This window comes from Benincasa hispida, chromosome 5 (assembly GCF_027475165.1).
Source record: "Benincasa hispida cultivar pf3 chromosome 5, pf3_genome.v1.1, whole genome shotgun sequence".
Lineage (NCBI taxonomy): Eukaryota > Viridiplantae > Streptophyta > Magnoliopsida > Cucurbitales > Cucurbitaceae > Benincasa > Benincasa hispida.
The window spans coordinates 14,384,410-14,456,498 of NC_143482.1; the positions used below are offsets into that span (position 1 = coordinate 14,384,410).

The following is a 72,089-nucleotide window of genomic DNA, read 5'->3' on the forward strand; positions in this document are numbered from 1 at the left end:
TGGCACTTAATGTAAATCATATTTACATTAATCCTCCACTACATCACACCAATTATATCATATATAATTGAAATTCCTCTTGTTAATTTGAACACTTCAAACTAACCCCAAGAACTGATTCTCAACTTGAATCCATTGAGCTACCAAGGGGACCTTAACGAGACATGAATAACTGACTAAACTCTTTAGTCACGAGATCCACCATCTGTTAACTATCGACAGTTGTACTCTTCTCACTACAGATATATTTCTGTATCCACATCAACCAATCAACAGTGCAATAACCCTTCACAGATCGCTCGTAAGTACAGCTGAGCCAATTTACTATTTTGCCCCTATAGTTACATCTAACTCCTTAAGTACCACAAATTCCTCTAATGAACAATAAGTCATAGTCCTACTATGACTGGGTCCTCTCTTCCAAAGAGAGGATGTGGCCACTATGTTCAAGACTCGGAATCAGCTCTTAAGGGAGCAATCTATCTACTTACCCCTGCTTCGGGGAAGGAGTGAATTCCGTCTTGTGTAACTGAGTTCCCAACTCCCCAATCAGACAAATCCCCAAAAAGGTAGGCTTGTTGAGTTGGCAATCTGGCCACTCTCACCCATACTAATCAAAGGACCGCCCTTATAGACAGGAGTTCCCAAAACACTCATGATTAAGGTCATGTCACCTATGGTTGTTTTAGTGAGATGTAAGTCTCAATTATCAATGGCATTATATAAAGTGATGAATCATCACGTGGTCTAGTCTTATACAAACTCTTTGTATAGGACACCCCCGCTCGCATGTCTCTACGTGAATGTTCAGAATCAGAACATCTATAATAGTACACAACACTTGTAAACCTCTATAAAGCAGGTCGTATCCATAGTGTCACCAGGATAAGGTATCCCTCCTTTATCCTTATACTACAGACCTTTTAGGTTATTACTTAAGGCATGATTCATTTGTATATCTCATATACATGCTTAAGTCTACATAAAATAACCACGGATTTTTGTTTATTGGATATGAGTAAATGCAAATAAAATAACTCTTATTTTATTATAACAATGTGTACAAAGTTTAAAAACTACAAGACTCCGGGAGAATTATGACATCAATCCTAACAAATTGGTGTTGAACCGCGCTTCTTCTCCGTCTCGGAGCGTCACAATGATGTCGTGCCCTAGCGTCACGACACTAGGCACAGCGTTGCGACGCTACTGTACATTCGCCTACTATACAGATTTGAACTTCTTCGATATTCTACTCTAATTTGTGCTCCGTTTTCATCAAAATGTTGTCAAAAACACCATGAACACTCAAGACTAAAGAATCACATAGTCTATAGCAATTAATGCCCAAAATAATGAGTCTCTACAAATCGAATTTGTAAACATAAAGCTGAAAAACTAAAACCTAATCTCGAAACTTCCAAGATTGCAAACCATTAAAAAAATCATTCATCAACATGAAAAATTTTACAGATGCAACCCACCAAAACTGTAATTAACTTCTAGAAATTAAAAAAAAAAAAAGGGATCAAAACCTCTACTCAAATATCAATTGAAGGAATCTGAGAAGGCTCCGTAGCAGAAGCGGGGATCGTTCCCAATTTCAAATTTTTTTTTACAGAATTCTCAATTTACGGAATATACGATTATGCATTTAACAATAAATTTACAGCATGCTTTGAAGGAAGGAAATAGGGAAAAGAAAATTACCCTTGAAGAAATCACAGTCTTCACGTAATTCCTCAATCTAGATCTTGTCTCCAAAATACGAAATTCCAAATGGCCATCACCACAATGAACCTCATGTATTCTCCTTAGGGACTGAGAATTAGCAGGAGGTGTGGGCTCTACTATATTATTTGGGAAGAGGGAGAGAATTTTGAAAGGATGGAGAAGAAGAAAAAAAATTCTTCTCTATGTGTTTTTAGGAGAAAAGCCAGAGAAAATTCAGAGAGAATTCCTCGACCATGAAGAAGACAAAGACCAAAAAACACAACCACTTTCATCCACATCTGTCACATAACTGAAGGAGAGGAAAAATAGGGAGGGAGTTATTTTCGTAACTCCCTCAAATTAATTTAATTCATAATTAAATAAAATTAAATATATAAATATATATACATATTATAACTAACTTATTATATGTATATATAACTATATGTGATATCAAATATAACACATAACATATAGTTTTTATATTGTATCAAATACAATATAACCTATAGTTTTATTTCTCTCAATATGCATGGCATTTAATATAAATCACATTTATAATAAACTTAATTATATGAATCTCATCCATATAATTAATATTTGAATCATATTCAAATATTTAATTCCTCTCAAAATAATTTTTATATTATAATGTATCAAATATATTATATCAATTATATCGCATATAATTAAATTAATTAATTATATCATACATATAATTAATTTCCTCAAATAATTTGAAAAATTCAAATTAATCCAAAATTAATTCTCAATAATCCTTATTGAGCTACAGATAAGACCTTATGGACCTGTAGATTGAAGCTCTAATTGTATTTGGATAATTAGTTAAACTCTTTAATTAAGTTACCCAACATCCATTAACTGACGGTCACACCACTAAAGACCGACAACTGCACTCTTCGTACTACAGATATATTTCTGTATCCATTGGATATAATCAATCAATAGTGCGATGACCCTTCACAAATTGCTCGTAAGTACAGGTAGACCAAAATTACCGTTTTTTCCCTATAGTTACATCTAACTTCTTAAGTACCATTGATTCCTCTAATGAACAATAATTCATAGTCCAACTATGACTAAGTCCCTCTCGGGTCAAGAGAGGGTGTGACCACATTGTTCAAACCCTAGAATTAGCCCTTAAGAGAGTAATTTATCTACTTATCCCGACATCAGGAAATGAGTGAATTTCGTCTTGTGTAGTTGTGTTCCCAACTCCCCAATCAAACGAATCTCCAAAATGATGAGCATATTGAGTTGGTATTCTGGCCACTCTCACTCATACAAATTAAAGGGCAGGCGTTCACAACTCACTCAAGATTCAAGTCATATCATCTATGGTCATCCAGGTGAGATGTAAGTCTATATTATTAACGGTGTTATATAATGAGACTAGTCATTTCGTGGTCATATACAAACTCTTTATATAGGATACCTCCGCTCCCATGTCTCCACATGAATGATCAAGATCAAATCATTTGTAGTACTTTACAATACTTGTAACATCTACAACGTGGGTCATATCCATAGTGTCACTCGATCTCAATCCTGAGTGAGTTATGGACTCATATCTATGAAGACAGTCTTTTGATTTGTATGGGTGGGAGTGACCCGTGTCGCTAACTCAATAAGCCTACCATTTTGGAGATTTGTCGAAGTAAGGAGCTAGAAACATAGCTACACAAGAAGAAGTTCACTTCTTCCTGTCTTTAGGGAATATAGATGAATTGGTCCCTTAAATGGTGACTCCTGATCTTAAACAAAGAGCCCCTTGCTCTCATTGGTTCTAGAGAGATTTGTTTATGGTAGGACCATAAATAGGTTGTTCATTAGGGGATCAGTGAGACTTAAGAAGTAAGAGATAATTATGGGGCAAAACAGTAATATAACCGAGCTATAATTACAAGAAATTTGTGAAAGATTGAATTACTGATAATTGGTTATATCCATGGACACAAAAATATATCTACAGTGCAAAGAGTGCAATTGTAGGTCTTTAATAAAGTGACCTACAATTAATTAATTTTGATTAATTTAATTAAAGAGTTTAATTAATTTAATCTTGAATCATTTGAGCTTCTAATATGTAGGTCCATTAGGTTCTCCTACTAGCTCACTAAGGATAAAACAAGGAATAAGTAGTTTTGGGATAATTTGAATTGTTCAAATTATTCAAGGAAAATAAATAAATATATATATATATATATATATATATATAACATATATGATGTGATTATATAAAGTATAATGTATATTGATACATTATAGTATAGTTAATTATAAATATGATTTATAATTAAAACTATTAACATGAGAGAATAATATTTGGATAAGATTCAAATATTAAATAATATGAATTGGATTCATATTAAAACTATAAAGTAAAATTAATATGAGTGGAATTCATATTAGAAAATTACTATGAGAGAGAAGTATATTTGAATATAATTCAAATATTTAATTAATTAAATATATGGTATTTAGTTAAAATAAATAAATATTATTTGATTATTTATTTACTTATTTTATTTGAATTAAATTATATTTAATTTAAATTTAAATTAAATAAATATAATAAAAGAAGAAGAAAATTGCAGGGGAGTGGTTAGTGGGGTGAGGGTGTTAACTCCCCTTAAGTATTAATTGTTTGATTCTGTATTAGATACATAAAAAACTGAGCACAAAAATACAAAAAGCCTTACTTCATTCTCAAGCTCTAAAAAAACTCTCTCAAACAAATCATAGAGGAAATTCTCCTTCTCTTCCCCTTAATTCTTTAAAAAATGTGGGATCCCACAATCCAATTCCTTGCCGGATTCATAGAAAGAAATCCCTATTTGATGGTGTCCTTTGCTCGTGATCTTGGAGAAAGAGAAAGCTTTGAAAATTTGAAGAACTGATCTTTAAAATATTTTGTTTTCTCAAACTTTTTTTTTATGCTTAACCTGTTTTTATTTAATTCTATGAAATTCTTTATCTCAATTCAAAGATAAAAGGCAATAAAATGCTTCCATATTGGGATTCAGTCTGTTCATGTCCTATGTCTAGTTATCTCATTCTCTCTACAATATAGGTTAAATTTCTCACTACAGAATTCCAGCCCATTATCTATCCTTAGGTGTTTAATCTCATTAGATGTTTACTTTTGTATCATGAGTTTCCATTCATAAATTTTTCAAACATCAATCTTTAGTTTTAAGGAAGTAAACCCAAATTTTTCTTGAGAAATCATCAGTAAAAGGATAGGAGATACCTTAAGCCACTTAGGCTTGGAGTTGGGCTAACCTCAAAAGGTCAGATGTATGTAGTCTAGGATTGTCTTTGTTGTATGTTGCGCTTTAGTGAAGTTGTGCTTTGTTGTTTGCCCATCATACAATGCTCATAGAGAGTAAGATGGTCACTGATGCTTTTAGGTAAAATGCCCTGTTCAGATAAAGTTTTCAATTCCTTTGCATTGACATGAGATAGCCTATGTGTCAAACATCAACCTCTATTAGTTCATTTGAAGTTACTATGTAGGCCCCTGTCAGCATTTCAACTCCCCTAACCATAAATAGGTCATTTACCTTCTCTCCAACTAGGACAACCTTAAAATCTTTAATGACTTCAAGAGTTCCTCCATTTCTTTTGTATTCACACCCAATTGCATCTAGCATTCCCAAAGAGATCAGGTTTCCCTTGAGAAGTGGTACATGTCTGATATTTCTTAGGAGTTTCACATTCCCATCTTTTAGCTTCAATAACACTGATCCAATCCCAATTATTTTACAAGCTTGGTTGTTTCCCATGTAGACAATTTCTCTATCAATCTCCTTGTAGATGTTAAACTAAGGTCTAATAGGAGTCATATGGTAGATGCATCGGGAGTTCAAGGCCCAATCATGTTTTTCAAGGGGATTAATATGATTGACCTTGTCTTGTATTGAGGCAAGTGCATTTGAATAGACATAGGATCCTTCAACAATTGAAGCTTCAAGTTGTTTTCCCTTAGCTTCCTTTTCTTTCTCTTGATTCTTCCTCTTTAGAATGAAGAAATCCTTAATTAGGTGGTCTTTCTTCTTACAATATTTGCATTTCAGCTTCTATGTAGGTTTATTTTCATCATTAGGTTGTTGTTTTCCACCTTTTCCATGATTAGGTTTTGAATTTTCCTTCACAAACATCCCTTCACCACTAGGTTGTTCTTTCTTCACATATTGTAGCTCAATTTCCTTTGCTCTCAGGGCTGATATATGATGGCATCTGTGATGATGGATTCTCTTCCCCACTTTAGTGGATTCTTTACTTCTTTGCAGAATTTCAATAGGAAGTTTAGAAGCACATAGACTTTATTATCACCTATGTTTCCCCTAAGTTCTTGAGCTCAAAGACTATCTTCTTAAATTCATCAAGATTGTATGTGAGTGATTTAGATGAATCAATCTTGAATGTGAAGAACTTCTCCATTAGATACATCTTGTTTGGAAGGTCTTTTGTGACAAATAATTCTTTCAATTTAGTTCAAATCTTATAAGTTATCTCTTGATCTAGAACTTGTCTTAAGTCACTCATATTTAAAACTAATGTACTATTGGTTGTCAGCTTCCAATCTTTCCTTTCTTGTGTTGTCACCTTAATGCATCAAGGTCCGACCTCGATCTTGGTCAAGATTGAAAATGGGCTAATTTAGCTTTGGGCCAAGTCAAACCTTTTCTCCAACCCAATATTCCATCCCCAGAGAATCATCATGGCCCAACTTTTGTTATTTCTTTTTTTTCATCTCACTGAAAAATTACCTTGGAAATGGCAAATGACGACCATGATTTTTTTTAATCAAAGAAGTGAAAGCATTCCAAAACTAGTGAAAATTAAAAGTTTTTATTCAATTAAAGAGCGAAAAAATTGAAAAATTGGATTTATGAAAATTTAGAGTCTATTGGATAGCGTTTCCATTCATGGTTTCTTGTTTCTCATTTTCTAAGTGACTAACTTATATGATAACCATTTATATTTCTTGTTTCTAAAATTTGAGGAACGATTTTTTTAAAGTAGTTCAATTTTCTTTTGTTTCATTTCTATTATGAAAAAAAAAAAGGAAGAACTTGGCTAGTTGGTAGAAAGGTGCAAGTGCAAGTGACACCAATTTTCTATGTACTTAGGTTCGATTTCTAGGTATGATGGCATTATTTTTTTTTCCCCATTCTTTTCTAATATATTTTTGTTATATTTTTTATATTCATTTATTTCTTTTATTTTTATTCATTATTTTTTTATATTCATATGTTACTTTAATTTTGAATTTAAAATTTTCAAAATTTAGGTTTATTTATTATTTAATTTTCAATTTTCAAATTTTCAATATATATTTAAATATTTTTTGAATTTTGAAATTTCAATTCTGGAATATGCATTTCTATATATTATTTTAATTTTAGATTTATATATTATTTCAAATTTCAAATTTCAAATTTTAAACTAGTATATTTGAATATGATTTGAATTTTAAATTTTGAAACATACATATTTATATATTATTTTAATTTTACATTTTGAATTTTGAATTTTTTTTAGTACATTTGAAATCAATTAAGATCTCACAATATATAAATTATGTCCACTAAAAGATTCACTTAGCTTGACTTTTAGTATTTTACAACTAAAATATTTATATAATAATATAATTGAGTTGGATTTGACTCAAGATCATCCAAGATGAATGAATTGACAGAGAAATAACGTTGCAAATCAAATTTGAGCAACATTTGAAAGTTAGAAACAAATGTATTATTGTTGTTAATTTTGCATAATTTATCTATATTTGATAATGTAAATTTTTGCAATAGTTTTTTAATATTTTAATGCATGTTATATATATATATTGAAGGAATGATATATCATGTAACGGAAGAATACAGAATCAATAAGCCATTAAACTACATTTAATTTGAGTTTTAAGCATGTTGTTCATATGATATTTATAAGAGGGTTCGAAACACATATTACTTTTAAAGATTTCACCACTAATTCAGCTGAAAATACCAAGATAGAGATCGAATCACCAAGAGGACTACCATCGAGATCTTCTCTACTATACTCAGGCTGAAATGTGTGGTGGTAGCACTTGAACAAGTTGAATTGATGAAGAACGAGAGCAGGGTTTTCAGGGTTATTAATTCAGAAATTATCTTTCAATCTCTCGCTGATCTTCATGCATGGAGCATCAATATATAGGTAAAAACCATGCAAATGTATCAGCTTGCACGTTGGGCAGCTCTAGCTTGAAGATTAGCAATGAAATTTGGTGATTCTCTAATAAATCTGGTTAGTAGATTTTTCCCAAAAAATGGAAAAATCCACTAACTAAGAATGTTTTCAAAAAAAACACTTTTATTTAAATTTATTATTTTAAATGAGTTTTATAAAATTAATTCAAAATAATTAATTAGATAAGACTAATTTTTAAATTATAATTTAATATCTAAATATTAAATTAATACAATATCATCAATAAATCGATTTTATATTTAAATCAAAATTTAAATATTAATTGATTTTCCAATTTCGTTTAATTTCAATTGAATTAAACGTTATAATTATATCATATGCAATAAATTGAAAACCCTAAAATTCATACATCAATACTCAATTTTGTATTCCAATTTAATGAGCTAGTAGAGGGATCTAATGGACCAACAGATCATGAGCTCCAACGATCTGTAATTAATTCGTTAAAACTCTTTAATCGAATTGATTACTATTCGTTAACTATCAAGACACACCACTATAGCTTGATAGTTGCACGTTCTCACTATAGATACATTTTTGTCCATATAAACCATAATCAGTAAGTTGATCCTTCACAGGTTGTTTATATTTACAACTGGGTCAAAATTACTGTTTTACCCCTGCAAATACATCTTGTTCCTTAAGTTCCCACTAACCCTCGAATGAACAATTTGATTCATAATGCTACTTATGAATCATGTCCTTTATCATGAGAAGGCGGGACCCCATATGTTCAAGACTTAGAATCAAAGAGAACAACTTATCTACTAACCCTCAAAATGGTAGGAGTGAATTCCATCTTGCAGGGCTATGTCCCCACCTATTCATCCGGTCTTATCCCCAAAATGGAAGGTTTATTGAGCAGTGTTGTCGAACTACTCTCACCCATGTAGATCAAAGGATAATCCTGATTAAAAAGGAGTTCATAGCTAGCTTAGGATTAAGATCGAGTTATCCTAGGTTAACTTAAGCATGAAATAGTCAATTTTAACAGTAGACGGTTGTTATAAAGAAAAGTGACTATTTCGTGGTCCAATCTATATGCAAACTCATCGCATAGGACGCCCTCACTTGCATGTCTCTACAAGAATGATCTATGGATTACATCATTTGTATTACCTAAACAAAATGGGTTGTATCCAATAATGTTATCAGGATGAGATACCAATTTCATCCATATACTTATAGACCATTTAGGTTATATACTATTAACTTGATCTTGTTTATATTACTACATAAAGTTAAAAGTATCCACACTATAACCATAGATATGTTTATAGGATTTTCATAATAGAGTGCAAAATCAACAACTTTATTAATAAAATACTCAATAATATTTTATTGATAAATAGAATGTTAACACGAATTGCAAGTTCTAGGACATTCCCTATATATATATATATATATCATTTAAAATAATTATTTAAAATCATATATTATTAAAAAAAAATAAAAAGTTTCAATAGGTCTATTTTAACTATTATAACTAGAACATGATAATTTAGTATTTATTTATCAAATATTAATGCTTATTTTTTCAGGTTTCAAACTTAAATTTGTCAAATACTAATTTACGTCATTTTACCGTTGATTTTAGAGTAATCCAAAACCAAACCATCTCATTTAGATTAAAACATTCAAAATGAAAATCAAATGTTTTTTAAATAAAAGAAAATAAAGAGAAAAACTTAAGTATTGTCTTGGATGTATCTAGTATAGTCCAATAAAATATTGTCACGGGTAGTTTCAATTTTTAAAAAATCAATTTATTTTAATTTCTTTTTCTTTCTTTCTTTCTTTTTTTTTTTTTTTTTTTTTTCCTTTGTATGGTAAAGAAGTCGGGGTACATAAGATAGGAGGGTGCAGAGCTAATCCTATTTTTTCTTTCCCAAAGAAAATGGAGATGCTGCTTGCTGAGGACTGACAGATGGCCCTTGAAGAAGCATGCACGTGCCCGGCACGTTGCAACGTGCATGGCTCCTAACCCATAAACAGACCGACACTATCTTCTTAACACCTCAATGCCGATATTATATATAAATAAAAAATCAATTGAGAGACGAGAAAAATAAAATTTTAAAAAAAAAAAAGAAAGAAAAAAAGCGAAGAAATAATTTAATAATGTCGGCGGCTCAGGTAGATCCTCACGACAAGATGAGATCCAGAGACATAAGCAAAGTGACACGTGGCGAGCAAGCCCCAAGGCCAGCTCACGAATACGGCACCGTTTCGAAGCCTCCGCCACCTTCTTCCTCCTCCGTTACCTCCGCTCAGACAAACCTCGACGGTAACGACGACGATCGCCGCCGTGGAGGCGAAGACACAGACAATAAGGTCTCTTCTTAAAAGATGTAGAATGTTTAATTTGCATGCGTTGGAGTAAATTTAATGTTTATTAGTATGGTGAGAAAATATATTAAAAAAAAAAATTCTATAGAGATAGAAAAAGAAGCATAGATTTAAGATGCATCTACGTATTGCTTAAAAATAAATATTTTTTCTTAAAATTTTGAGTATGATTGGATTTCAAAATGTTAAATTGATTTTAATTTAATCTCTACGTTTCATTACTTTTTATATTTAAATTTAATTTTAATTTGATATTTAAATTTTAAGATTTATTTTTTGAACTTCATATTTTTATTAAATATTCATCGGTCTATTCATTAATATGGAAGAGTGATAATAGATTAAATGTCATTATTTTTTCATGGGATTAGTTCTAAGATTTCATTTCACAATATTTTAAATTAATTAATAGATCTTACATTGAAGAATGCAATGTGAGTATTTAGTAAAAAAACTGAAAAAACTAAGTGCAAATCTTGAAGCTTGAAATAAAACTCAAATATCAATAATATTAATAATATTTAGATTTTTATTGAAGTATAAGATTAAATTAAAATCAAATGCAAAACTTAACTATTAAAATAGTTCAACATTTTAAAACCAGCTAGGGACCAATGAAAACAGAACCTAATATTTTTCCCTCGTTAAATTACTAATGAACAACAGTGGCTATTAACATATTAATGGGAGGAGAAAATAATATTATGTTTGTTCGATATCTAAATTTTGTGTTCTAAGATTATATTTTAATGGTTAAATTAATTCAACCCTAAAGAAAACTTAGAATTCAATACTTATTAATGTTTAAAAAGCAACCCTAAACTCTGAATTTGACCCATCAGACTCTATTATCCAATTTAAATCATGATCAAACCAATAGGTTAGGATAAATTTAATATTTTGGAGTTTGGCTTTTTTATTTCAAGAGTAATTTTTAATATTATAATATTGGTAGGACGAGGGACTAGAGACAGCACCAAATGACCTTCGTTTTCCTTTCACTAATCAAACTCGTCATTGCTATGCACGCTATTTGGGATACCATAGGTAAAATATTATATACACGTGTGTCTTTTTAATAGTGTTTTTAATACATAAATCTTTGTCAACCTGAGTATAACTCAAGGAACTTAAACTTTTATAATCAACTTCAATGCTCTACGTTTTTGACAATTTGTTTCATTTCGAACCTTCCTATCAACAAATGATGATATATAAAGAGAATCATTTTAGCGAGTTTTTAAATTAATTTTATTTGTCTAATTTTTTGAATTTGTACTTGGTATGTCATTTTGGCTCGTGTTAGGTGTGTGCAGAAGGAGGGGGAACATGCGCCTGAATGCAAAAAGTTTGCCAAGTATTATCGATCTCTATGTCCGGGTGAATGGGTAAGGGGAAAATTTTCAGTACTACGACAGTATATACTACTTTCACATTTTCACCTTATTATTTGATATATTATTGGATATATAACATGTTCATCTATTATTTTATGCGTCTTACATAATTATTAAGATTTTGTTTGACAACCATTTGATTTTTGTATTGTTTTTTTTAAAAAAAAAAAGTTGTGCTTGTTTTCTTAGAACTTCTTTGTCGTGGTTTTCATTTTTCCAACTAAACACTTTATTTATCTTAACCAAGTTCCGCACAAAAATAAAAGTGGGTTTCAAAATTACTTTTTATATATATATATAATGAAGGGAGAAAGTATCAAAAACTTCTTTTTATTCATTTTTCATTTTTCTTCTAATCTCATCAAGATTCTTTTTTCTAAAAAAGTATTGATGTTAAAATTTGGACGAGGTAAATATGTACCTAATACTCTCGTAACAACAATTTTGAATTTGTAATTCAGGAAAAATCGCTACCTACAAGATAGGAAAGAACCGCACATCGGTGTGGTGCTTGCCATACAAGTTTCAATGTTTAAGTTAATAGGGAAATTAGAACTCTGCAACAAAGTATATGTGTCTAGTGTGTGAGTCGACTTACTTCTCTCTGAAGCTATCATAACATATATTTACAACTAGAGTTAACTTAGGACTTTCTCGGAGTTAACCTAGGACTCTCTCCCTAGGATTTCGGAGTTTCATTAGTCTTATTCTTTGACTTTTTGGGCTAGGTGTAAAGTTGTCGAGCGGGATAGATGACTTTTTCGTCTACGTTTCTGTTTCCTATTTTATTCTTCGTTCCCACAAAATTTTCTATGGAGAATGGGGTAGATATTTTCCATGGAGAATTCACACGAATTGGTTCCCTGAAGAATTTTTTTTTAAAAAAAAATCAACTTAAATCACTGTTACAAAAATTTTTAATTTAAATAGTTAAATTTCTTGCTAGTTTTCTTATAGGATTAATAAAAAATTAGAATTATAGAGTAATTACTCAAATTTGGAAATAATTGATTATCTATGATATAAATTTTAAATTGTATTATTTTGATCCTTAAATAATAGAACTTGAAAGTTAATTATAATATTTATATATTAATAATAAATAATATTAACATTAAATTATTATAATAAATATAAGAAAAAAAGGCTAATAGGATTGGGAAGGGAATGGGTCCTTGTTTAGCATTCCAGAAATATTTTCCCTCACTCTTCTTCCATTCTCCGTCTAAGGTCCCACATGGAAAGTGGACATCTCTAGGGTATGTAAGGGGCATGTCTCATTTGATATTTTGCTATGGGTAGAATGAGGCCGATTACCTTCTTTTAGCTATTTCTTGGGTCTAGGATGACTCATTCGGCCGAGGCATGTGTGAGGCATGTCTCATTAGAGATTGTGCGAGATCGGTGGGCTTGGCCAAGCGAGTCTCCTTTCTATAGGTCCATTTTAATCTTTAAGTTGCCACTTTTTGACTGGAAATGTATTATCTATTTGTGTTGTTTGCTAAATATCGACTATGTTGTCCTTTGTTCTAAAATCACCAAGGTCGGAAATGTATTATCTATTTGTGTTGTTTGCTAAATATCGACTATGTTGTCCTTTGTTCTAAAATCAACTGACCTTGGTGTTGAATTTCTATCTTAATACATTAATTTCTAAAAACTTTTAAATTTTGACCATCCAAGTTTTATTCAATGTGGATATATGTTTGGGGAGTCGTCTTATTGATAATGATCGAGTTATAAGTGATTTATTGAAAGTGGTTGAATTGTTGTGTTGATTTTAATCTTTTAAAATTGGTTTAGTTCCATGCTCGGTTTAATAGTTTGTAGTGTGTGAACAAAATTCATAACAATAATAGACAGTAGGGTAAATAGCGGTCTATCGGAGTCAATTTTCGTTGAACTGATCATGTCAGTTTAGTTAATTAGCAAACTGATCTCGATTGTCAACCAGTCGATCGGTTTGTTTTTTCTGCTTCTTTTTCTTCTTCAAATTAAATTAGTAACTTTATTTTTTATTATTAATTATGTAATATTTTTCTTTATTTATTTTATTTAGAAATTTGGGTTTGATTACAAAAGTATTATGCAAACAAAAAAATTAGCCCCACCAAATTGCTATGTTCTTACCAGGTTAATCACTCAAACTCGGATCAAGCAGCAAGCTTTCAATTTTGACTTCATTGCCTAAAGTGAAACTAGAGATACATACATATATATATATACACATATATATACATACATATTCATACACACACATATATATATTAAAAAAATAATGAAAGAGTATAGTGGTGACCATAAAAAAATAATGAAAGAATATAGTGGTCAGTTGGTCGGTCGAGACTCGACCAGACCAAACCTTCCGATCGACCAATGCTCAATTTGGTAGTTTTTTCCGTCAGAGATTGAGCTCGATTCGAGAGATGGAGACATAAAGGTGCAATAAAGCCAACTTCGATCGGTCCTCTCTTCTTCTCCGGTCGACTTGATTTGGTTGCTTGATTTTTCGGCTTATAATACTCACATCAAGTCACATGAGAGACGATAGAGTATTGAGCTGTTTGTTAATTTTTTTTCATAACTTTTGAATTAGTAAGATATGAGATAAGTGATTTTGAAATGGTTAATCACTTATTTTATCTTTATAATCACTCTTAAAACATACAAATTAGTTTAATTTATGAAGGAGTACAACGAATTAGTTTAATTTATGAAGGAGTACAACGAGGAGTACAACGAATTAGTTTAATTTATGAAGGAGTACAACGAACTGACGATGAAGTTACCCAAGAATATTATTAGAGATATAAATTCCTGTTTGTTCATGTATATGGAGACACAGGACAGGTTGAAATTTATGAATTTTTCATGGTGGTTTAGAGTCGATAGTTCAATTGGTTGGTTGGCTTAGGATTCTAATGATCTAAATTTTTGAAATGTTTATTTTCTTAGAATATGAATTCTAAAAGAATCACTTTAATTTTATTTGTTTTGTTTTTGACCATTTAAATACAACAATAATGTTTGGAGAAGTTGTGGAGTAGAGTTCTACTTTTTTCCTTGGCTCAAGGAGTTTGAGGCTCGGCTCGGGACTAAAAAGTATTGGTGTTATGTCTTATTAATTTCTTATATCGTGATCTTAATTTTTTAGAGTTGTGCAGAGTTCACAACTTCTTATTCTAATTGTAGTTCACAACTTCTTATTCTATACGTCTCTTAAAAGTAGCCAACACTAATCGATATTCTGAAAGCTTGAGATTTAGGGAATATTATACTAAAATGTAAAATTTTTAAATATTTATTTAAAGACAGTCTTGTTGATCTTTTAAAGATGAGAAATTTTTAAGATATATATGGGGAGTTTTATATGTATAAAACATGTAAGAAGGGAATCGAACTTCGATAAAATATAAAATATCATATCAGTTAAGCTACGTTTATTTCAATATAGAGAATTCATGATAATAATAATCCAAGGTCATATTTTACTTTGTGCAGATTGAGAAATGGAACGAGCAAAGGGAGCTTGGCGTCTTTCCTGGTCCGATATAAGGTCGTTTGAATAAATATTGAAAAGTGCCTCATATAATCTACTTTTGTACTTTAAATTTTAGTAATAGGAGTAAAAGCAGTTTGAATTTGAATGGTCAAATATATAGTAGTCAGATCAAGCTTTAATGTACGTTAATTATTGCTAAGTTTACTTTGGCCATTTTCCTTTAGAGATTATAGTACAATTATTATGTTAGTTTAGCATTTTGATAAATATATACATAAGAGTTTAATTGTAGAAAAACTTCAAACCGAAGGAAAAATCACGGAAAATGTACACTGGAAATTTATCACAATCACACAAATTTTCTTCCGTCCTAATTATTAAATAACTCTGAGTTGAAAAATCACGGAAAATGTACACTGGAAATTTATCTTCTTCCGTCCTAATTATTAAATAACTCTCTCAAATATTTTGAGTGCAAACGGAAATTTTATTAGAGTTAGCAATTTGAAAATTAAAGGTATAGGTTAATTTTATAGTACCGGGAATTCATGACTTTTTTTAATATTTTCGATGTGGGATACCTGTACTTTTAATATTTTCTTGTACTTTTAATATTTTGTCAAAATTTGATAAATTCTATCTTGCCAGGATGTTTAGAGAATCCACGACATCTATAACATCTATTGTTTTCATCGAAAATCATAGCTTTCAATTCAGAGAACTATAACCTACTCCACCATAAACAAATCATTTGGAATATCACCTTCTAAGAATTATTTTTTTCATCACATGTCGATGACCTTTGCTAAAATTTATGGTGTAATTTCTATCAACTTAGTTCACGGTAAAGTTCTTCAACTATTGATACCACTTCCACCATATGTCTTGCATAAACGTTAAGTTAATGTCCGTGTGCAAACTTGTGGAACTACTAATCTCACATCTTCTATCATGATAAATTGAACATATCATGAGGATGAATTTTGTTTTTCTTCAGAGGAACGGATTGCAACTTCTGTGGTGGTAGAGACAAATTTAGAATCTGATGTAGAGTCCTTTGATGAACTTGCTCTGTTAGGACATCCCTTTTCATGTGTTCAGACTATCCACATTCCAAGCAACCCATTTTTTGTATGAACTCTTTCCTCTTCCACTTGCTGGCTACGGGTACTAAATCGTCTTATGAAGTACACCCTTCACTATTCAATTTTCTTTCCTCTAATAAAAGTTTACTGGTAGCCTCAGTAAAGTAAAATTTTATTCTCGTACATCAAGATTGACTTCATGTGTTCATAAGAAGGAGGAAGTGACAAGATGGGTTTCACTGGTTTATCTTCATCACCTATCTTTACTCTGATCACTTCCAACTCATAATTGATATCGACGAGACCCAGATCATCTGAGATTTTCGTACTTTCCACCATCTGCAGAGTGTGAAACTACTCTTTTAGATACAACCGATTTGAGATGCTCTTTGCTTGATACATTGTTTCATTTCTCCCAAAATTCTTTGGCTGTCAAAATTTCGTGCACATTTGCAAGAACGTTCTTAACCAAATTTAGTCTGATTGCATTTGCAGCTTTTAGATTCATTTCCTCCCAATCTTCATCTGTCATGTTGGACTTCTTAGAACCTTTATTGGAATTGGTGCTAGACTGTCCTAGACCACCAGAATCGATTAGTTCTTTAGAAGTACCACTGTTTGATCTTCCCTTTAAGGCCCAATGTAATCCAAATTGTATGTACACATCAGTTGTTAGATTTTTTGCCCTTAATCTCAAATTAATTAATGTTTTGATGATTTAAAAAAAAAAATACTTTTATCAACTAACAATTTTAGTGTTTTGAAGTGTTCATTGTGTATAGCTTGGAACAACGATTCCAACGCACTTTAAATAACTTAAATTAGAGTTCAAATGAAGAAGATATATCCAAATAAGTGTAACAAGAAAATTCCGAGTGGATAGTACGACGAATGTTTTCATCAAAGTGGACAAATTGAAAGGTGTCAAAGTCATGGAGGGGTAACACATTGTAGACTTTTGGTTTTTGTTGGGTTTTTAAAGATTTTTCAAAATATATATTATTATATTATTGTTTTTAAAGATTTTTCAAAATATATATTATTATATTATTTTATGTTTATATCTTATGCCTAATTAGACACATGGTAGGTTTTTTATTTTGTTGGGTTTTAAAAGAAAATTATTTAAAATATATATACACTATTATATTATTTTTTGTTTGTATCTAATAACTAGATAAAAAAAAAAAAAAAAAAAAAAAAAAAAAAAAAAGCAAAATCTCCACCATTGATTTTTCTTTTTCAAGATCTAATGATTTGAATAAAATGTGGTTTTCACCTACTTTCCTCTATTTTTAAATTCTTCATCTTCTTCAAAATTATAACAACAATTTTCATTATTATTTTCAATCCTCCATAATTCATTAAGTCTTCATTGATACACTATTCAAGCTTCAATTTTTTCTTTTTTTTTTTTCATCTTCTTCTAGAGAGAGATATTTTATGTTGTGGGGATTGATTTGTTGAGTGCTACAATTTGTAAATCTACTCTATTGAGAAAGTTGTAAGTGTGCTCTTTAATTTTTTTTCAAACTTACATTTGTAAGGGTTACTCTTATTCCAAAAAAAGAGTTGTTGTAATAGTTCGATCTTCAACCATGGAAATGATAGGATTTGTTCTTGCGCTCAAAAAATAACGTTCTAGTGGTTCGACTCTAAGTCGTGGAAAGAGTCAAAGACTTTAGTGAAGTACTCAAGAGGAGCTTGAAAAATGGATGTAAGTCGATTTTGCCGAACCACTATAAAATCACGGTGTTAATTTCTCTCTCTCTCCTAATTTGTTTAGCAATTAATTTTTGTTATTAGATTTCATTGCATGAAATGAATTGCAATTTTTAATTCTTAAAATCAATTGCTCATATTTGTTTATTTTGATTGATAGTTCTTAAAATTCTATTTTTTTTACCAATCTTATTATTAGATTTGAATATGGTTCTTAAAAGTGTTAGTTTTAATTGCTTGATTACTTTAGATTGAATTTATTTATATGAAAATCTTGTTTAAATTAAATGCTAGCAAAAAGTTTATTAATTTGTTTAATTTGGCTCACTTTAGAAAAAAGTTTTAATTAGTTTTAATAAGCCCTTCACCCCTTTAGAGTAACCATATTGATCCTATATTATTGGCTTGCAATTGCCACAAGTCGAAGTTTATCTTTCCATAAAATTTCTCCACATCAAACTTTACTGGACTTATAAAGACATATCTGCTTCACTCCTAGAAAATCTATCAATATTGAACAATCATACTATTCACAATATCGCAACCTGTATCAAAAACTCTTTTCTAATTTGAAACCATAGAGCATACTAAAAAATTTAAGAAATTATGAACCTATAGCTCTGATACCACTTTTTGGGAGAAACAACCTCCCACTACTACGACAGGAATAAGTAGAAAAACAACAGAGAGATCAAAGAAAAGCAATAAAATTGGAAACACAATAATTAACATGGAAAAACTCTAAACTGAAGGAAAGACCGTGAAACTATGTCAATCGCACAAAAATTTTCTCGACCTCAAAGCTTTTGACTATTCACACCCTATTTCTCACTCTCAAACTAGAGAATGCAAAAGGAAATTTTACTAAAATTAGCACATCTAAGTTTAAAGTGTTTTTAACAGGGACAATTTAAAACCAAAGACATAGGCTCTTTTTATAGTGTTTGGTGCTCATGGCTTTCTTGAACATTTCTGATATAGAACAACTATACTTCTAATATATTGCCAAAATCCAACACTTAAAAAGTTTCAAAATAGCCACATCTTTTGTCTAAAAATGATGAAGATGTCCCAGATCTATTCAAACAACAAGGTTTGGGGTTAAAAAAAAAAAAAAAAAAGATATATTCAATTTTCTTCATTCTTGAGCTACATTCTCTTTTCTATTTCTTTTCATTAATCTTTTAATTTAGCTTTACATAACATTTAGCGTTTGTTTGGTAGGTAATCTAGAATTTGTTTTCTGTTTTCAAATTCACTAAGTTAAGCAAATATATATTTGGTAGATAATTTAAATTTTGTTAAATAGAAATATGTATTATATAACATAGTATAAGTTATATGGGGAATAATTTCACAAATAATGTAGTTTTTCAAGGAAATGACAAAAATAGAGTCCTTTACAAACTTATTCTAAAGATAACATGGATTCATAAGCAAATGACAAAAATAGGGCAAGTAGAAAAATATGACAAAAATAGGGCAAGTAGAAAAATATGACAAAAATAGGGCAAATAAAAAAATAATGACAAAAATAGGTGTGGAAATCGTGAACCTTGTCCATGATTATCTTTGAGACAAATCTCCTATCCATCTCGTCATCTATGTCATCATCGTACTCGTGGATGAAATCTAGGAGTTCCCAAGTCCACGAGTTAGTTTTTCTTTCTTCTAATAATTAAAATTTTTGTTTAGGTTTATAAAATATAAAAAAACATCTTGACACATAATAACAAAGATGAAGATCAAATTATATATTTTTTAAAATACATCTAGATCAAATTATATATTTTTTAAAATACATCTAGATCAAATTATATATTTTTTAAAATACATCTAAAGTCAAAATTATCAATTACAAGTTAACAGAAACTCAGGTGTCATGCGGTGGTCGTCTTCTCGCACGCATTCCATGACGAGATATAGGAACCTTAAAGTGTTGTTGATGATGAATCACATTATCAATATGATGAAAATTCATCAGGTGCACAATACTCGTGTTAACTAAAACTCGATGCGATGTCTCTTTAAACTTCTAGACAGGAAAATCTGGAGCTACATTAGGTTCTAGGTCAACGTGTTGTTCTGAAATATTTTCATCATGTTGCTGCTGGCGTCTACAACGAACACGTCATATATTAATGTCGCGAACATTAAGTCTACTTGTCTGTTGAATGATATTTTCTACAATTACAACATATCGTCACACATTGAACCTAGTTCTGGTGAATTATGTTGCACCAAATACTGTTGTACATCTCGAACAAAATTATTTTGTATGAAAAAAGTAATCATTGTAAAATAATATTCAAACACCATAATTGAAAAAAAAAATAAGTAATCAAATTCTTACCGTGCAATAATAATAAGAATCGTCAAGTGTGATATATTTTCTTGTAATTTATTCATATCAGAGTAGATCGTCCTCTAATACAACAAGACCATCTCCTACATCTCCTCTTAGACAATGCTCACGACATGCCTGCCATAACAAAAAATAGTTGGCATAAATTTTTCACCAATCTTGGTCATGCTTACCTCTTAAATCAATTTGGTGTAGTTGGCGGTCTATATAACACATTGGTGGCATTGTTTGTCGCATTCCAAATTTTCTTAACAGTCGATTTGGATAATGCCACTCTACGATATGAAAGGATATTAGAGAGCTCATCGTCAACCAAATGTCTTGACCATTGTGATAATAATCAGGCAATATTGTCATAATATTATACAGGGTCCAATTGATCTAAAATTTAACAATAAAAAAGAATAATTAAAACACAATTATTCATTAATAGTTGATATTTATTTGTATATGAAAGATATATATACTTACCTGATTGTGCATTACTCGATCAAATGATAATCGTTATACTAGTAACATATTTGTAGAATGCTCAGATGCAGCCAAAATCATGCTCCATCTACACATGCATGTAATGTAAAAAAAAATTATCATATAAAATTATAATGAAAATAATACCTTGCACTGAGTGGACGTCCACCAAGATGATCTAACAGTAGCTTAACTGGTGGTTCTATGGTGTAAAACTGATCATAAGCTCATACTTGCAATAGTATTAATAGACCTGCTATCTCTAAAATTCTTGTATTACTTGCTCGACATAATTCTTTATAAATCCAGGTAAGACATGTACTACCCCATGAATACCTACCAACCTACTCAAAACTTTCCAACAAAGGAAGAAATATTAAGAGAATGAACATATATATCAAAAAACGAAGTCCAACACTTAGATCTAGATCAATTCTATCATAGTACATAAAATAACAAGTCCAAATATATATAGATCTAGATCTAACTTGTTATGATATAATATATATTAAAAAAAACTTCACAGTAGTAGTGCCTGACGACAATGATCGGCGATGGTATACGGCAATGGTAGTCAGCAATGGCGACAATAGCAAGCGGTCGATAGTGGCAGACGACAATGACGGTCGGCAATAGCATACGACAGTGGCTAATCTATTGTGGGTGGCAACACTTGAGAGTAAGGGGAGGGTTTAAAGCATGGGAGACATCAGACGGAAGGGAGGAGTTGTTTTAAGGACCACAAACTCATGAACTGGTCCACGAGTTCCTGCAATGTTGCAGCAGGCGGCAGACGTCCTTTGGCCGTGAGATGTGACTTTGATCGTAGGATGTGGCAGCCAAGTGGTATAGAAATCGTGGACCAGGTCCATGTTTACAATAATTTTGTGGGCCTGATCCACGATTTCATTAAGGTAAGCGTGTACCATGTACATGTTTTTCGAAAACTGTGTACTCTGTCCATGATTTTCACACTTATTTTTGTCAAATCTTTTGCTTCAACCCTGATTTTGACATTATTTACTAAAATAATATTATTTTTAAAAAATATTCAATTATGTAAAACTAAAAATTAATTATTATACAATGTTTTAACCTAAAACCAAGTTCATAAACTAATTGATAATAGTTTATATTCAATATAATGTCAACCTAATTCTATGGTTTATAATTACAATATCAAACACATCTTGAAGTTTCTAAATCTATTATCGAACACAAATTTGAAGACATGAAATAGATTTTTTTTTTTTCATTTAATCCTTCATTTTTTAAATTTTGTTTACATGTTGCCTACCAAACAGTCCATAGGAGAAAGAGAAAAAAGGAAGGGGAAGAGTGAGGAAAAATTAATCAATTTATACTTCCAAATTTTGAGGGTGGCATAAATTAAGATTCTAAACTTGTGTCAATATAAATTTTAAACTTTTCTAATTGTATTAATTTGTACACTCCTTCAGATTTCATTAAACAAATATCATAAGTCATTCACTTAATAAACTACAAGAAAACACTCGTTTCCTGATGCTTCAAATCGTCGGAAAATGGTAAGAAACGCATTGGGAGATTCACTCCCAACAACGAACTTATCGTCGAGAGTTTGGTCGGGATATGTTCGTCGGGAGTTGCGAAAACACACACTGCTGGGAGTTTGAACAAATTCCCGATGCTTGTTATACGGCATCGAGAGTTTCAGGAGTTCTTCAAGCCAGCAGTCGAAAGTTCAATTTTAGAAATTCAAAATATGAATTTGAACTCTAGAAACTCCCGACGTTTTTCGTTGGGAGATAGTCATTTTTTTAATTTTTAATTTTTAATCTTTTTGATCTAATATGAATAACCTAAGGGACCTTTTTATATATAAAAAAAATATTTAAAACCATTTACACTTTATAACAAAAAGTTCCAAAAGTACCCAGTATTTTTGGACTTTTTGCTATAAAGTGTAAATATTTTTGGAATTTTTCTATTTATAAGAATTTCCCATAACCTAAAGTATATAACATTATTAAGCAGCTAAAAAATATTCACATAAGAAAGAAAACAAACAAACAAAGTCAATAATATTCTTTATTACACAAAATAGAGAAAAGTTGTCAAAATGATCTACAAAAGAAATGTCTTCACAAATATATAGAAGAAAGAACCCTCAACAACATCTCCAACACATGATCTCCAACACAGCATCTTCAACAACATTTTCAATATCATCTCCAAACAGCATCCTACAAAACAAACAAAAATCATAAGGCGAATCCTACAAATCCTACAAAACAAAGAAATCAGTAACAATCTTACAAAACAAAAAAAATCAACACACTTCCAAAACTACATGTTCTCAACCTGAAACCTCCACAAGCATACAAAAACTAAAAGTTAAACTCCAAAAGAATTACTAATCTCAACCTATCCAAAACAACATTTAAAATTCATAAACTTTCACAATCACACAAAAGTCATTAGATGAATCTTACAATCCTACAAAATGAAGAAAATGAATACACTTCCAAGACTATATACTCTCAACTTGAAACCATCACAAACAGACAAAAATCACAAGTTGAACTCCAAAAGAAATAAAAAAAATCATAAATTCATAAACTTTCACAAACATTCAAAATTCATAAACTTCCATACATCCCATCCCAACTCATCCTACACAACATTCAAAATTCATAAACTTCCACAAACAAACAAAAAATTCCAAATTGAACTCTGAAACAAGTATAACCAATCTCAACCTACCCCACACAACATTCAAAATTCATAAAGTTCCACAAACAAATAAAAAAATTCCAAGTTGAACTCCAAAACAAGTATAACCAATTCCAACTCACCCAACACAACATTCAAAATTCATAAACTTCTACAAACAAATAAAAAAAAAGTCCAAGTAGAACTCCAAAACAAGTATAACCAATCTCAACCCACCCCACACAACATTCAAATTTCATAAACACTACAAACAAACAATAACTCCAGAAAACACATCAAACTCCAATTGTTTGGCTACCATAACTGGATAGCCAACAATTCATTATTATAAAGCTACTAGTAAGATATAACTACTTTGCTACCATAATTGCAAGATATCAACATATTAGCCAACTAGATAATGAAGTAATCATACCTAATTCGATGGCTTTTCTCTCTACGATCGTATCATATCTTCAATCATTTTTTTTCATTTCTTCCATTTATTTTTAAATGTCTTCAAGTTTCTTAATCCTCGACTGAGACTGTTCAAAATTTTCTTTCAATTCCCTCACCTCCCTATTTTTCTTTCCTTGAGTATATGACGAACTCGATGAGTTGCTAACCCTTCTTAACTTAGGTTTAGGGCCCCAATCTAGGCCATTTACATGACCGAGTCGTCTACCCAAAATCGTCTCACAAATTTCGTCATTTGTTAGTGGTTGGGAACCTTCTGAAATGGGGCTGGATTGTAATTCTAACATTTTATTCTGCACATATTAATTAAGTGTATAAGTACGAATGACTGAACTTACAAATGAAAAAAAATGAAAATAAAAGAAAATTGATTACATGTGCATCCTCAGCTACCTAATTCACAAACTTACCACCTTTAGAGTGTGTTTCTTTAAATAGGTCAACACGTCCTACTTCTCAACCTTGTTTTTTCTACAGCTCAGTTTAAATTTGTAGGAACAACTTCGATCCACCTGCATGGTCAAACGGTAATTTCTCTCTATTCTTCCTATTCATCTTCGAAATTTCCTACATTCGAACAAAAAATTAAAAAGATATTTCATAATAGTAAATAAAGTAAATGATATACGCCCTTAATTATTATAACCTGAAATTCTTCACTCTTGAAACAGTCACACAAATAATGCCAAGATTCTTAAGCCAGCTAGGCGAGTTGACACGTGCTTGTTGAAGGTTGCTACATTTCCTGTAATGTCTATGCAAATCTGCTATGAATTCTTTAAATGAGTTTTTCATTTTATGTTCAATAAAATTATTAAGTGGTTGATCGGATAAATCAAACATGAAATGGGGCTACAAAATAATTAAAGAATAATTAGCATATATGATATCTATGACAATCTAAAAAAACAAGCTTATAAACTTATCAACAATTGACTCTTAGTCAATTTTACAAATCCATTTGGAACATCAACGAAAGTACGACATCATATTGGAAATGCAGATCTGATGGCAACACCAATCGCATTACTAAATCATACTGAATGTTGACAAATCGGCTTCTTCTCCCTCTCTTTGATCACAATTGGAATTCTTCTATGTTTTTTTATGTATTTTTCCAACTCGATGTTCCAAGAATGCTCGCATTTCCTCTGAGTGGATAGAGAGCTACTATCTGAGGAATAAAAAATTAAAACAATTTGGTATGTATTTCAGTCAACAGAAGATGTGTATGAATACTAATTTGAAGTGTCACCCATAAAAGATCCCTTGCTATATCTCTTGCTCTTGCTCTTGAAATTCTTCCTCTGCCTCATGTTTCCTATTAGGGTCATCGTATCTATACAAAACAATATAAAATCAATATTAAATCTGTATAAACAGAGAAAAAGGATTGACTAGATATATGATTAGAAATCATCGTCATCTAAATCAAATTATTCGTTAGTACTTGAACTATTATTGTGAGATAATTGCTCTTCATCATCGTTTATGAAGTCATCATCAGCATGCTGAACAATTGGTGGTTCCACAACCGTAGGATCAACGTCGACTCTGCATAAAGTAACCTCCTCAATGGATTCATCCATTCGAACTCCATCGACAATTCTAGTAAATCCATTTGTTCATTTCCAACATCCTCCACTTCTGGTACATCTCATATTCGCTTATTTTGGACTACTTGAATAACTTTTCAATTGCTACCATATTTTATGTCGTTAAGGTAAAATACTTGTTGTGCTTGGATAGCAAAAATGAAAGGCTCATCAACATACCAAAAGCGAGGTGTGTTGATTGATTTGTATCCTAAATCCATGTGTGTTCTATTACTTTTGTTGTTATCTGTGTCAAACCATCTACACTTGAACATAAAAACATGTCTTTTGTTTGCATTTTGGAAATCTAATACTTCATTTACGACACCGTTGAAATTGTTACCAACACTTCCATTCCCCAACCACCAGGACTCCACTATTTTGTGTAGCTCGATGATTATTACGCTTTATAGCATGAAATTGTACCCTATTAACAATGCATCTATTGTAAGAGCGCACCTCAGACGAAGGTCCCATTGCAAGTGAAAGGAATTCATCAGAGATAGTTTCTCTCTTGCATAACTATAGAACCTGATAATTCATTATACGTTAAAATGGCTATAAAAAATAAATCATCTCTTAACTTCCAATACTATGTATACCTAAGATCTGAACCAATCGGAAAATTTCTGTTAATGTCTTATATATAAGTCAGAGGCGCTTAAAGCTTCACGACGAATTAACCTCAAGTGTTTCCTAGAATGGATCATTAGAAAGTTATATCAAAGAATTGATCATTAGAAGTTAGAAAATTATAAAGTTTTAAATGTACTTGCGATAATCTATTATTTCTTTACAATTGTTGAGAATATACCAATTTGCGATACGCTTTTCCTCCGCTGATAGTGTCCATAAAGTTGACGCCCCTAACGGACGTACCCTCTACCTAAATAATTCAAATTCACCAAATATCTCATGATCGGTACTTTTATCATCATTTCGTTCATCTCTATTGAATCTCATTTCAAACCCCACTTAGATATCGCGAACAAAAGTTCCATGATTCATTCATTACATATGCTTCCGCTATTGACCCTTCAGGACGTGCTTTGTTCTATACAAATTGTTTTAATGTTCATAAACTTCTTTCAATAGAATACATCCAACTGTAACTAACCGGACCCACCACATTCATTTTATATGGTAGATGAACAGCAAGGTGTACCATTACATCGAAGAAGGCAAGCGAGAATATTTTCTCCAACTTCCAAAGTATGACTATGATCTCTGCTTGTAGTTGGTTCAAATCACTTACAGTAGCATATAAATCATGAAAGAGAGCACACAATTCAACAAAAGTGGTGGACACGTTCTTTGGTAGGTATGCTCGAATACCTATAGGGAGTAGTCTATAAAGCAAAACATGGCAGTCTTGTGTTTTCAGCCCCAATATTTTTCCATCTTTATCATTCACATATCGTGATATATTAGACATGAATCCATCGGAAAATTTCACTGATTTCAAAAACTTACAAAATGCAATCCGTTCACCATTAGTTAATGTGTACGCTGTATGTGGCTTTACAAATCTGTTATCAACCTGTATCAAGTGTAAGTTCTTTCTTATCTTCAAATCCTGTAGGTCTAACTAAGCGTTTTTTGTATCCTAAGTTCTTTCTTATCTTCAAATCCTGTAGGTCTAACTAAGCGTTTTTTGTATCCTTTGTTTTTCCTTCAATATTTAACGATGTGCCTACCAAGTTGTCGCATATATTTTTTTCGATATGCATTACATCCAATTTATTTTGTAATAATAGTTTGGATCAATATGGAAGTTGGAAAAAAAATACTTTTCTTAGTCCAGTTTAGAATTCGTTTACTTTTCTCATCTTACTTCAATGGATGTTTTCTAAGGATAGGAAAATTCAACATATTTATTTATTATAAGATCTCTTCTCCATTCATTACAACTAGTGGCGGTCTGCGTTCAACTTTTCCATTATGTTGCCTACTTGTATCTCAACTATGATTCTCTGAAAGATTACATCGATGTCCCATGAATGCTATTTTTCCTCTTATCCTGAAAGACAATAAATCATTTTTGCATATGGAACATGTTTGATAACCTTTTGTACTCCACCCAGGTAAGTCATCGTATGCAGGGAAGTCATTAATAATCTACAATAAGGTCGCATATGGTCGAAAAAACTCATCGGTAACACAATCATAAGTTCACACACCAATAGTTCATTATTCTTTCAAATCTTTAATTAACAGCTGCAAGTAAATATCAATTTCCTTTCCAGGAGATTTTGGACCAGGTATGAGCAAGGACATGAACCAGTTTATCTCCTTCATGCATTTCCAAGGTGGCAAATTATAAGGGATTATACCACAGGCCACATACTATACGGAGTACTCATATTCTCAAATGGATTAAACCCATATGAAGCTAATCATAAACGAACATTTCAAAGATCTAAAGTGAAATGGGGAAATTCACGATCAAAATATTTCCATTTCAAATCGCTTATCTTTATGTCATATCATCTCAGAAGCACCTTCTTTCGATGCAAACAATCTTTTTAATCTTGGTCAATGGAAAATGACGTAATACCTTATGTGGGATTTTTTTGCCCTTGCTATCATTAACTTTGTACCGAGACTCACCACAAACTGGGTATTGTTATAAATCTGCAAATTCTTTCCAATAAAATACACAACCGTATTTGCACGCATGAATAAAGTCATAACCTACACTAAGTCAGCTTCATAAAAGGAAGTAGGTATAGCGATGTCAGGTGGAAACGCTGCTTTTAACAATTCTAACAACATGTCAAACGATGTGTTACTCCAGCCATTTAGAACTTTGATATGCATCAATTGAAGTATCAAAAAGTACCTCTAAGCGGAAGCAAGATCGTTCCAAACTCATTGTGACAGACTTACTGCATTCACAATCAAACAGATAAATTATGCATTTAACAACAAATTACAGGCATGCTTTGAAACTTTTAAACAACAAAGAGAACGGAATACATAGCAGTTAAAGAACCTTTCTTCACAGAAATCTCGCTCTGGTCTAGCGGACTGCACCTCTCTCTCTCGCTAAGATTGTCCAAGCAATCATCCACCAAATCGTCTACCCACGAACAGTCTCCTCACGAACTCGACAGCAAGGAAGACACCACCACTTGGAACCCTCGGTATTCTCAGAGAGAGCTGTGGGCTCTTTGGATTTGGTAGAGGGAAGGAGGTTATTAGGTGTGTATCATATAGACGATGTTTGATCATTTAGGTAAAGGTAGATGATCATGTAGTAAAAGAAGCGATATCATATAGACGATCATTTAGTAAATGCTCAGGCACGCAATCGCATAGGAAAAATCTAGGCGATCATTTAGTAAAACCTATGTGGTCGTTTAGTAAATCGCGTGCGTGTATACGATCGTTTAGAAACGTTGAGCTGTCGTGTATGCTCTCGGTTTGCTATGCAATAGGCAGTATACACAACTCGGTGAGCGAATGTCTGGTCTTTTGCAAAATGAAAACAATTTTCATTTTATCCTTCAGTTATGAAAACTGAATGCAACCTCCTACTAACTCATTCGATTACGGAGAAAAAGTTGGCACAATTATCCCATAATTGTTGAATTAAAAACTAAATATAATCTTATTATATTTATATCCTATGGTTTAATATTACATCATATGCAACATATGAACCATAGTCTTTTTCTCCTCTACTAGAATAAATCATATTTATATAATTTTCCTCCAATTAATGTATCTCATATATAAAGTCAACCATATCATATATAATTGGCCTGTTCAACCATATCATATATAATCGAACTCCCTCTTGTCAATTTGAACACTTCAAACTGACCCAAAAACTGATTCTCAACTTAAATCCATTGATTACCAAGGGAACCTTATGGACTTATGGCTCGAAGCTCCAACGGTACGTGAATAGTTGACTAAACTAAACTCTTTAGCCACGAGATCCACCATCCGTTCACTGTCATGCATTCCACTAAAGACCAACAGTTGCACTCTTCTCACCACAGATATATTTTCCTGTCCATCGAATATAACCAATTAACAGTACGATAACCCTTCACAGATGCTCGTAAGTACAGCTGGGCCAAATTACCGTTTTGTCCCTATAGTTACTTCTAACTCCTTTAGTACCACCGATCCCTCTAATGAACAATAAAACATAGTCCTACTATGTGTGGACACCTTCCAGGCCATGAGAAGGTGTAGGCGCCACATCATTCAAGCCCCAAAATCAGCTCTTAAGGGAGCAATCTATCTACTTACCCCTGTTTCGGGGAATGAGTGAATTCCATCTTATGTAATTGAGTTCCCAGCTCCCAAATCAAATGAATCCCCAAAGTGGTAGGTTTGAGTCGGCAATCTGACCATTCGCACCCATGTAAATCAAAGGACCGCCTTCAAAGGCAAAAGTTCCTAACTCACTCAAGATTGAGGTCATGTTACCTATGGTCATCCTAGTGAAGTGAAGTCTTTGTTATGAACGACGTTATATAAGGAGACTATAACACCTTGTGTTCCAGTCTTATACAAACTCCTTTGTATAGGACGTCCCTACTCACATGTCTCCACATGAATGATTAGGATCAGACCATCTGTAACAAGTCACAACACTTGTAACTATTCTACAAAGCGGGCCGCATCCGTAGCATTACCAGGATAAGGTTTTCCCCCAATATCCATATACTACAGACCATTTTGGTTATCACTTAAGGCATGATTCACCTGTATGTCTCAACATACATGCTTAAGTTACAAACGACAACCAGGGATCTTAGTTTATTGGTTTATGGTAAAGCAAATAAAACATCTAATGTTCCATAGACAAAAATGAAGAAAATATCATATATTATTACATCACAGGCGTTTGTTCAAAACTGTGTTTACAAACTACATGACCCAACAAGAGTTTAGGGCATCATCCCCAACATCAACTTCACTAAAAGGTTCAGGGGCGAAAATTGCGAACAACCAAGGTATAGTTCATTACGTGCTTCAGCTATTAAATCCTCAAATAAGTTTGTGGTATATCTTTCTTGACCATTAGAGGATATTTCATTCTCGATCCCTTCTTCATTTGCGTCTTCCTTTTCAAGTGGAACTTGTAGATCGTTTTTAAGATTCAACATTTCATTTTCTTCAACAACATTATACTCTATGTTAGCTTCTTCATCATTAAGTATTGAATAAGCTGTATGTCTTTCAAAACTTCTATTGACTACCTTTCCATGATATACCCATTTACAATATGAGGGGAATATTCCATATGTTAAAAGATGTCACTCCACAACCTCTATTTACTCCTACATTGAATTCATACAATTCTTGCATGGGCATCTTGTTCATCTGAAATCATTAACATGAAACTTAGCTACATCTAAAAATTAGGTTACTCCTTCTCTAAACTTGACCAACAAATTATTTCTATGTTTGATCCATTCTTTATTCATCCTTAAAAATAAACCTTTTCTGACCTAACTTGTAATCCAAAACAAATTATAACCTGTGTTGTATACATAATGAATAGTGGTTAAATTTTAGAGGCTTATATATATATACTCATAAAACGAAATTGAGTTTTCATTGAACAAAATAAAAGAATATACAAGGACAAAAATACCCATAAAAAGGGGGTCCCAAACTATAAATTCAATCTAACAAAATCAAGCTATGATCATAATCACAAAAAGACCTAAAGTGAATGTGTTGTTTATCCACATATTAATGCTTCCATTAACATTTTCAGAAATGGAAGAATTTGATATCAATATCTGTTCATGTTCTTATATGAATATCAATTCATTCACATTAATGTTTTCACATATATTTTCATAAAATCAAGACAGTTTAATCCTATATTAGGGCTCAATAAAATGAAAAATAGAGCAATCAGAAGTCACTTCCTTAACATATTCATGTCCAATAGAAGAAAACATATACAATGTCCAACATTTGACATACAGTTATTAAACACAATTAATTAATATAGGACAAATTATAAGTTATAGTCTACTAGTCTAGTAGATATCTTCATTTTAAAAGTATCTCATAGAACTTTAAATTTTCAATTTTATATATGATAAGTCTCTGACATATTGTTTTTAATAATTAAAAACTTGTAAAATTAAAAAAAAAATGGTGATGTAGTCATTTATTTATTACATATACAATTAAAAATTCAAGTATTATCCAATAAATGCATAATTGAAAATTCTAGTGTTTCAAAATTACCTAAAATCAAATTCAAAAGAAGATGTATCAGTAAGAAAAAAAAGTTAAACAATTCTTCAAAGATTTAAAACCTAGATGAACATGTTGTTGGGTTGTGGATCCTAAAACTCGCAGTTTGTAAAGCTAAACATATTCTATTATCAATAAAGATGTTATTTAACATTACTTCAATAAAGTTGTTATTGAATCTATAAATTGCACTTATAAAGTCTAAATCCAATAAACTAAGATCCACGGCTATTATATGAATACTTGAACTTAATGTGGAGACATAAAGGTGGATCAGGTTCAAGTAAATGGCCAAAACGGTCTATGTATACGAATAAGGTTGAGTCCCTTATTCTGGTAACACTATCAGATGTGGCCCACCCTGTAGTTGTTACAAGTTGTTGTAAATGTGCTATAAACTAAGTGATCCTGATTCATTCATTTATTGACATGAGGAGTGAAGGCATCTTATGCTATGAGTTTGCATAAGATCGGACCAAGAAATAAGTCACTCTTACTTTATAACGTTGTTTACTGTTTAAAACTGACTATTTCGTTTAGATGATCTAGGTAACTCGATCTGAATCCTAAGCTAACTATGAACTCATGTTTATTCGGGATTATCTTTAGATTTACATAGATGAGAGCTGGCTCAACAGAGTCGGCTCAATAAATCTCCCATTTCAAGGGTAAGACCGGGTAGATAGTTGGGGACATAGAGTGCAATAAGGAATTCACGCCTACCCAATTTAGGAATAGGAGAAAGGTTGTTCTCTTAAGTATTGAATTCATGTCTTGAACAAGGGGCCCCACCCTCTCATTGGCTCGAAAGGGATCTGGTTTAGTGATTGGATCATAAACCAATTGTTGATTAAAGGATCAATGGAACTTAAGGAGCAAGATGTAATATCAGGGGTAAAACAGCATATTGACCCAGCTGTTATTACGAACAACCTATGAAAGGTCGACTTATTGATTATGGTTAAATCAAGTGAACACAAATATATCTACAGTGATTTGAGTGCAACTATTGAGCTATAGTGATATGACTTGATAGTTAACGAATACTGATTAATTTGGTCTAAAGAATTTTAGCCAATTAATCTCAAATCGTTGGAGCTCATGATCTGTAAGTCCATAAGGTCCTCTACTAGCTCGTAAAATATGAACACCGTGAATTAATAAATTGAGTGAATTTGGAACGATTTCAATTTGAATTGTTCAAATTGAATTTCAGTTTGAAAATGTTCAAATTGAAATTAAGGTTTGAATTTAGGGTTTGTATAATTATATTTAATATAATTAATTAACGTTAATTTATTGAAATTAAACGGAATTGGAGAGTTTATAATATTTAAATATTGATTTAAATATTAATTACACGAATAGTATTCATGTTCAAAATTAGGTGTGTGATTAATTTAATATTTGATATTAAATTTTTGTTTAATTAATTAAAAATCAAATTAATTTTCATTTTCAATTCAATTTAAGAAATTGAATTTTGATATTTTAAATTTAATTAAATATGAATTAATTAAATTAAATTTTTGTTAATTTTAGAATTAATTAAAATTTGATTTTAAAATAACAAAATTAAAAATTGGTGGAGTTAGTGGAAAAATCCACAAAACTCCAAGTAGGAGTTGTATCACCTCCAATTACACACCTTGCCCACTGATTTTCAGGTGATTGAAGTGTCAATGTTGCTGAACTTCAGTGCTTGCATGTGAATCAAATATAAAACCTCTTCAATTTAAAGAAGTGATCAAGGTTTTTGGGGTTGAAAAAGTTCTTACTGCAGTGTTCTTCTTCTTGACAAAAATCCACTTTTTTCTTTACAAATTCACTCCAATTTGGAGTTCCACCACTCAAATTCAAGGCTGAGAATAGTAGAGAAGATCTCTTGATGGTTCACTGTTGAATTGAAACTGAAATCACGTGAAGAGCAGCTTAGAATTGGGAGAATTCATCAAACGTATGTTATTAAGAAACCCTCGTCTTAAATTTTTGTTTAAGCATGCTTTTAGAACTCAAATTAAACGTAATTAGAGTGTTTATTGATTCTGTTTGTTTTCATTGCATACTAGTAGATCCTAACACATGTAATATAGATTTCAGTTCCACTATACCCTTCTAGTTAATAGCGCATACGATAGAATCTTGATCCAAGCAAAAAATTCAACATAATCTGAAAGATAGGCAGAGTTAGAAGCATTTTTCAAGCATAAGAATAGATTCTCTTACAAATATAAGAATAGATTTTCAAACATAAGAACAAAAAACCATGAAAATTTTCAAAAAAAAAAAAAAAGAGAGAGAGAGAAAAGAAATAGTGGATGGACGGCTTACCAGCGAATGATGAATGACAACGGATGACGGACAAACAGATGGCTTACCATTGGACGATGGATGAACGAACTCTCTAGCGGCACGCTTTTCCGTCACTGATGATCTGCTAGGGTTAAGATGAAGAAGGCAGATCTGGGATCTGCCTTCAATTTGGGGCTTTAAAACCCATCTCATGACAGCTATCGTGAGCCATCAAGAGTTCCCACCAGACTCCCGACGAATTACTAAAATCGTCGAGAGTTTGATCAGTGTTGGCTTCCATCTCCCAAATCCCGATGCCTATTGTGCATCCGCCGGGAGATTGGACCAATTTTCCGACGACTTATATATTGCATCGAGAGTTATCGATAGCTCCTGACGCTACCATTACGTAGTCGAGAGAGATTCTTGTAGTGATATCATAAGTCAATCAATTTAAACTCGTTATGATTACTTTTGGAAATCATTATGCCGTAATTTTTAAATATGTATAGATTTCTTCAAATGTCGGTTTACAAAATGAATGAATGATTAGAGCAAATGCATGGACGATTATTTTTTAAGAAATTATGATTAAGAGTCTAAATTAATTTATTTATTATAATTATAAGTTTTATCAACAAAATGTAATAAATTGTGTAAATTTGATATATTTGATATATTTACAAACGTTTGAAATTTAAATTGATATAATTATTAGTTTAGAAATTTAAATTGATATAATTATTAGTTTAGAGTTTAACTTCCATCTTTAAAGTTATAAATGGATGTGTTTTCAAAAAAAATAATGTAAAAAAGAATGACACGTACATAAAATAATAGAAGAATTAATAAAATTTATTTAGTCATCACAAATGTCACATATATATACATTTTTTTGTTGGTTGACTAATGGTAAGATTTTAGTTCAATGGATCATTTAAAATCATTTTCCAGATGTCAAAGGTTAAAGTTTTTTTTTTCTTTTTAGTTTAATTCTAAATAAATTCAAAGTTGATCCAATGTCTTCCATGTTCAGGTCAATGCTTGGTTTGAATGTTGGTAACTCGTTATCGCCTTTCCTTCTCCAAGCCTTTGGAGCATAATTAATTATAGGGAAATTGGAGTGTATAGCAAGATTTGATGTTTGTTTGAAATTTTGGTAAATTCTCAATTTAAGAACTCCATTTTACCCATATTTTCAGTCCATCCATGATTGATTCTAATATTTAACTAATATACATTTACACCTATAATGTAACAGTAATATCTGGTTATGAGATTTAATTATTTTACATTTATACATATAGTGTAATTGTAATGTGAAGTTATAAGATTTTAACTATCATTTTTTATTATTCATGATTATAATAAACAATTGCTTTTTTCAGATTTTGCTCCACCAATATCGGTATGTTATCATATTAACTAATATATATTTACACACACAGTATAATATTAATATGAAGTTATGAGATTTAACTAATCTACATTTATGCATACAGTGTAATTATATTGTGAAGTTATGAGGTTTTAACCATCATTTTTTCGTGATTCTTGATGATAATAGAATATTGTATCTCCTTGATTTTTCTCCATCAATATCAGTATGTTCTGGTAATTAACTAGTATACATTTGCACATACAGTATAATAGTAATATTAAGTTATGAGATTTAACTAATTTATATTTGTACATACATTGTAATTATAATATGAAGTTATGGGGTTTTATATAATGCCCTGACTTTTTATAAATAGTTATTTTCTATCCATTTAAGTTTAATTATGGATTCTTTCTTTGTTACTTATTTTGGGAATAAGTTGTGGGTCGGACAGAATCAAATTTTGACTTAATTTGACTCTCGAATGGATGCTTGAAATCTAATAAATTAAATTGTTAGGTTTCAAATTTTTTGATTTGATATTTCTAATGTAAGTGTCGAGTTCATAATTTTGGAAGTTTAATATATTTATTTTAATTTTGGATTTTTAGAGTGGGCGTTTTAAAATTTAGAAAATTGAGCTAAACTATTTACTGTAGAAAAAAAATTCTAAAAGAAATTAGAAACTAAAGCATAGAGCATGTAAAATGCCAAAAAAAAAAAAAAAAAAAAAAAAAGCGAAAAAGCCAAGCACCGAAATGGCCGACGATGCGACCCGATTAATCGCCAGCCTGCGCGAATGAAAGAAATAAAAAACAGCGTCGATCAATCGTTCCTCTTCCTTAACCAACGTTCTTCCTCTTCTTCAACTTTTCATTTCTTCTTGTCCTTTTCATTTATTGTGATCGGATAGACTACGGTTGATGGTAATCTAATAGTGGATGATACTACTCTATCGCCATTTATTAACCTAAAACTTAAATTTTTTTGAATCGATGAAAAGCAACAAAAGAACTCTGATCAAAGGGGAATCATCCACAAAAACAAGAAAAACTGAAACATCGGAAAGAACGAAATGAAACCAAAGTTATAATAGACAGTAATAGAGTTTTGTTGCTGATAGATTCTTGGTGGATAATTTTCTTGTTAGTCAAATAATATTCTTGTTAATTAGGAAGTGCCTCTTCATCCATTTGAAAACTTCAGCACTTTGTGATAGATAGTGATAAAAGTTTATCACCGTCTATCATTATAGTTGATACATAATTTCATATTTATTGTTTTCTTTATTTGATGCATTATAGTCCATCCTAGGAATGTTTTGTTTCTATTATGTTGATAGTTTTCTTGCTATCATCGATGTTGATAGATAGTTGCAAATAGATAGTTGCCAAGGTTGATAGAAAGTGATAGTTGTCAAGATTGATAGAGAGTGATAGACCACTATCATTGTCTATTAGTGATAGACAGTGACAACGCTCTATCACGTGTATATAACGTTTTGTTGATATTAATGTTTCGTTGATATTGTGCTAATATTTTTATCACAGGTATATAATGTTTGGTTGATATTGACGTTTTGTTGATATTATGCTGATAGTTTTCTTGCTAGCATCGATGTTGATAGATAGTTGCCAATAATATTCTATCAATGCCTATTACTGATAGATAGTAATAGTATTCTATCAACATCTACCACTGATAGATAATGATAGACAACTATCATTATTTAACTATCATTGTCTATCAACGATAGTTTATATATAATTTTATATCTACTATTTTTTTCATTTCTAATTCAACTGCAACATCAAATTGGATCTACCACTGCATTGCATGCATTAATTAGACTGTGCTTACTGCATTTTAATCCAAATCCATCTAATAGATACATAAATAGTTTTGTTGTTAAACTATAAAGGTTAATATAAAATGATAGACTATTGGATAGTGATGGTGCTATAAGTGAATTGATAAGTATAATAGACCGGTATCACTTTCTATCACAATAGTGATAATAGTCTATCATTGGTAGATAGTGATAGACCACTATCGTTGTCTATCAGTAACAGATAATGATAGTGTTCTATCAAAAATAGGTATACAAAGTTTTGATTAAATTATGTTGATAGTTTTCTTGCTAGCATCATATGTTGAGTTTCCAAGATAGGTTGATAGAGAGTGATAGTGGTTTATCACTATCTATCAGTATACAACGACAAACCACTATCATTGCCTATCAGTGACAGAAAAATGATCAATCACTAGATAATGTTATAGAAAGTTTTTTTTGTCTATCTTTTGTTTTAATATATCTTTTTAAACGGGTGGAACAAGAATATGAAATAATGATGGAAGACCAAAACAAGAATTTGAAGATAACTATGTACCTCACTTTAGATATTAGTATAAATTATCAAGAAGAAACTACATGAAACAACTTTAAATACTTTTAGAAATGGTCCATTTGGCCACTTTCTCGATCTAAAAATGGCCAGGATGTTGGGATTTATGCCCTAAAGCCTCGTGGTTAATTAGTTATTTAGTATAATAATTGATTGTTTTAAATATGCAATAATTAGTTATCCATTATGGAAAAAATTCAAGGTTATTTCATGAGACTTAAATAGTATGTAGTAAATATGTAGGTGGATCATGTTCAAGTAATAACCTAAAGGGTCTATAGTATATGGATAAGATTGTGTGTCTTATCCTGGTAACACTATGAATACGGCTCACTTTGTAAGTGTTACAAATGATGTGATAGTCAGAGATTTACTGTCACCTGCAAACCTCTTCTAATCAAATGAAATTTATAGTACTGAATCTTACTCCTATTCTACGATGGTGTAGCAACAATGGTAAGTCCGAGTCGATCTGCGGGGAAGCGCAAATTGAGTTTTTCGTCAAGTTAATTAACTAACTAGAGCGATAAATGGGGAATGGAGATTTGGCGTGGATAGTGATAGAGATGTGCAGAAAAATAAAAGCAGTGAGTGAATGTAACCTGGGTATTCTTTGGTAATTTTGATTTCTGTTAATTAAACATGCATTTTATTTATGTGTGTACAATGACCTACTTAGCCTAACCTAACTCAATGACGCTACAAGCAGCCAAATCGCTCGATTAAACTAAGCAAGCATCCTGAATATTAATTAAAGCCTAAGCTCTAATTAAGCTAAATGTAATTAATCCTATTGGGTTCAATAATGGCCATATAGAACTAAATAACACTTACATTAAACTCTAGGATTCCATTGTGTGATTAGTTAGCTTAACTCAATTAATCAATTTATCTTTGACCTAGTTAAAGCATGCATTCTAGGCTAGTCCTAAAATACGTGATTAACTAATTACTACTTAGGTGATTATAACTAGACATTTGAGGGTGAACATGACGAAACTATAAATCAATTAGCAAGGACAACAAACATCTACGAAAAATAGCCACACATACACATGTATTTAGAAATTGAAATAGATTCAAAGAAGACATAAATTCAAATATATTCAGTCCAACCACAAAAATCTCAAGAAACATACATAAGGTTCTTGCTTCTAAAACTAAACAAAATCTTACCTCATCAATCCATAGATAAATTGAAGAGGAGAGCTCCAATTTATAAGCTACAACCCATAGAAATAAAAAATAAAAATAAAAATAAAAAATTCTAACCTAATGAAGTTGGAAAGATAGAAGAAGAAAACAAAAACTAGGGTCCACTTTGGGCTCCATCAAATTCAACATAAAAACCCTAGAAAAAATTCGAAGAGGTATATATAAACTCATAAAAAGTCGCGGTGCATAGGGGCAGTGCCGCAACTCTGGGGGCACCCTTATTGAAGCGCCTGCCCTTAGCTTAGCAACCTTAACGTTGTGCTCCACGTTTGATCGCGCTTGCGCGGCCTTTGTCCTTCCGTCAAAATTTGGAGTGTTGCGGCACTCAGAGGCAGTACCGAGGTACTCTCGCCTAATTGAGCTACTCTCTTCAAGCGCAGCGCACAGCGCCGTTGCACCAACCTTAGGGGCAACCTCAGGGGCAAAATGGTCATTTCACTCCTTTAAAGCTCCGGTTGCTCGATTTTACTTCTGATAGCTCCAAATCAATCCTGAACGACATGTAAAACTCTAAAATGCATGATATACTCAAGAAACCTACAAAATAGACATTTAAACACATTATAAATATAAGCAAGCTAAATCAAAGATATATAAGTAGCTCTTTTCGAGAGCTATTAAACACCCTCAACCTAAACTTTACTCGTCCTCAAGCAAGGCAAAACAAAATATAAATATGAATCATATGGTGCAAATGAGTGACTCTAGTCTCAAGGCCAAGGATAACAACAAAATTTATAAAGAAAGAACCACTCAAATGCATACAATTAATTAGAAAATTTAAAAGTAATTCTCTATCTCTTACTTGTGTGTGTATTTTAGTCAATCCTATCTAAGTCTTTACTAGCCCGGGAAGGTTTTATTAGACCCTCAATTTGTTTTCCCATACTCTGGTTTGGAGGATCAAGCATTAAGCTTCCTAGACTCAAATTGGCAATGTAAAACTTAAGGGAACCAAACTATTTATTCTATTTTTTTTTCTTTTCTCTGTTTTTTTTTTTTTTTAAACTTTACACAAAAGGGGAAAACTATGTCTAGACATGTTACCTTCATTTTGGCTTGCCCACACGGGTTACGTGAAAGACATCCAACTACGAGCAACATCTCCTTAGAAGGCACCGAAACATACTCATTTCTCAAGGATACTTTAAATCAAAGGAAAACTACAAGTGTTATAACTGCCCCAGGTTAATCATACCCCTAAGAAAGAGGAGTAATCCCCTTCAAAAATATCATAAAAACTTATTTTTACTATACACCTTTTATTTACTTTACAATAGGCTTTTCCTTTACAAAACAAGAGTTTGGCAAAAACCTAAGCATGCATTACTAAGTTGAACTTCAGTTACTTGACAGCTACACCTAGGTCTTTCAACGTGACAGCTAGTATCTAGGCCAAATAATCCAATCCTAAGCATTCAAAACTATAAATACAACAGCTATGTGCTCAAAATATGCAAGGGAATCAAGAAAAAAATTTAAAGTTGGCTAAAAAATCATGCATACATTTCATGAGTCCTAAATAATGAGAAAAAAGAGTTATATAAAGCCTATCAAGAAAGCCATCATCACAATACATGCAATAGAATCATCATATCATTTAGCTCAACACAAAGTCTGAGCTCAGGTGCTCAAGGACTTGTCGAACATGCATATATAACCACCAACCCCAACTTAAAATGATACATTGTCCCTAATGTATCTCTAATCTAAGCCCAATAAAAATGAAAGACAGAGGAATAAAAAACCTCCCTTGTAGGCGTCTTCGTGCATGGTCTTTGAGGTGTGGTAGTAGGGCTCATCGTTTCAAATTAATCTCGTCTTCTTATAGAGGTTCCTACAAAAGAAAAAGAGGAAGTTAATCTAGAAAGCAATAAAAGAAAGCAGTAAGTTTAATCATCTGGCTCTCTCTAGGAAGGGCAGATTTTTAACGTCAATTGCTCGACGTGACCTATCCTCCGTCAAGGTATGAAGAAATTTTCATATTTCTTTGGCCTTTTCTTACTTGAGTTGATAAAACACTCCATGCTCATCAAAAACTTCTTTTTAAGGGCGTTAAACATGTCAAAGTTTGATTTTTTAATATTTTTGAAAAAAGAGAAAAAGAAAGAATTAAAAGACTCAAGGGACTCAAACAAGCTCAAAGTAGAAAAAGACTCAATTGAATCTTAAGAACAAGAAGAAGAACATTAAAAAAATATACGAAATGCCAGCCAACGAAACAGAGGAAGGCCTTTCGATTTCTAACTCTATCTCCTATGATTCGTCGTGTTTAGGCTCATGTTCTTCTTCTCCCTCGACTATTGGTTCCTAGCATGGCAATCTTTTGGCTCGTCCTCATTGTTGACATAGGTTACCTCATCTTTGCACGTGTAAACCCTAGAACCCATTTTACTCAGTATTCATAGCTATTGTGTGATGTTTATGTCTGAGAATCTAATCGCATGCCATGTTGTTAGTGGTGTAGAAGCACAGAGGGCTTGAGATGAGAAAAATCCTCTAAGTATGGGAAAGGATGCTCTCGAGTTGTTTTGAAGGAGCCATCCACAATTAATGAGATTTTGAAAGGTAAAGGCAAGAAGGAAGCTAGTTGTGGAGTTAGGCTTAAGAATGAAGGAAATTCCTTAAGGAAGGTACTTGGCTCTCGGGTGAATTGGGAAGTTTGAACACTTAAAAGAAAATGGGAAAGCTTGGAATGGAGGATTTGCCTTGCTATGTGCCCAAGGATCCAATGGAGAAAATTGGCCAAATATAGTGTGAAGCGTGCGTTAATGGCCCATATAGAGATTACTTGTGCCTAATAAGGGGAGGATTTGGTGTGGTTGTCAAGGAAGGGCTAGCCTCACAAAGAGGTTAGTGAAAGCCAAGGTAAGCGACATGCAAGCAGCCAAGTTTGCCTAGATAAGCACATGTACACCAAGTGATGCTAAGGAGGTTAGTAGGTGTTGGATAAGGTAAGGGCTAGGCGGCAACAAGGAGTGCATTAGTCGAAAAACTTAAAGGTTAGGGAATGTGGCTATCCAAGGGCTATGCATTGACATGAGGGGCGTTGAGGTGTGCTTTAGAGGTTATTTGATGCATTGATAAGTGGCAGGCCTAGACACAAGTGCCTAAAACAAGGGGGTGTGTTGACTGAGGTATGCGTTGGCCGAGAGAGGAGGTTTGAGCGAACACTAGCCTAAGCATTGATTAAGGCTAAGCCTATGCGTTGAGATGAGGCTGAAACACCCAGCTTAAACACCCAATTAATGGGCTAAGTGGCGTGATTAGGGCCTTAAACAAAAATTAGTGGCCTAGAAGTCACCATAATAGGTCATCTAATCATGCAACCCTTAGTAGAAAGGAAGTTTGAAAGGAAGAACTCGGCTTGCACAATCCATCTGTGCCAAAGAGGAAGAATTGCTGCCAAATTAAAGCCTGGTCTGTGTTGAAGAAGATCCTAGGCTGCCAAGAGGAAATTATGGGTTAGAGCTGGGAATTGAAGAAATCCATAAGTGTTCAAGGCTCTCAGATTACTCGAGGAAGTTGGGAAAATTGAAGGATTTCGAGCTCATCAAAAGGAATCAAAGGCTCAAATTTTAAGGTAAGATAGTTAAGATGTTTAGGAACAAGTTCTTATAAAAAAAATTTGGTGAGATAATGTTTAAAATTTAAGTTATTTAAGCTAGAAGTTGAAATTGGAAATTTTGTTGGATAAACAAGCAGGCAGCTGCAACCCAAGCATAAGCAAGCAGCTGACCGAGTTGAGGTTGTGCGAGGACAAATGCACGCGTTGACGAGGGCATGCATTTGTGTAGATGGGCATTGGCCAAGGTGTGCGCGCGCTGTAAGCGTGAAGCTGTACACGACGATTGAGGCATGCTGAGGGGTTGCGATAACAAGTGCCCAAGGCATAGGCAAGGTAGGTACATCCTAGTGCCCAGGGAGCACCCATGTGCACGCTACCACCCATCAACCTAGTTACAAGGTAATTCGGCTAAGTGTTGGTGATGCATGGAGCTAGGCTAGGCATTGGTGAGTTATGAGGAATTTCTAAGTGTGGTGTTAAATTTGAATGTTAGAGTTAAGCTCAAAAGGGAAATAATGTTGTTAACCTAAGGTACCCATTTTTGTCACAAGGAAAATGCATATAGGGAAAGCCTACAATCCTTTGAGGAAGTAAATTTAAAGTCAGTGAGTGACTAGTTTTATTAAGTTGAACTTGATTTTGATTTCCATGAACTAAGGCTTATGTTTGAAGGGATCGAATCCCACAGCGAAAGTATTGTGAACGCCTTCATTCCACAATTCAATTTTTACATAAACAAATTTAGTATAGTAAAGCAGAATATAAACATGTAATATAGCACGCTTTAGGACAAAAATTAGAACTATTCTTATCTTTGTAGATTCCCAAGCTTCACAAAAAATCCTCTTTAAGTTCCAACGAACGGCTCCTCCAACGATCTTGATCACAAATGATTTCTTAAACAATCTCGAACACTATCACAAAAGTAACTTCGTTATTCTCTAGGATTCCAATAGAGGGATAGATGATATCCAACTATTGGGAGAGAAAGGAGAGAAAAGGGTTTTAGAGAGTAGAGAGGATTCTCTTTGTGGCTTATGAAAAATTTTGCACAATAACACTTGTGTGTTGTGTATTGTCAGTGTTTGTGTCTCCTAAAGGGGCCATAGGGAGATCTTTATATAGAAAAGGGTCAAGCCATTTTCCTAATCCTTTTCTTATTTACCTTTTACACAATTAATCAATTAATTAACACTCATTTGATTCATTAGCCCAATTAATTAAATAACACTTATTTAATTAACTAAAACAATTAAATAGCACTTATTTTATTTAATTTGCATATTAATTAAATAATTATTTATACATTCAAACTCACACACACACACACACACACACATATATATATATATAATTATCATAAACATCATATGTATATGTGCAATACCTCTCTATTTTGTGAATATAATTCTCTTGAATTAATTAATTGAATCTTATCCAAATATTATTTTCTAATTTAATTTGAATTATAGATCATATCCATAATCAATTATATATTAATCACATTAATTTATAGTTTCCTCATATTAATTTGAACAATTTAAACCATCCCTCTCATCTAGTGAGCTAACAAGAAGACTTAGTGAACCGGTAGATCAGAAGCTCCAACGATATGAGATTAATTTGTTAAACTCATTAACAAGTTAATCAATATTTGTTAATTGTGGGTATACTCCACTAAAGACCCACACCTGCACTATTCTCACTACAGGTATATTTCTGTGTCCACAGATATAGATCAATAATAGTAAGTTAGTCCTTTCCGAGTGTTCATAACTCCAACTAGGTCAACTTACCATTTTACCCTTGGGTTATCTCTGACTTCTTAAGTATCAGTGCTCCTTTAATGAACAACCTATTTATAGTCCAACCAATAAACATAAACCCCTCCCGAGCCAATGAGAGGGTAAGGCTCTTTGTTAAAATCTCGGAGACAACACTTAAGGCAACACTCACTACTAACTCCTAAGGCGGGAAGGAATGAATTCCATATTATATTATTATGTTCCCAGCTCCTCACTCAGTTTTATCCTCAAAATGGTAAGCATAATGGATCGGCAAACTGGTCACCCTCACCCATACAAGTCAAAGAAGAATCCCTCGTGAATAGAAATTCATAATATATTCAGGATTAAGACTAAGCTACCTAGGTCATCCTATTGAAATAGGAACCTAACTAGTTAACGGTGTTACATCTAATGGTTACTATTTTGCGATCCAGACTTATGCAAACTCATTGTACAGGATACCCTCACTCTCATGTCAACTACACGAACGCATTCGATCATTGTGTTTGTATCAAATACAAAGTAGGTCATATCCATAGTGTTACCAAGATAAGGTATCCAACCTTATCCTTATACTATAAACCCTTCAAGTTGTAGCTTGAACATCGATCCATGTATGTTTTCACATACAATTCAAGATTCATAAGTAGTCTTGGATGTTAGTTTATTAGATTTAGGGTTATTAAGACAAAATAGACAAACAATGACATTTATTGAATTAACATCTATAACTACTTATTGATGAAAATCAATTAATAACATTTACTATCTATGAGTTTTAGGACATAAAACCTAACAATATTTTGCTAAATTTTCCAACACATGGATGTTTAGTTACAGTGAATTTACTCTTTCAAAACATGATTTCCATTAAGTAGTTTTCCCAATGTTTGCTTTAATTACAAATTGATAAGTGGACGCATGGTCCTTTTCCTTTCAAAAGCTTGAGGTTTTATGTGAAATATAGCATGCGTTTGATCAATTATACTATGAGTTTTAAAGTATGTTTTTCCTAGTTTTTGAAACCAAGCTTAACGTTATATGTGACGAATTATAAAAGAGTTTTATGAAGCATACTTGAGTTTAAATGCTTAAAAGCATGTGTTAGCTAGCATTTTATGAGTTGAGCTATTTGTCAATGATTTTTGTGCCTACGATGTATTTTTATTGGGATGCTTTATGCTTGAGAATACTGTATTTTATCTTAAATAAAGTTGTACAATGTTTTATTGAGAAAACTCGATACTGAAGGTATGAAGGTATCTGGGTCCCTTGATACCTAAGGGATGAAAGTATCCAAGGCATATGAGTAGCCTTTGGGGCTTGACCACGTGTATGCAGGTATTATATTATCGACGTTGATTGTATTGAGATTACTCTACACCAGTTAAGGATTTCAACGTTAAGCGATTGAGCAAAAAGATTCTCCCTAAACTAAGTCTAAAGGATGATGATTTTCAAATGAACTAAATGTCTTACGAGATTTCTGGAGTTCCTAAAAGCACATTCGAAGATGGCATATTTCCAATGCTTTTAATATTGCTTAATCCTAAGTTAAAGAGTTTTATGTTTATGTTTATGAACTATTATGTTCTCAAATCATGTTTACTAAATAGCATATTTTAAGAAGTCACTCACTAGGCGTTTTAGCTCACCCTTTCCAATATATTCCTTTTCCTCAGATAGCGGTCAACACCCTAGAGCCTAGTTGATCTGCCAGTCTACCACACAAAGCTCAAAGTCTAAAAAGGGGTACAACCAGAAGAAGCTTAGTTGTTTGAGCTTGTTCATTTTGAGTAACCTTTAATGTACATATTAGGGACCAAAGATAGATTTTAGATAGGACCCATTCTGGTGTAACTTATATGTGTAAACTATTTTAATGTGTATATATAGCATGTGCATCTGAGTTGACTGCATGGTTGTAGGGATTATATAGATGAATGTATGCTTATAAATTGTATATCAGGTGCACGAAGCTTTGGAGAACAAGGTGCTATAGTTGAGTTGGGCAGTGGATGTCATAAGACGGTTGGCATCTGCTGTTTTCACATCTTCTTCTAGGTTGAGAAGGTAATCTAGAAGGGGGTGTGACAGCATGCCTCGTAGTGTCATAGGATGTGAGCAGCAAGGATTCATGTCCTCTCTCAACTAATTCAACAAATTGATCGACCAGGTCTCTCAAACTCTGAAAGTCAGTTCCAACCTTCATCTGAGGACAAAGATTCTCCTATTGGAGGCAATGGATCTTCTGTTCAAAAAGAAGATTGTTAAATAACATACCCAAGTCGGCGGTGTGAGCTTGCATCAACACATCAGATGCGACGGGGTATATATCGTAGTGTTGCAATCCTATCCTTGGTTCCTATAGCCAAAGAACTCCCATCTAGGCCGATGGAAATAATCACCCAAATGACTACAAAATCGTCCTATGAAGTAGTCTCGTGGCATCAGGCTCCACTGCAACCTTGGGCATGCTTGCTTAGGATGACCCACAAACGAGCAAATCCTACATGCTCGCACTTGTTGTGATCTTCCTGCAACCATTTGGTTAACCAAAGAAGTTAACTTAGAAAGCTGACATCTGAGGTCACTAACCTTGTTGCTAGGCTAAGCTGCTCAACTAAATTATCCTCGTCCTCGTTGATGATATCCTGTCATGCTTAGAACACTTACACAAAGAAAAGAAAACAAATTAACATCAAACATTACAACAAATATCACATACGATGGCAGACCAAAAATGTTATCGTAGACTTTTGATAGCATTCTTGGAGACATTGTCATAGGCGATGTTATGGAAAGTCCAATACTTTTGATAACCTTTTTTGTCTGCTATAACATGTGCTACAAAACATCCATTTTTATTGCAGAATTATCATGCTATGAAAACATTTCATAGCATAAGCCAAAAACGCTATGTTTTCTCTTACATAATGTTTTTAATAGCATGAAAAAAAGCTGTCAAAACTATTTTATAGCATTTTTAATAGCATGAGAAAAAAGCTATTAAAACATTTTTATAGCATTTCTTATAACATGTAAAAAACACTATTATAACCCTTTTATAGCATTTTTCTCCACACTATCATAGCTAATGTTATTGAAAGTAAAAAATAAAAATAAATAAATAAATAAATAACCTTATTATAGCATTTTTTTCAACGTTATGGAAAGTGATATGAAATTCCACTTTCAATTGCAGATTTTTTACATTTTATAACATTGGCAAAAGTATTATACTTTATACTTTTCTATAGCATTGGGAGAGATACAATAATATATATTTTAAATATTATTTTAATATATATTTAAAAAAAAAAAATTGTTCACATCTATAGTTTTTTTCCCGTATATGATCAAAAGTTAATTTCCACTTAAATGTACCTAGAATCTTCAAAGTTATATCATATGAAAATAAAATACTACATATTAATCTCAAAAGTTAATTTAACCAACATTTTTCGAAATACATACATGAGTTAGCTCCAAATTCATGCAATCCCATAAAAATGGAGTACATATAATCCAAAAAGAACATTCACATGACCAAAAGTTACCACCATCAAAATTATATTCTAGTTTTCCTATTTTGGAAAGCATCCAATACAATTATGCTTCCCATTATATGTAGCTCTTGCATGTGTCGCCACTTCATTCACCTAATAAAAACTAAAGCATCATGATTTTTATCTCATATAATATATCAACTAATAAACCATATTAATAGTGTTATTCACATAAAATACTTCAACCAAGTTGGGTTGCATATTTTCAATGTGGAAGAAAGCCAAAAGAACATAACCAAAATAGGTTTTAGACCATTTCCAAATATACAAAGATAATTCTTTTTTCTGAGTTGCTTACCTTGACTGGTGAACAACCATGCAAATGCCTTTTCAAGAGTCTTACGTCTAATTGCTTTGAAGAGTATATGTGAAGACGAATTATCAAGACCAGAAGAGGGTTCATCCAAGATCGGAAGTGAAGGTGCCAGAACCACTTATAAGCTAACATTTTATCTTTGACCTCTAGATATTCCTCTCCTCCACTATCCCAAAAAAAAATCTCTCACTGCCTATAGCCCAAAGACTTGATGACTTTGTCAACAACAATCACCTTAAAAGGTGAGAAACTAATAAGAGAACAAGCAAAGATTATCACACATGGTCACACTCAACTTTGACATAAGACCAAATTAAAGTACCAATTTCGTTTTAAATTAGAGTATCAATTTCATTTTAAAGGTGAGAAACCTTTTAATAAGAAAAAATGAAAAAATGAAACCAAAAGAGAGAACGTTAATTACAACAAAGTTACAAAGTTAAGATTTACTTTTCATTATCTAAATAGTCAAGCAAGCTAAAAAATGGCAACTGAAATATAGAGTTGAAATGAGACATTGCAAGGCACATTCAAGCATTTTAAGGGAGAAAAATAACAAACAATATGCAAAAAATTATATTCATTCATTCTAAAAATGATTTCACATAATAACAAATACAAAAGCACATATAATCAAAAGAAAATGCATGGTTTAAAATTGCCAACAACCAAGTAGAAATGTCACAAACTCAAAACCAATTCACATATCTTTTATTTTATACATATAAAGGGAATGTAGGTGTCTTTTAGACTATCAAAACCACGTAAAAAGTTCCTAAAAGTTTCTAAGTCACACTTTGACTCTCAAAACAATTGAAAAAGAGCTAAAATTTCGTTTTTACTCTATAAAAATTCTAACATGAAAAAAAATGTAATTGGGTGTAGTCTAAAACAAAGAATGGCAAACCTACATCACATATGCAAAAAAGAAAAGGACAACCACTACTTAACTAAACAAAAACATAACAACAAAAAAGGTCCGCAAGTTTACAAGATACATAGATACTAGTCTAAAGGGGGAATTAGCGTAGAAGATTGAGGATTAGAAAGTGAAGATTACCTGAAAGAGAACACGCAACAAAAAGATATGTTGAGAACAAGAAATGGTTTAAGAGCTTCACCCCTATGTAACACAAAAAAACTATAGCAAACACAAAATAAATTATAAATCTTCAGCAAAAGGAAGAGATAATGAAAACAACCCAAAAAAAAAATCAGAAATCTCAAGACCCCTTAAATGGAAAAACATAGCTATGGCAATTTCTAAACCTCTAAAAAGAGTTGTTCCAATATAGATAGCAAAAGTTTTCTAAACCTCAACAATACTATTACAACGTACTAACCTTCCCCTAACTTAGTAGCAATTTCTACATAACCTCCCCAAACTTAAATTTAAAGCCTCTTAGTATTTCCAACATTAAAAACAAAAAAATAATACAAAATTAAACTTGCACAAATTCAATCAGTATCTGAAGAGGTTCTCCACTCCTTTTTACCCATTTCTAAGAAGTAGTAGAGGAAAAAGAAAGAGCAAAAACTAACAACCACCACAAGAATCTCACTCCATTTTGGTATACATAAAAAAAGAAACAAAAATAAAGGCTAAACTTTTAGCATATGTACGGTAAGCTGTAGTAGAATCTAAAACGCAAATTATACTTGCCTTTTCAATTCAATTCAAGAACCTTATGGCTAGCTCCTAACCTAGCTTGGTGGATTATAATCTAATAGTCAAGATTAAAAAATAATATAAGAACAACAACTATAATATTGAAAGATTTTAGGAGCACAATCAAACTATTAATAATTCAAGGAAGGTCAAGTTCAGCTCATACTTTATAAATTTTAGGAACACAAGCAATTTACCATATTTATATGCCTTGGATATAGAAATATTGATCCAGTTCTTTGTAGGCTTGTGGAATAATAGTTTTCTTGGACAACTTAAATATAACAAGCAGAACAGAAATTGCAGTAATGATCACAAAATCACAAATCAAGTTGGGTCATCAAACCTAGAATGTGTCTGTAAAGTGATGCTCAAATTCAACTGACAGTGTAACATTTAACATTTCTACCACATATAATAGATAAAACATTATTAACTTGTAAACTAAATTCAACATCCATTAACTAAGAATATACAAACACATATTCTACATACATATTCATGAATCCATGCTTCTATTTATATACAATAAACAGAGTTTTTGGAAAATGGCCTCCATGGAAGTTGAATTTTAATGGAAAGAAAAGATTTAAAATTCTAGTACCTTATTGTTGCTCAAAATCACCTTCATCCCATGATCTTTTCTCAAAATTTTAGTACCTTAGTACTTTATTAAGCAAGCTTGAAATCAAAGAAAACAAAGACCGCCGTCCCATTCAAAGATTTAACAAGTTTCCTATGAGAAAATAAATGAATCAAAAGAAGATAAGTCGGCATAGGAACAAATTTAATCATGGATGTCCATAGGAACAATATTCACCATGGTAATTGGTCACATTAATTACCATGATCATAATTATGATAATCACCACACTTTTCAGTCTATACACAAGTAGAAGGATTTAAAAGAGAAAAAAGATGAACAAAATATTTAAAGCATTTTGCAGCAAACTTATTGACATACCTCCAGATTGTGGATGGAGACAAGAGCTTTCAGTTGAGCATTTCTAAAAGATACCTCATTATGTCCCGGACTTGATTCCCTTATGAAACATGTTTGAAAAATTCAAAAATAAATTTTAATCTACGAACAAGAGTTTCCATGGGTTAAGTGCTAATTTACAACACTTAACAAAAGTTTGAAAGGTTTTAAAGATTTTACCTTCTGAACCTCGATGAATAGCTTGAAGACCTTGATATCTATTCTAATCATTCCTACATGAAGTTGTTAAGTAGAGGCCAAAGTTGGTTATACACCACTAATTGGACCTCTCAAAGCTATAGTTACTTCTATCACACCCCAAAATCACATTACAAGGCCTAGAAAAAGGGGTAAGAGATGGGCTAAAATTTTGGGGGATGTGGGACATTTATGTTTATAGGGTTATTCTTGTGTTTAGCAGCTAGTGATACAGTCTCTTAGCTGGTTAGGAGTCGGTGAACGTGTGAAGAGACATATCAAGAAAGAAGGGGTTGGATGGGATATCAAGCTCTCGAACTAACCATGCAAGAATGAGCAATAATTCAAAATAATAGAAAGTTAAATTCTATTGACTGATCTAACACAACAAAATCCTCCAAATAACTGGAACTTGAATTATCATAGAAGATTCTCTAGCAATTAAAGCAGAGTCAGAATTAATATCAAACAACTGACATATGCTTCATAAACTACTCCAGTGTAGTAATCAAGTCCTCTGGCAAGACTCAAGTCAAATGCCACTTTACCAACTGACTAGCTGTCATTTTATTGTAATTAGTCTTTCATTTTATCTTTATTCTTTAAATTAGATTTTGAGTCTGTTATATCAACTAGTCTAACTATTATTTGTAAATCCTCCAACCCTTGGCTTATAAAAGGGCAATCCACATAATAAAATCATTATTGAACTTCTTTGGAAATTTTCCTCTCAGTGACTTCATCATTGTCCCTTCTATGAACTTTTGCTCTTTGATACCTTTTGAATGATGTTAAACTATTCATGGCGACATACCTAGCAAATGGAATAGTCAAGTCGTATCTAAGCAAACAGAGATGGGCCCTGTAAATAGACTGGGAAAGAAATTACAATGATAGGGACCCATAAAAAGGACAATAAGTTATTTCTCTATCACATAAAACTAGAGATGTCCACGGGGCGGGATGGGGCCGGGGATGTCATTCCCTATCCCCATTCCCGCTCCCCATTTCATTCCCCACAGGGATCGGGACGGGATTTCCCGTGGGGAATTCGCGGGGATCGGGTTCCCCGCTAGGAAATTTTCTCATTACTTTTTTTTTTGTAAAAGGTCAATTAATTTAAATCACTGATGTGAACAAATTTTAATTAAATAATTAACTTTATCACTAAATTGTTTATTATGGTTAGTTGTACATGACAATTTGACTTTAGAGATAAATTACTCAAATTTTGGCCTTAAAAAGCTAATAATTTTTTAGTAGAAAGAAATAAATATAAATCAAAGTATTCACAATATAATCTAAATTCAAATATTCATGTAAACATATTCATTATCTTTCCCAATAAATAATCAAATTTGAAATTTAAATGTAATATTTATATAATAATAATAATAACATAATATTAGATAACTATACTAAATAAATATGTAGAAGCTAATCGGGGTGGGGGCGGGGACGAGGAATGACGAGGAATGCATTCCCCGTCCCCGTCCACGTTTAGCTCACGGGAAATTTTTTTCCTTCACTCCCTATCCCATTCTCCACCTAATCGGGGAATCCCGCTCCACTTGGGGCGGGGTCCAATAGGACCCCGCCCCCGTAGGAAAATTGAACATCTCTACATAAAATTATTCAGCGTTCAACAAATTTAAGCTGAAATGGTTCATTATTGAGGAAATTGAACATCTCTACATAAAATTATTCAGCGTTCAACAAATTTAAGGTGAAATGGTTCATTATTGAGGAACTTTAAAACTAGATAGAATAGGAAAAGCAAGGTAGCCAATGATCAAACAATGAATGATTAATCCGATAAAATGAATTGCTTACTTAATACCCTAAAGATTAGAGAACCTTGACATAAGGATTGAATGTCAACCTTCTCAAAAAAGCTCATCATGACATAAAGTCAAATGCTTGTAAATGACAATAATAAAGCTACAAATACTTGAACTATTGGAAAATAAAGATCCAAAAATTTTAACAGTCAACTAATCATTAGCTCCAACACATATTAGAATAGTTCAACTAATCCGTAATCATGTAATTATTTCATGAAGCATGATAGATGCTTAGGATGAAGGGAAAATCATTTAAAATAAATATCCTGAACAATTATATCCAAGAAAAAACTTTAAAAAGAAAGATAATGGTTATTTTGTTAACACAAGAAATAACATTTACTATAATCTGATTAGTCAGATAAAAAATTAGGTTGAAATCTTTTCCGTATTTCCACGTGAGAGTTTCCCACAACTCAAAAGTTGGAGTATCTAAGGATGTGGCACCATGCCGCTCAAAAACCCCCTGTATAATTGAAAATGCTTTCTTTCTAATTGTCATTTGTCCTTTTGCAAAATCGGAGTACCTTAATATGTAAGAGCAAGCAGTTGAGTTTAATCTCACTCGAGTTAGAAAGAGGATAGAAAAATAAATTATTTAATCAAATAAAAAGATAACAGTATTAACAAAAGCATTAATCCTAACTTGTTTGAGGCCAAGAATTGGAGAGGATTTGTGGCATTTGTGAAGAAGATGAATGAAGGGAATAACTCAGATAAGTGTTGGGAGCAGGTGGAGAGGAAAGCTGAGTATTTTGTTCATGTTACTTAACCTTTAGTTCAAGAGGCAACTGTTGCTGTCATGCAATAGAAGAAAAGAAAAGAAAAAGCTTCATTTTCTTATATTATAGTGTTATTGTATACTCCATAATTGATCAATAGGTTCAATAATGGTGGTTTTTTTTTTTTTATTCTGCTATGCATTTTCTGTAACTCTCTGGTTTTAGTTTGATGTAGCCATGGAAAAAAGGGGAATCTTTGTAGTTTATGTCCTCAAGATATGGAAGATTTGTTGGAATATATAGGAAGAAAACCACTCTCTAATAAAATGATATTTGTGATTTTGAATTTGTTAAAAAAAAATAAACAAAACAAAAGCCTGAAATAGATGCACAAATAAAATAATGCCAATGTTCATAGCTTTATCCTTCCAAATGAAAAAGAATGGCTTGCTTTCTATCTTGTTTTCTAAATTTGAGACTTTAAAAGAAACAAAGAGGTTCTTCCTTTCCATTCATAAAATATAATAGGGATAAGCAGTTACTGTTCTAAATTTGAGACTTCTAAAAAGATTCCTCCAATGATCAATAAAGCACATTCTAACAATAACCCCCAGTAAGAAAATTTTAAAGACCAACAATCCAAAACCATCATTTCAGACCAAGACATTTTCAACTCATGCCAATACATCTAACAAGCTCTTCAAAATCCAAAAACTTCAGCCAAAATTCCCTAAACATACAGACTTCACCAGTGAAAAACAACTACATCTAAACCATCTTCAAAACAAAGCATTAAGAATTGAAGAAACGTGATCTAATTAAAATTAAGACGCATTCCGGAAAGAACAGAATAACATATTCATAACATTAAATCCAAAAGTACTAATATCGGTATAAGATACTCTAAAACAAGAGATAAACATAAAGAAAAATGAAAACATACCAATCTTCAACATTTGGAGAAGGCTACACTGTATACAGTCTTTTATTCAAGTTTATGATGATGTGATCAAACACATACATCAAGTGAAGGACTCAGCTACAAAGTCTAAAACTAAATTACTTGCGAAGTTCAAGAACTTTAGCCCAAGACGACCTGGCTATGATATCAGCCACCCAAGCATTGACATGAGGTCGAGATTCAAACAGTTTCTTGGTCTGTGTGGCCAACAAGTACCCAAAACAGGGAGATGATGCAGATAAGCCAAAGTGAAGGACTCATCTCTAAGTATTTTGACTCAGACAACTTTTTTCATAGATATTAAGAACTTTGCCTAAATCAGCTTCACTTTGATCAACTACTGCAGGATCTACCTCATCCAACCCAAAACCTGGCTTTAAACACGACTCAATAGGAAAATTCTAAAGGCCAACATCCAATGATTTGCTTTGAAATGAGGTATTGTCCAGAAAAGTCGTAGACCTTCTTCTTTTGTATAAGTCGTTAATCTTAACTAGAACCAAATTTTCACATCCAGACCACCAAATTCCCGTAATCCCCCAATCCAAACTCTAGATTCTAAAAACCCTAACCTTCAAAGTTGTAGAGAGTGCGAGCTTGTCTCTTGAGTGAGTAAACGACGTCCATGGCGATGATAGTCTTCCGACGAGCATGTCAGTGTAGGTGACGACATCGCAAATGACATTTTGGAGGAAGAAATTTCAAAAAAAAAAAAAAAGGAGAGAGAAGAGAAAAAGAAAGAGTGTAGTTAATCAAAGAATTTGAAAATGATGAAGCTCGAATGTCTAATGAAGATCAATAGAAACCAGCCATGTTTGAGAGAAAGAAATGTCTATCACGTTGGAAGGGGAGGTTCCAGAGTAGAGAAGAAAATGGGAGGGAGTCATTGAAGGTTACAGCAAGGGAAAATGAAGAGAAGAAAGGCGGTAAAGAAAATTTCATAAGTTAAGTGAATGAAACCAAAAGTTAGCTCGCCCTAGTCCTTTTTTTTTCAAAAAAAAAAAAAATTAACCTTCTGTTTTTTTGTCATATCTTTCATAGCATATTTTACAATATGCTATAATGCAAAGCTATAAAAAGATATCTTTGGAGTGAAAAGAATACTCTAACTAGAAATTCAATTAAATGAAAAAAAAAAAAAACTAGCTTTTCCAATAATGGGGCCAATTTGATAGTTAGAGATTTACTGTCACCTACAAATGTATACTAATCAAATGAAATTTATAATACTGAATCCTACTCCTATTATTACGATGACTCCGTAGGGAAGCGCAAGTATGAGTTTTTCGTTAAGTTAATTAACTAATTACAGCAGTAAATGGGGAAGGGAGGTTTGGTGTGGATAGTGATAGTTAAAGGAACTCTTAAACAAGAGTATCCATGATCGGGTTCGGATCTTGCTAATTTCATTGTTACCGAATTACCACACACACGTTCTAACATACAGATATGCATTGTAACACTAATTATGGGCATGCTTTCATAATTAAAATACAACAAATTGAGTAAACGTACCAATTGAAGACAATCTTCACTCAAACTCAATCCAGTGGAAGTGACTCCTCTGCAGTCCTTATCGCTCAGCAAATAGTCACCTAGCAGCACCACGATTGTCTACACAAATGACAGTGCACGAACAAACAGCAACCGAGGATGACACCACCACTTGAAGCCCTTGGTATTCTCGAAGTGAGAATCCAAAGAGTGAACTTTGATGGAATTGGTAGAGGAAGGAGGAAAGGACGATCGTGTAGAACGAACAAGCAAGTGAGAGACAGTAGATGAATATCATATAGTCGGGTGCTTGTCGTTTAGGAAAAGGTACACGATCGTGTAGGTTATACTAGACAATCGTCTAACAAATAGTAAGCGATCATTTAGGTTAGCTCGGCGGGCTAAACGATCGTTTAGAAATCGCATGCGATCGTTTAGTGCGCGGGCGTGCGATCGTTTAAGCGATAGGCACTATCATATAGGCTCTCAACTAAGTGATCATGAAGTTTTCACACCGTGAGCAAATTTTCGAACCCTTTACAAAATGAAAACAATTTTCATTTTATTCTTCAGTTACAATAATCAAAATTGATCTTTTCACTTTTGCATGATTCAGGAGAAATTCTCGGTCAATTAACATATAACTGCCTAATTAAATAATTAATGAATGTAATCATATTATATTTTTAACCTATAGTTTTATATCATATATCTATTATAGTAATTTCTCCTCTACTTGATATAAATCATATTTATATCTAATTTCCTCCAAAATAATGTATCTCATACATTTAGCCAATTATATCATATATAATTGAACTTCCTCTTGTCAATTTGAACATTTCAAATTAACCCAAACACTGATTCTCGACTTTATCCTAGCTATCCAGGGGACCTAATGGACCTGTGGCTCGAAGCTCCAATGGCCCGTGAATAGTTGACTAAACTTTTTAGCCACGAGATCCACCATCCGTTAACTGTTAGACATTCCACTAAAGACCAACAACTGAACTCTTCTTACCACAAATATATTTCTGTGTCCATCGGATATAACCAATCATGAGTACGATGACCCTCCAAAGATGCTCGTAAGTACAGTTGGGCCAAATTACCGTTTTGCCTCTATAGTTACATCCCACTCCTTAAGTACCACTGATTCCTCTAATGAACCATACAACATAGTACAACTATGTGTGAACATCTCTCAGGCCAAGAGAAGGTGTGTGGCACCACATCGTTCAAGCCCCAGAATCAGCCCTTAAGAGAGTTATCTATCTACTTACCCCTGCCTCGGGGAATGAGTGAATTTCATCTTATGTAGCTGAGTTCCCAACTCCCAAATTAGACGAATCCCCAAAATGGTAGGTTTGAATCGGCGACCTGGCCACTCGCACCCATACAAATCAAATGACTGCCCTCAATCGCAGGAGTTCCCAACTCATCTAGGATTGAGGTCATGTTACCTATGGTCATTCTAGTGAAGTGAAGTCTCTGTCATGAACGATGTTATATAACGAGACATTAACACTTCGTGGTCAGGTCTTATACAAACTCTTTGTATAGAACGCCCCCGCTCGCATGTCCTCAACACGAATGAACAGGATTAGGCCATTTGTGATAAGTCACAACACTTATGACCATTCCACAAAGCGGGCCGCATCCTTAGCGTTACAAGGATAAAGTTTCCCTCCTATATCCATATAATTGATGCTTAATTTTATGGAGTGGAAATGTGGATGATATGCGTTGATGGATTGCGTTGTGCACTCAAGTTTCTCCAACGGAATTCAAGTGTAAATTCCCCTGAGTTTCCTGGTAAGTCTAGGGTCGAACACAGAGACTTGTGAAAACGGTTATGTTGGTAATATTTATGAAAACTTTGTGGTAACCAAGTAAATAAATAAGTTTTGGGTGTGTTGTTGCGTTGATAAAAAAAAAAAGTAAATAAAGGCGGTGGATTTGAGAAAGATAGTTGCGTTGATAGATGCACTGAGTATGCGAAGAACAGGTTGAGAAGGTCTTTTAGCTAGCGTCACTTGGGAATGCATCAAACCTTACGATCATGATACAACCATGCATAGCAAATCATTTTACAATGTAAATGCGATGCTCCTAAGTCTAGGACGCATGTGATGAATGCAAAAATGTCCATAGAGCTTATCCTTAAGTCTCTACTCTTGTCCTATGCATTGTTGCAAAATGCATGAAAGCAAGGTGACTGCATACAATCATATCTTATTGCTAAGATGCATGCAATGCGTTAATAATAAATAGTGCTCATTCTTAAGCGTCTATCTCCTGTTTATGCATTCTAACCTGGTTCTTCCAAATCTAGATTCTGACCTGACCTTCCCAAGTCTAGATCCTGTCTTTAGACTACCCTCCCGAGTAACTCTAATAGACAATGAACAAGACAATCACAAAGATGAAGATTCCCTCGTTATACTAGTTAACTACTTCTCAACCCATTCAACTGATTTAGCTACTCATGCGTGAATAACAGAGAGTGAACAGATATAGAGAAGGATATTCCATTCTTATAACTGAGTTGAGTATAAAAGGACGATGGAAAGTAAAGGTAGAGAGCCTGGTAGCATTTCGTTGCTGACCAAGGCTTTCTACACCGAATCTCTATGCTGATCTACGAATGTTCTTGCTTCCGCAGGCATCGGCCCTCTCTCTGTCTTAGAGCTTCTGATGCTTTCCCAAGCTTGCCGGAGCGATTTATCGGTACACCTTCTTCCTCGCGTCCGCCTTAAAATGAAAGAAAACTATGAACAGAGGCGTAAACTTGTAAAGTGATGAAATAATCGACTGCTTAACCCCTTCTCTGAAGAATGCACTTGATATTTATAGGGCATCAAAGGTGAAAGACGGCTTCTCTCTCCCGGTTGTACAGATGGGACGACTTTAATTCCTGACTGACACGCCGGATAATTGTCACCGATAAAGCTGAATGTACTTTGTGACCGTTATCGGCTGTCAACTTAATTTGGATCCAACTGCTGTTAGCTTTCTGTCTCATCGCTCTTAATTATCCTTTCACCCAGATGCATCCACCATGTTGCGCTGACCAAGTTGCGGTGATTCTTCTTCGGCGAATGTTTGCGAGCATGATCAACGCAAAGTCTTGCCGTGAAGTTGCGCTCTACCAATGTATTCCTATGATCGCAATTTATTCATTGCGTAACGCATATTCTGCACAAAAATGTAAAGATCAACTGCTCTAATGCATTGAACGCATGCGACCGCAGTATTATAAAATTTATGCTTAATGGACGCAATTTAACATATTCTATCAACGCAATCCAACATTGTTTAAGAACTTAGCACTATGATAACGTGCATTTCTGCCCGTTATCAATACTACATACCATTTTGATTATCACTCAAGACATGATCCACTTGTATGTCACCACATACATGCTTGAGTTACATACAGATAACCAGGAATTTTATGTTTATTGGTTTGTGGTAAAGCAAATAAAACAAGCAACTGAGCAAAATACAAGATGTGAAGTAAATATCATATATTATACAACACAAGCGTTTGTACAAACTGTTTACAAACTACAGGACACAGACTTTAGAGCATTAACCCCAACAAGGAGTTCCCAACTCACTCAGGATTGAGGTCATATTACCTATGATCATCCTAGTGAAGTGAAGTCTCTACCATGAACGGTGTTATATAACGAGACGTTAACACTTCGTGGTCAGGTCTTATATAAAATCTTTGTACCACAGCTGTAGATATAGGTATTTTGAGAATACGCCTGACTGCTAATGACGGATGGTTAACGATGGCTCTAATGGGTACCAGTCCTCCATTTTGTCTTTGTGGATAGAGGAGAAAGGGGGCTCGGCGGGAAGAGGATTGAACAATGAAAATAGATGACATAGGACGCCCCCGCTCACATGTCCCCTACACAAATGATCAGGATCAAACCATCCGTGACAAGTCACAACACTTGTGACCATTCCACAAAACGGGTCACACCCGTAACATTACCAGGATAAGGTTTCCCCCTTGTATCCATATACTACATACCATTTTGATTATCACTTAAGACATGATCCACTTGTATGTCACCACATACATGCTTAAGTTACATACAGATAACCAAGGATTTTAGGTTTATTGGTTTGTGGTAAAGAAAATAAAACAAACAACTGAGCAAAATCAAGAAGTGAAGTAAAATATCATATATTATACCATTACAAGCATTCATACAAACTGTTTACAAACTAAAGGACACGAGACTTTAGGGCATCAACCCCAATAATAGTGGCGTGCAGAAAAATAAAAGTAACGGGTGAATGTAACCTAGGATTGGATTTATCTAGTTTCGAGAGCAAGAGGGATTCCTATCTAATTTCAATCATCTATTTTTGCTAATTAACATGCATTCAATTTCTGCATGCACAACAACCTACTTAGCCTAGCCTAACTCAACGATGCTATAGACAGTCGAATTGCTCGATTAAACTAAGCAAACGTCCTAAATATTAATTAAAGCTTAAGCCCAAATTAAACTAAATGCAATTAATTTTATTGGGTTCGATAGCGGCCATATAGAATTAAATAACACTTGAATTAAACTCTGGGATTCCTTTGTGTGATTAATTAGTAAGTTAGCTTAACTCAATTGGTCAATTTATCAATTTATCTTTGACCTAGTTAAAGCATGCATTCTAGGTTAGACCTAAAATACATGATTAACTAATTTCTACTTAGGTGATCATAACAAGACATTCAAGGGCAAACATGATGAAGCTATAAATCGTTTAACAAGGGCAACACACATCTATGAGGGATAGCCACACATTAACTTGTATTTAGAAATTGAAGTAGATTCAAAGAAGACATAAATTCAAAAACATTCAGTCTAACCACAAAAATTTCAAGAAATATACATAAGGTTTTTGCTCCCAAAACTAAACAAAATCTTACCTCATTGATCCACTGACAAACTGAAGAGGAGGGCTCCAATCCACAAGCTACAACCCAAAAGAAATTAAAAAAATCAACCTAATGAAGTTGGAAAGATAGAAGAAGAAGAAGAAAATCAGGCTTCACTTTGGCCCCCATCAAATTCAGCATCAAAACCCTAGAAAAAATTGAAGAGGTAATATAAAAACTTGTGGAGCATCGCGGCGCTCGACACCCTTATCGGAGTGTCTACTCCTAATGCAGCAGCGCTCAACGCTACACTCCACGTTTGGCCGCACTTTGTTTTAGAGCACCGCAACGCTCTTACTTGATGGTGTTGTTGCCTTCAAGCGCAGCATACAGTGCCATGCATGGCACCGCTGCATCAACCATAGGCAAAATAGTCATTTCACTTCTTTGAAGCTCCTGTTGCTCGATTTCAATTCTGATAGCTCCAAATCAACCCCAAACGGCCTGCAAAGATCCAAAATGCATCATATGCTCAAGAATATTACAAAATAGACATTTAAACACATTATACATGGAAAACAAGCTAGATTAAAGACATCTAAATAGCTCGTTCAGAGAGTTATCAATGTTACAAACGATGCGATCCAAATTGTTCATGTGAAAACATGCGAGTGGGGGTATCTGTTGGGGATTATGTCCTAAATCTCATGGTTTGTAATGTATAAATAAATTCATTTATTTAACAAAGTAAGGGGTTATTGTATTTGACATTTAGAATTGTGTAACTTGATCCAGTAAACTAAGATCCAAGGTCCTTTTATGTAACTTAAACATGTATTAATACTATTTTACTTCGTGGTTTATGATCTCTCGTGTGGTCTTCCTCTAAAATTGTAGCATTTTTCGATACAAACACCTTATTTTCTTGAGGGTTATAAAATAGACCACCTCTCGTTTCCTTAAGGTAACCAACAAATTGGTATAATCTTGAGCGAGGTTTCAACTTCTTAGGATTTGTCGCTAGCATATGTGCAGGACCAAATTCTGAAATAATGTAAACTCGGTTTACGCCCCCTCCATAACTCGAAAGGTGTTTCAGAAACACTCTTCGAGGAAATATTGTTCAAGATGTGAACTACAATCTCTACTGCATACCCTCAAAACAAGTTAGGCAATTGAGCATAGCTCATTATAGAACAAACTATATTTAATAAGTTTTATTTCTCCCCATTGATACACCGTTCTTTTGAGGTGTACCAGTTCTGATTGAAGTGTTTTAATTGTTTTACCTAATAAGTTTTCAGCTTTAGCCTTATACTCTTTAAACTTTTCAAAGGCTTCAAACTTATGTTCCATTAGGTATAAGTAACTATACCTCAAATAATCATCTATGAAAGAAATGAATTATTTGTACCCTTCTCTAGCCTTTACATTCATTGGACTACAAAGATCCGAATGTATGAGCTCTAAGGGTTTTTTGGCTCTATAACCTTTTCCATTAAGGTCTTTTAGTCATTTTTCCTTCGAGACAAGATTCACATGGAGGTAATGAATCATCTTCTAACTTATTTAGAAGTTCATTCTTTACCAATCTTCCGATCCTATCAAGACCTATGTGGCCTAATTTCTAATGTCAAAGATGCGTATCATCGTTACTTGGAGAAATTTTTCGCCTTTTTGTTTGAGTATTTGCAGTTTTAAACATCTCATGATTTAAAAGTGTTTTTGATTCAGTTAGTCTTAACATATATAAGTTGTCTTCTAGTTTAGCTGAACAAATATTCATGTCATTTTTCATAATGAACGCTTCATTAGAAGAAAAAGAAACATAGTACGTTTGTTCAATTAAACAGGATATAGAAATAAGGTACCTCCTTATTTTGGGAACAATGTATAAGTTTTATAAAAACAAAAATCTACTTCCAAAAAACAACTTAGCAGCTCCCACTGCACGAGTTGAAATGGTGTCTCCTATTCCAACATTGAGCATCATTTCACCCTCTTTGAGCTATTAGAAAGAACTGATTCCTTAGAAAGAAGAATAAACGTGATTAGTGGCTTCTGAATCAAGTATCCAGGCATCATGGTCATTTTTCACTAAACAATTTTCTAAAACTAGTCAATCATATTTACCTTCCTTCTTTTCTTCTTCCCAGCAAATTGTTTGAGGCAAATGCATTTCCAGTGACCATTCACATTACAGTGGATGCATTTGCCCTTGTCATCCGTAGCCTTGCCCTTGCCCTTCCTAGCAATGGGAGCCTTCCCCTTTCCTCCTTTCTTTTTTTGGATCTTCTTAGAACCAGAGGATGAAAGAACAAACTTAGTTCCTAAGGATGAACCTTTGTGGAACTTTCTGGAATGGGTAACATTTGCCTCTCCCTCTACTGGCCCCTTACCTTTCATAAGGGACTAAAAAGTCTGTAACTCATTAAGAAGATTAGTCAGAGTGTACTATATTTTTTTTCATAACTGCATTGTTAGGGAATTGAAGAAAACTCTTCGGAAGAGATTCTAAAAATAAAGGACACCTGACTCTGCTCATCGATGACCGCACCATTCATTTCAGCGACATTGAACTGGACCATCAGATCAAGACACGTGTGTCTCTCACTAATTGGATTTCCTTCATGTGCACATTGTAAATGTACTTGAGGGCCTCGTGCGGATCTAAATGAACGGTTGTCCAAACATCTCCTAGAGGAACTCCATGATCTGACGTGCAGACATCATGACCTCATGCTTCTTGGTAAGAACGTCAAACAGAGTTGCCAAGATGTAGACTCGGGCCTTATCATAAGCATTCTTCAATGTTTGGAATGCATTTCGAGCGGGGACTAAAGGATATTCCTCCGTCAAGATAAACTGCAAATCATCAATAACTAAAATCATATTCGGGTTAGATTTCCACGTCGCATAATTTTCACTGGTTAATTTCTCGTTTTTAAGTAAGGATATGATTATGGAAAATATGTTGAAACATATAATAATCAATTGACCGTATTAGTTATATTTGTCCTAACCTTACATAATTATCCAATCAATTTAGCAAAAACACATGTAATCATAAAACCCTAATTAAACTATTGATTTTAGTTTTTGCAACGATACTTCAGAGGTTTAGAGCAATAGTCACCGAAGGGTGATCAACTACTCTTCCCTTGAATTGAGACAATCTCAGCCAATTACTAATACCAAAATAACTCATAATTCTATAGTTTTTAGCTACCAAAATAAGTTGAAAACCTATTAGGTAAAATAATTAAAACACTTTGATCCGATCAGGGTGGAGAGTGCATGGATTAGAATTTTAGGACTATATGATTGAACATGGAATTCAATCCCAACTTTCAGCACCTGGTACACCTAGAGAGGAGAAATAGAACCTTATTAGATATGGTTCGTTTTATTATGAACTATGCTAAATTGCCTAACTTGTTTTTAGAGTATGCAGTAGAGACTGCAGTTCACATCTTAAACAATGTTCCCTCGAAGAGTGTTTCTGAAACATCTTTCGAGTTATGGAGGGGATGTAAATTGAGTTTACATTACTTTAGAATTTGGGGTTGTCTGCATATGTGTTAGTGACAAATTCTAAGAAGTTGAAACCTCGTTCATGATTATGCCAATTTGTTGGTTACTCTAAGAAAACGAGAGGCGGTCTATTTAATAACCCTCAAGAAAATAAGGTGTTTGTATCGAAAAACACTACATTTTTAGAGGAATACCACATGAGATATTATAAACACAAAGCAAAATAGTATTATGTAAATCATAAACCACTGGCTCGAGAGAGGATTTGTTTATAGTTTGACTATAACTAATTATTCCTTAGAGGGATCGATGATACTTCAGGAGTTAGATATAACTATTGGGGTAAAACGGTAATTTGACCCAACTTTAGTTACGGGTGATTCGTGAAGGGTCAACTTACTGTTGATTGGCCATATCTATGGACGCAGAAATATATCTATAGTATGAAGAGTGCAGTTGTGGATTTTTAGTGGAGTGGCCTGCAGTTAATGAATTTTGATTAATTAATCTTGTATCATTGGAGTTTATAATCTGTAGGTCCATTAAGTCTCTTTACTAGCTCACTAAGGATAAAACAAAGAATAAATATTTTTGGAATAATTTGAATTGTTCAAATTATTTAAGAAAAATTTTATATCATTATGATTAATATAAAGTATAATGTATATCAATACATTATAATACATATGATTTATAATTAATACTATGTATAAGAGAAATAAATATTTGAATAGGATTCAAATTAATATAATGTATAATGTATGGTTAATTATAAATATGAATTATAATTAATACTATATAATATATGAGAGCAATATATTTGAATAAGATTTCAAATATTAATTATATAAATGTGATTCATATAAATACTATAAGTTAAATTTAATATGAATGAGATTCTTATTAAAACTATAGTTTATGTGAGAGGATGTAATTTGAATATGATTTAAATGAGATTAAATATATGATACTTGAATACTAATTAATTAATATTATTAATACACACGCACATATGTAATTCCCAAAAGGCGTTATTATGCATTAAGGGGAAGGGAATTATAACTCCCTCCATGATTATCACCCTCACATTGAATTCTATAAGAGTTACAGAAGGAACACAAAAAAATAAAAAATCTCAAGCACGTCTCTCTCAAAAAATCGTCTCTACAATTCCCTTCATCTTCCAAAACACAAGAGATCCCACAATCTTCATTCCTTGCCTGAAAATAGTAAGGAAGTCCTTTTGGTAGTGTCCCCGATTCGTGACTAATTATATTCATGGGAAGATCTTGTATTATTGGGGTTGATGCCTTAAATCTCATAGGGTCCTGTAGTTTGTAATTGTATTGTACAGACATTTTATTTATTTAATAAAATATGAGATGTTTTATTTGACATTTATTAGTATTAAGCCCACAAACCACTAACATCCATGGTTATCATCTGTAGCTTAAACATGTATGTAGAGACATATATACAGATCATGTTTAAGTGATAACCTAAATAGTCTGTAGTAGATGGAAAAGGTTGGATACCTTATCCTGGTGACACTACGAGTATGGCTCGTTTTATAGATGTTACAATTGTTGTAAAGTGCTACAAATGATCTGATTTTGATCATTCATGTGGAGATATATGAGCGGCGGTATTCTATACAAATGAGTTTGTATAAGACCGAACCATGAAATGACTAGTATCATTATATAACGCCGTTCATAATAGAGACTTACATTTCACTAAGATGACCATAGGTGACATGACCTGAATCCTAGGTGAGTTGTGAACTCCTGCCTATGAAGGCGATCCTTTGATTTGTATGGGTGAGAGTGGCCAAATCGTCTACTCAATAAGCCTACCATTTTGGGAATTTGTCTGATTGGGGAGCTGGGAATACAACTACTCAAAAAGGAATTCGCTCCTTCCCCAATGTCAAGGAAAGTAGATAAATTGCTCCCTTAAGGGTTGATTCCGGCTTGAACAATGTGGCGCCACACCCTCTCCTGGCCCAAGAGAGGTTTAGTCATAGTTGGACTATGATTTATTGTTCATTAAAGGGATCCGTGGTACTTAAGGAGTTAGATGTAACTATAGGGAAAAAAGGTAATTTTAGCCTAGCTGTACCTATGAGCAATTTGTGAAGTGTCATCGCACTATTGACTGATTTTATCCAATGGACACAAAAATATATCTGTATTGCAGAGAGTGCAGCTGTCAATTTTTAGTAGAGTGTCCGACAGTTAATGGATGTTGAATAATATAATTAAATAAGTTTAATTAATTATTCAAGTATCATTGGAGCTTCAATCTATAGGTCCATGAGATCCCCTCTGTAGCTCAACAGGGATTAAATGAGAATCAATTTTGGATTAATTTGAATTGTTCAAATTAATTGAGGGAATTAACTATATGTGACATAATTAATTTAATTTAATTATTTATGATATAATTACTATAATGTATTTGATACATTATAATATAAAGTTTATTTGAGAGAAATAAATATTTGAATATAATTCAAATATTAATTATATGAATTGAATTCATATAAGTAAATTTTAATATAAATGGGATTTATATTAAATGTCATTAGTGAGAGAATTGAAATTATAGATTATATTGTATTTGATACAATATAGAAACTATAGGTTATATTGTATTCATAGTTAGCTCAGCATTGTGTTCTTTCCATAGCATTGCAACGCTGGGCACAGTGTTGCAACGCTACAATGGGAAAAGAACCAACTAGTTCTGATCCAGTTCGAATCGTGGCTCACTTGGTTCGGTTGTGGCTCAGTCAGTTCGAGCGGTTCGGGTTCGGTTTGTTGGCTGGTTGGTCTGATTTGAGCACTTCAAGGCTCGATTCGCTTGTATTTCAATCGGTTGATATTTATTCTTGTAATAGTTAGTAGTTTGGTTAATTAAATTAATATAAGTGTTACATTATTAATTGTTTAGTGTCCAATCTTGGTCCAATAGTTTTTGTTTATTAATTATACATGTCATGAATATTTTAATTTTATGTATATGCCATACAGTATAAAATCCCACCATAGGTTATGCATTTATTTTCATGCATCATTTTACATTATAAGTGTTGTAATATATATATATATATATATATATATATATATATGCATGATTTAATTATATAGCATGCCCATGCATCATTTATATTATAAATGATTATAATATATAGTTCAATGTATGTAGGAATGTATGCTTTTGTATGTTTCATTACTTTATTATATAAATGTTATATATGTTAGTAATGAAATGAAATTGCATGAAGTAGGACACTACTTTAAGTTTATTTATAAATGTTATAATTTACTAAAGTATGTCAAAGCATGTGATGTGTGGTTTTAATTTATTTCATTTGTTTATAATTGTTATAATTAAATGAAATTAGAATTAAAACCAATAATTGAGAGTTGCATGCAAACCTTAGGTTAATAATCTTTCTTAAAATTGTTTTAAAATATGATTCACATAGACCTAAGATCACGTTTCTAAGGAGATTAGAAATCTAAATTTAATCTTTTGTTCGGTTTAATAGGAATAAATTGATTCCTAATAAAAGACTAACAATGTAACAAATGTATCTATAAGAGACCTTTTGTCTAAGGCGAGTTCTGTCTAGGCTGGGGTATTTAAGTTGACGGAAACGTAACACCCCTACCTGGGAACTTACCTGGAAAGATGAATTAGATAGATTTGTTACATGCATGCAAGTTTGATTAAAGTTTATTAAAGAGTTTAATAGATCTTAATCAAAATTGTTTAACTATCTAAAGACAAATATTGTTTTTGGATAAATTAAACAATCACTTAATTAAAATCAGTAGCCAGATTTTCCTAAGTTAATTAACTCTAGATAAAACACTCAGTGGGAGGAAAATGGGGTATATGATACTTCATATTATCCTTTTTACTTTTCTCCTTAAAATTCACACCGTGAGGTCTATACTCGGTCTCGAGGCACCATAGATGGCATTTGTATAGATCAATATCAAGGTGAATGGAGAGAGTGTTTATAGTAAGTGGGAGCGGGACGTGTGACAGCACATCCCTCGGTCTTTCTCATTAGGTTGAAGTAAAGTTTTGTGCATGGCCTGTGGCACCGTGGGTGTCCCCCTAAAGGATGACATTTTTGCATGACGCTTTATTCAATCTCCATAAATGGATAGAGTTACTTTAGTTTCATGTCCTAATCAGTTTTTCCCTACGGTTGTCTCATTGGAGCAGAACCCTAGAACCTAAAATGAGAGGTTACACTTACAAGAATTATTAAGTAAGTTAACAAATTCTAGACCGAACAATGGTGGCTATTAGTTACAGTGACAAGGTGTTGTTTCTGTCTAATGGTTGAGAATGTCTCATTTCAGTGAAGAGGCACTTGATCACCCGATAGTGACTTGTCCCGCCTTACTGAAACATCATTGAAAAATAGATGTCACTTAGGGTACATTAGACTATTCTGCTAAAATTGGTTGGTTGTCTTGTTGGTTTAATATGAATAAACTGATAATAAAAAATTTGTATGGTTTTAGCAAATCTTATTACACTATGACTTCCGCGTCATTAAATCTCCTCGACCCTAAAAAATTAACGGGCAAAAATTACACTTCATGGAAAAACATGATCAACACAATTCTAATAATTGATGACCTTCGTTTCATCCTGATGGAGGACTGTCTTCCCATTCCAACTCCAAATGCTGCTCGAAATGTTCAAAACATACGAGCGTTGGACACGGGCAAACAAAAAGGCCCGAGCTTATATCTTGGCTAGTCTTACTAAAGTCTTGGCCAAGAAGCATGAGACCATGCTCATAGCCCATGAGATCATAGAGTCCCTGAAGAGAATGTTCGGACAATCGTCCACACAGCTCAGGCACGACACTCTCAAACACATCTTCAATGCCTGTATGTAAGAAGGGGCATATGTTTGAGAACATGTTCTTAACATGATGGTCCACTTCAACGTGGCGGAGATGAATGAGTCCATCATCGATAAAGTCAACCAGGTTGGCTTCATTTTGGAATCTTTACCTGAAAGTTTTCTTCACTTTCGTAGCAATACTGTTTTGAACAGGATTGACTACAACTTAACCACCTTCCTTAATAAGCTACAGACCTTTCAGTATTTCATGAAAAGTAAGGGACAGAAGGGTGAAGCAAATGTTGCTTTATCCTCTAAGAAGTTCCACAGAGGTTTAACCTCTAGGACAAAGTTTGTACCTTCTTCCTTTGGCAATAAAAAGTGGAAGAAGAAGAAAGGTGGAAAAAGGAAAGCTAACCCACCGACCGTTGCTTAAAAGAAAGCCAAGGCTGAAAAGGGAATCTGTTTCCATTGCAACCAAGATGTGCATTGGAAAAGGAACTGCCCCAAGTACTTGGCAAAAAAGAAGAAGACCAAACAAGGTAAATGTGATTTTCTTGTATTGGAAATATGTTTAGTGGAGAATGATGATTCTACGTGGATTATAGATTCTGGCGCCACTAACCACGTTTGTTCTTCATTTCAGGGAATTAGTTCCTGGCGGCAACTTGATGCTGGTGAGATGACGATGCGGATTGGAACTGGGCACGTCATCTCGATTGTGGTAGTGGGAGGTCTCCAGTTGACCTTACTGAATAAATTCATTTTATTAGAAAATGTATATGTAGTTCCTGGTTTAAAAAGGAACCTAATTTATGTAAAGTGTTTGCTTGAACAATCGTACCATATCAACTTTATTGTAAATAAAGTGTTTATTTCCAAAAATAGTGTTGATATTTGTTTTGTTAAACTGGAAAACAACCTTTATGTGCTAATACTGTTAGCAATTAAGGCACTCCATAACACTAAAATGTTTAAATCTGCGATAACTCAACATAAAAGACTTAAAATTTCTCTTAAACAAAATGCCTAACTTTGACACCTAAGACTAGGGCACATTAATTTCAATAGGATCGAGAGATTGGTGAAGAATGGACTTCTAAGTGAGTTAGAAGAAAATTCTTTACCTGTATGTGAGTCATGCCTTGAAGGAAAAATGACTAAAAGACTCTTTATTGGAAAAGGTAACAGGGCCAAAGAACCTTTAGAGCTGGTACATTCAGACCTTTATGGTCTGGTGAATGTAAAAGCTAGGGGGGGTTATGAATATTTCATCACTTTTACTGATGATTATTTAAGATATGGGTATGTTTATTTAATGCAACATAAGTCTGAATCTTTAGAAAAGTTCAAAAAATTAAGGCTGAAGTTGAAAATCATTAAGTAAAACAATAAACACATTTCGATCTGATAGAGATAGAACGTTTATGGATCTGGCATTCCAAAACTATTTGATAGAACATGGAATTGTGTCCCAACTCTCGACACCTGGTACACCGATAACTCTAAAAAAGGGTTATTATTCTTAGCTTAATTTAGGCTCGTTAATGGATTTTATGTATTTATTGTGTTATTTTGTGGTACCGAGCAATAAAGAGGTAGAATTAATCATTTGGTGAAGAACGAAGTTAATTTGAAGCAATTTAGAGGTGATTTGAGCATCCGGACTCAAAGGAGCAAAAATTGCAAAAAAAAAAATGCCACTGTCATAGGGTTACAACATAGCCTAATGCTTGCCTAACGTTCTGCGGAGTTGCAATGCTAGCCTGATGCGTGTTTGACGCTATAAGGCAAAATGTGCAGCATTGCTATGCTACCTGCAATATTGCAATGCTTCAAAGTTTGCACAACGCTAGCATTGCAACGCTCTTCTACATCAGGATTAGTGTTCACTCTTAATGGAGGGACGGTAGTCTGGAGAAGCATCAAACAGGGGTACATTGTTGACTCCACTATGGAGGTCGAGTATGTAGCGACTTGTGCAGTTGCTAAGGAAGTTGTTTGGCTCAGGAATATCTTGATGGATCTGGAAGTCCTCCTTTAGTCATCAATAATCCATCTGGATCTGAAGCTAGAACTTAATTTCAAAATATGAGTGACCTGATTTCTCAGATTATTGAATCAATTGGGTGACTTGAAGAGTCTTGGATGGAACCATCTTCTGACCATACCAAACTGAGCAGTGAAGCGATTAGCGTTGATCATCAAGTTAAGCAGCTGATTTCTCAAGCTTCTGACCAAGGTAGGACGTTGGATTCTAATGTGTGAACTTGCTAATGGTTTTTCTCAGTGTGGGCAAGAATCTATTGAGTCTTACCTAGAGACTCAAGCCCCCGTGCCAGTTGAGGTCCATCCTATCCCTCATCTTGCACATTTTGTGCTGACATTGGAAAATCATTCAAAGCTTCCCATTGCTTGTGGTACCGAAGCCGATCTTATCGAGGAATTCCTCTAGACTCATAATGATGATGAT

At 33.0% G+C, this 72,089-nt stretch overlaps 1 protein-coding gene and 1 long non-coding RNA gene across 4 annotated transcripts; one reads left to right on the top strand and one right to left on the bottom strand.

Moving 5' to 3' along the window:
* The first annotated feature begins 10,119 nt into the window (after positions 1–10,119).
* Positions 10,120–15,299, top strand: LOC120077093 (cytochrome c oxidase subunit 6b-3-like). Of its 2 annotated transcripts, XM_090314180.1 has the most exons (5): positions 10,120–10,285; positions 11,086–11,099; positions 11,303–11,394; positions 11,654–11,735; positions 15,246–15,299. In XM_090314180.1, exons 1-5 carry the CDS (start codon positions 10,120–10,122, stop codon positions 15,297–15,299), a joined length of 408 nt encoding a protein of 135 aa, XP_090170306.1. The 2 variants fall into 2 exon arrangements, with proteins under 2 accessions (XP_090170306.1, XP_038886888.2); XM_039030960.2 differs by lacking the exon at positions 11,086–11,099 and having other exon boundaries at positions 10,120–10,332.
* A 32,581-nt stretch (positions 15,300–47,880) lies between these two features.
* On the bottom strand, positions 47,881–52,852 carry LOC120078331 (uncharacterized). 2 transcript variants are annotated; one of them, XR_016529660.1, is made up of 4 exons: positions 51,260–52,852; positions 51,062–51,140; positions 50,092–50,152; positions 47,881–49,569 (listed from the first exon to the last, which is right to left on the bottom strand). It is a non-coding gene; the product is annotated as an uncharacterized LOC120078331 (long non-coding RNA). The 2 variants fall into 2 exon arrangements; XR_005481985.2 differs by having other exon boundaries at positions 47,881–50,152; positions 51,260–52,843.
* Positions 52,853–72,089: the final 19,237 nt, after the last annotated feature.

What these genes read in the sequence shown, in the direction of transcription:
- LOC120077093 (XM_039030960.2), top strand. Translation starts at nt 10,120, where the DNA reads ATGTCGGCGGCTCAGGTAGATCCTCACGACAAGATGAGATCCAGAGAC. An exon ending in GCGAAGACACAGACAATAAG is followed by an intron (nt 10,333 to 11,302) that starts GTCTCTTCTTAA and finishes TAATATTGGTAG; the next exon opens with GACGAGGGACTAGAGACAGC. An exon ending in CGCTATTTGGGATACCATAG is followed by an intron (nt 11,395 to 11,653) that starts GTAAAATATTAT and finishes GGCTCGTGTTAG; the next exon opens with GTGTGTGCAGAAGGAGGGGG.